This window comes from Chelonia mydas, chromosome 3 (genome assembly GCF_015237465.2).
Source record: "Chelonia mydas isolate rCheMyd1 chromosome 3, rCheMyd1.pri.v2, whole genome shotgun sequence".
NCBI classification, from domain to species: domain Eukaryota; kingdom Metazoa; phylum Chordata; order Testudines; family Cheloniidae; genus Chelonia; species Chelonia mydas.
This window is the reverse complement of record NC_057851.1, coordinates 103,808,909-103,880,997: the sequence shown is the minus strand read 5'-3', so window position 1 is coordinate 103,880,997 and position 72,089 is coordinate 103,808,909. Positions and strand designations below refer to the sequence as shown.

At 40.8% G+C, this 72,089-nt stretch overlaps 1 long non-coding RNA gene across 1 annotated transcript; it reads left to right on the top strand.

Annotated features, from left to right (window-relative positions):
- Positions 1-14,450: 14,450 nt before the first annotated feature.
- On the top strand, positions 14,451-55,068 carry LOC119565697. The gene is made up of 5 exons (XR_005224506.2): positions 14,451-14,640; positions 14,889-14,998; positions 15,869-15,927; positions 50,614-50,716; positions 54,944-55,068. It is a non-coding gene; the product is annotated as an uncharacterized LOC119565697 (long non-coding RNA).
- Positions 55,069-72,089: the final 17,021 nt, after the last annotated feature.

Here is a 72,089-nt window from a genome sequence, read left to right as displayed (position 1 = left end):
AAGGTCTACATGGACTAGTTAGCATGCAACACACTGGTGCACATTAAAATTCACACCCCACTGATGTGCATTACCACAGTGCACGGACTAGCACCTAATATCTGCCTAAGTCTCCTTTACTGCAGATTAAGCCCATTGCTTCTTGTCCTACCTTCAGTGGACATGGAGAACAGTTGCTCATAGTCTGTGACAGGCCTTAACATATTTGAAGGTTACACTTATCTTTATTGAATTTTGTCTTTTGAATTCAGACCAATTCTTCAATTGGTGAAGGTAGTTTTGAATTCCAATCCTGTTCTCCAAAGTGCTTGCAACCCCTACCTGCTTTGTTTCATTTACATATTTTATAAGCATGCTCTCCACTCCATTGTCCAAATCATTAATAGACATATTGAATGGTACCAGACCCAGGACAGACCCCAGTTGGACCTAACAAGATAAATCAGCCCAGTTTGACAGCAAACCATTGAAAATGACTGACTTTCAACCAGCTTGCACCCACCTTATAATCTCATCTAGACCACATTTCTCTAGTTTACTTATGATAATGTCATGGGATGTCAAAACCTTACTAAAAATCAAGATACATCATTTCTACTGGGCCAGTAAGCCCGTTAAAGAGGAAATTAGATTGGTCTGGCAAGATTTATTCTTGACAAATCCGTTTTCTATTACTTATCCCCCTGTTATCCTCTAGGTGATTACACACTGTTTGTTTAATAATTTGTTCCAGTAACTTTCTGTGTAGTGAAGTTAGGCTGATTTTTGCTCTATTTTTTAAAGAGAGGTACTATATTTTCTCTTCTCCAGACCTCATCTGTCCTTCAAAAGTTCTTAAAGACAATTGCTCAGGGTTATGAGATTGTTTCAGCTAGTTCCTTAAGTAACCTAGCATGAATTACATCATGTCCTGCTGACTTGAATACATCTAACTTCACTAAATATTCTTTAATTTGTTCTTTCCTTATTTTGGTTTGTGTTTCTTCTCCCTTGTTGTTAATATTAAACGTATGAAGCATTTGGTCACCATTAAACTTTAAGGAAAACTGAAACAAAATAGGTTTCAGAGTAGCAGCCGTGTTAGTCTGTATTCGCAAAAAGAAAAGGAGTACTTGTGGCACCTTAGAGACTAACAAATTTATTTGAGCATAAGCTTTCGTGAGCTACAGCTCACTTCATCGGATGCATTCCGATGAAGTGAGCTGTAGCTCACGAAAGCTTATGCTCAAATAAATCTGTTAGTCTCTGAGGTGCCACAAGTACTCCTTTTCTTGAACCAAAATAGGCATTAGCCTACTCTGTCCTCAGTTATTAGCCTTCCTTCACTAAGTACTGGGTCTACATTTTTCTTCATCATTCTCTTGCTCCTAATGTCTTTATAGAACCAATTCTCATTGGTTTTCATATCCCTTGGTAGGTGCACATACATGCTTGTGCTATTCTTTTGCATTTATCCTTAGCTATTTGTCTGTTTCCACTATTTATAGAATTCCTTTTTGATTAATCTGGTCATTAACAAGCTCCTGATGCAGCTATGTTGGCCTCTTACTATTCTTCCTCTCTTTCCTTTGGATCAGAATAGGTTGCTGCTGTGCTTCTAACATTATCTGTTTGGGAAACTGCTGACTATCCTGAACTCCCTTTTCTCCTAGATTTTCTTCTCATTTGACCCTACTTACTAGTTCTGTGAATTCAGGCACTCTGTGATGGGGCACCTGCCCCACACTGGGCTCTAAGGGGTTAATAGAGCCCTAGTGAGGCTGCGCAGGAGGCAGCCAATCAGAGAAGGGCTAAAAGGAGCAGCCAATCAGGGCCAAACAGGCTCATATAAAAAGGGAGATGCAGGGCAGAGGAAGCCGTTCTCTGCTGGGAGCTAAGGGAGGAAGGACTGTGTCTCTGGAGGGCTGAGAGAATTGCCAGCACCCTGGACAGAGCAGTGCTGCTAGTAGGGACTGGAGGACTGGGAGACAGCTCATGGCTGGCTGCTGGGGTTTGAGAGCTGAGGCACTGAGGCAAGGGCAAAGAGGACAGTGGGACCACGAGGAAGCGGCCAGACAATTTAATTTTCTCCAGTACCCACTAAGGGAAGTGGCTGAACAGTGGACTGCAGGTCCCCCGGAAGTGGGAGCACAGTGTATGGCATGGCTGAAGGGCTGTGTCACTGAAGAGGATGCTGCAGTCGTTGGAGAGATGTGGGTCCTAGAGCAGGAGTGATGGCGGTGAGGGACCACCTGAAGAGGGCGCACTAACATGCAGAGCTAATCCCCAAGATGGCAAGTAGGAGGCATCAGAGTGGTGAGTAAACCCCATTACACATTCACATCTCAGGTGAGTGCTCTAACCGCTTGACTGTAATGGAGTGGTTCTCTCTCATTTGTTTTTTGTGGTGTGGAAGGGCAAGAAAGGACTGACCTGGTTTAAGTGACTTACTCCAGGAGAGGGTTCATAGCTGAGAATCTTGGGTGGAGAGGTGCCTCCCTCCAGGCTGTCAGTCAGGTATGAAAGGTCTAGATCAATGAGAATTAGGCTCCTAAGCACCGTTGTGAATCTGGACTGTAAGCTCCTCCCCTTTCCTCTTTATTTCACTCCTGACTAGCTTTGGTGGGTCTGCATTCAGCTTGATGGCTTCTGAGATCCTTTCTTAGGTGCCTAACTCTCCCCATGCAGTGTATGGGATGCCTTGGCACCCAACTTTGGGCTGTGAATTCTACTGGGTAGCAGAGTGCTTAGGCCTTGATGGGCTTAACTCCTAAGTCTTTCTGTGAACCTACTCCTATGGGATGTAGGTGATCAAACAGGCCAAATAATTAACAGCAAATAGAGACAGAGTCAACGCAAGTAGTTAGAGAAAGGTGATGGTATAAAAACTATTCAAAACAATAGTGGATAAATGCAACCATCTGCATTTTCTCCTTGTGCAACCTAAGCCACCCAGTGTGATCAGACTTTTATTTTCAGTAGTCATGTGTCAAGAAACAAGGCAAAGCCTTTGGGGGAAAAATACTACCTCTATAAGTTGGAATGAAACCAGCAGCAAATATCTGGAATTATTTCTTTTCCTGCAAGTCTTCATATCCAGTTTGCTGGAGATATCCCCCAAGTGACATAGAGATGTGCTTAGATTCATTGGTTTCAGTTTTGACGACAGTGACAGTTCTTCTCAGTCATTGGAAGTGCATTGTCAGAGAATACATCCTAAATATGCAAGGCAAGCAGTCAAACAGTCCATCTAGACCCTTATGGGCATCTTAGTATCTAAAGTAAAAATAGGAGCATACAATTATTTTATAGGATCATGTAAACTAAGTATTTCACTAAATTTCCAGCACACTGTCACCAATATCTCTTCTTCAACCCATGTATACATATAAAGGGCCCTCACAAACACAAAAGATGGGTATTTTTGGACTCTGAATGTCTCTAGCAGTACAGCTGACTTTTGTAGCACCAGCTCATTTCATCTTCTTTACAACTTCTAGATCTCATGCAATGTTTCTTAATAACTGTAATAAAGTGGCTCCACACAAGAAAGTGACAAATTGCATTCTGCCAGCAAACAAAAGGCAACTTTTGCCTGTTACCTTGAATGTACTCTGTGTAGCGAAGAACTGATGATTTTCCTCACCATGTGCTTTATAGTCTGCTGACAAATCTGGCTTTTCTTGTCAGACCACAGTGAAGTGTCCATTATTATGGCATACAGCCAGTGCTCAAAATACTGTAGTAAGAATGTATGCGGGACAAAGGAGAGAAAATTGATCAAGTGCTGCAGTGTAGGTAGAGGCTAGCCGAGTGAGTTAAAATAAGATAGAAAATTGGTTTTGTGGTGGTAAAACCTGTCTTAACTAACGTTTAGTTCTCATATGCTCAACATCTAAAACATAAGGTATCTTCTCTTTTAATATGTATGCCCACAGCTATTCCTTCAATCTTTACCTCACTTTTCATAATCCTGTGGTACAAGGTTTTTGGTTTGCTTTTTAAATTAAAGGTGTGTGCTGGTATTTAGTTCTAGTGAACCATAAATAATGTGGCTGGTTTGTTTACAGAAAGCCAGAACATATAAGGGAGATTGGAACGATGAGGAAGAGGTCTCTCTCATGGTTCCTACTATGTTTTCTAGAAGCAACCAGATAGGTGATAAGCATGCTTCAAAAGATTAGCATAGCTTTGGTTAAGGTATGAATGCTGCTCTGCATCCTTTCATGCCTCCCTTTGTCAAACTTGCATTACCCTTACTGTTTACTCCTCTGAGCCCCAGAAAGCCTCTTACACTAAAGATATAATGCAAATGGAGTAGTGTGCAATTTTGCTTGAAGAAATTTTTTTTTAAAGAAAATAAAATTTAGCTCAGTTCTGTCCTTGGTCATGCATATCTAACTCCTATTGACTTCAGCAGTGAACTGCTGAAAGCAAAACGGGAAAAACCCAGCAACTTCAATGTGACTTGCTTAAAGGCACCCAATTGCATAAGTGCTTTGCTGGGGTTGGAGCCATATTGTGTTTTGAAAGAGCATGCAAGCAAGAGAGAAGAATACTGGAGATTCCTCAAGGAATCTATCCTGAAGCACTTACACGAGAGGAAAGTGATCAGGAACAGTCAGCATGGATTCACCAAGGGAAGGTCATGCCTGACTAATCTAATCGCCTTCTATGATGAGATTACTGGTTCTGTGGATGAAGGAAAAGCAGTGGATGTATTGTTTCTTGACTTTAGCAAAGCTTTTGACATGGTCTCCCACAGTATTCTTGTCAGCAAGTTAAAGAAGTATGGGCTGGATGAATGCACTATAAGGTGGGTAGAAAGTTGGCTAGATTGTCGGGCTCAACAGGTAGTGATCAATGGCTCCATGTCTAGTTGGCAGCTGGTATCAAGTGGAATGCCCGAAGGGTCAGTCCTGGGGCCGGTTTTGTTCAATATCTTCATAAATGATCTGGAGGATGGTGTGGATTGCACCCTCAGCAAGTTTGCGGATGACACTAAACTGGGAGGAGTGGTAGATACGCTGGAGGGTAGGGATAGGATACAGAGGGACCTAGACAAATTGGAGGATTGGGCCAAAAGAAATCTGATGAGGTTCAACAAGGATAAGTGCAGGGTCCTGCACTTAGGATGGAAGAATCCAATGCACTGCTACAGACTAGGGACCGAATGGCTAGGCAGCAGTTCTGCAGAGAAGGACCTAGGGGTGACAGTGGACGAGAAGCTGGATATGAGTCAACAGTGTGCCCTTGTTGCCAAGAAGGCCAATGGCATTTTGGGATGTATAAGTAGGGGCATTGCCAGCAGATCGAGGGACGTGATCATTCCCCTCTATTCGACATTGGTGAGGCCTCATCTGGAGTAATGTGTCCAGTTTTGGGCCCCACACTACAAGAAAGATGTGGATAAATTGGAGAGAGTCCAGCGAAGGGCAACAAAAAATGATTAGGGGTCTGGAACACATGACTTATGAGGAGAGGCTGAGGGAACTGGGATTGTTTAGTCTGCAGAAGAGAAGAATGAGGGGGGATTTGATAGCTGCTTTCAACTACCTGAGAGGTGGTTCCAAAGAGGATGGTTCTAGACTATTCTCAGTGATAGCAGATGACAGGACAAGGAGTAATGGTCTCAAGTTGCAGTGGGGGAGGTTTAGGTTGGATATTAGGAAAAACTTTTTCACTGGGAGGGTGGTGAAACACTGGAATGCGTTACCTAGGGAGGTGGTAGAATCTCCTTCCTTAAAAGTTTTTAAGGTCAGGCTTGACAAAGCCCTGGCTGGGATGATTTGATTGGGGATTGGTCCTGCTTTGAGCAGGGGGTTGGACTAGATGACCTCCTGAGATCCCTTCCCACCCTGATATTCTATGATTCTATGAAATCTTTACAAAGGAATCTTCAAGCTGAAAAAAGCACTATCGACCAAAGCATTTCCACAGAGCTAATCAGCATCTGAGAAAAATGTTTAAATATTTAAGTAGCAATATTGAAAAGATGACGTGCATGAGGGCATATAAATACCAGCAATATGTTAGAGCCATTCACTGTCTTTTTTAAAACACTTTCAATTTGCTTTTCATATTATTCTTAGTAGGCTCAGATAATTCTTAGTCTTCCCATGCCAAACCTGTCAACCCACAGTACTTTCTTTTGAGAAGAGACTGTCAAATTAGCTCAGCCCTTCAATAATTAGTTTGTGACATAACAATTTAGTCACAGGAAAGGGAAATATCTTGATAAAAATATTTCAGCAAGATCCTAGATTTGCCTGTGTAAGGCCACTGTGTCATAAGTGATTAGCTATTATTACCACTAAAGAATCTTGCCATTGACTGATTACGCAAGGATTTACTCAGCAAGGTATACTTTAGTCGGTAAGTCCCACATCTTCCTTTAGAGAGGAAAGTAACAGGACCACCTGTTACCTTTGAAGTTTGGGATAGCAGCCCCTTTAAGTTGGGTCCCAAAAAGGAGGAAAAAAACTTCCAGGTTCCACCAGAGGAAAATATATCCATCACAGGGCAGCTCTTTTGGCTAGAGGTTCAAGTAAAAGTGGACAGAAGGATTCTCACATCAGTGCTGAGGAAATATGGAGTGTCTGAGGATTTAATAACTACAGTGAATGCCCTATATAGAGCACCTAATACCAGTTAATACTGAACATGTTTTGGGATGGTGAGTCCCTTTGAAGTGGAAGGCAGACTGCATCAGGGGTCATGCATCAGGATAAGTCCACTGTTGGTTTATCATATTGATGGACTATGTCAGCAGGAAGATCCCAATGGGAAAAAGGGGAGGCACTGTGATATGCAGAAGACATATAAATAAAGGTGTCGTCAAAAAAATACCTAGGGGGAAATGGTAACCAGTGGTATGATCGGCTAAGCAGACAGGAGATAAAAATGAACATGACTAAAACTGAGATCTAGTGGGTCAGTAGAGGTGCCCCAGGGAAATTTGACATAGAGATTAATGGACTATGACTAAACCAGGCAGACCAGTTCAAGTACCTTGGCAGCTGGATTACAGAAGATAGTGAGTTTGAATGTGAGATACAGTTCAGACCAGGGAGTGCTGGAAAAGTGTGGAACAACTCAGGTGTTGTGTGTGCAAGCATGTACCACTCAGACTGAAAGCCCAGCTGTACAGAACAGTGGTGCAGCCTCCAGTGCTGTCTGCTCTATGGCAGAACCCTGGGTGGAAAAGAGGCAGATTCAGTGCCTATGGGAGTTCGAGATAAGCGGTCTTTGTGCTATAAAAAGACTTACACAAAGAGCTTTCAAAGTGAAATCAATGGGATGCAAGTAAAAGTCTGATGTAGCTGGCAAAATCTAGGAAGTATTTGTTCAGATATGTACAGAGGATGAATGAAGAGGACCTAGTGAAGATGAATTGCAGAAGAGGTTGGTAGGAAAGAGATCCCAAGGAAAGGAAGCAATAGATGGATTGCATCAGAGATGGTGGTAAGCAGGTGATCTTAATGTGCCTTGGACAGATGCAGATGCTTGCATGACAACCCAACCCCAGATGATGGGATAAGGGAAAGAAGTACTAGTAGTTCAAGTAAAACAAAGGAAATGTAGGGCAGCTAGTTTACTTTCAGTTAAAGTGACCACAAATAGCACAAGGCTGCTTCATTCGACCAAGGATCCACTTGGGGGGAAAAAACCCAAACAAAATAAGTCTCTCTTTCCTCTAGCCAGGGTGTGGTTCAGAAGTCTCCCAGGTTAAGAGACAGACAAAACCAGCAACAACACCAGCACCTCCTTTCTAGAAACATGCTTCCTTTTTATAGATTCCCCCACTTTGGAGGCAAAGCTATCAGTTCCATCTCCCAGTAGCCTAACAATCCATAGCCACCAGCTTTCTCTCCAGGTTTACTGCTCAGATGGGCTCTAAGGACTTGTTTCCACCTTTCTGCCTATTGAAAGTGGTTTAAACTCTTCCAGCCTCAACCAAGAGTTAAAAAAAATATCCTGAAGATCTGTGATATGTATTACTTTTTCTACTCAGCCCCCCAGAAGAGCCATGGTTTAGTTATTGTCAGAAGCCAGGCTCGGTGAGCAGTAAGAAACTGTACTCACAACTAGAGCTAGTTGGGAAATTTTCAACTAAATGTTTTTTTACACAACACAAATATTTTAAAAAGAAAGGTTAAAATCAGAATGAAACATTGTGATACTATCAAGACAAAATGTTTTAGGTGACTGGTTTCAGGCAACAGATTTAAAAAAACAAAAGGAAGTATTTATTTCTTCCAACAGCGCACACTCAACCTGTGAAACTTGTTGTCATGGGATGTTGTCAAGGCCAAAAGTATAACTGGGTTAAAAAAGAATTCAATAAGTTCATGGAGGATAAGTCCATCAATGGCTATTAGCTATGATCGTGCTCTGGGGGTCCTAAGCCTCTAGCTGCCAGACACTGGGAGTGGACAAGAAGGGATGAATCCTGCAATAGTTGCCTGGTTCGGTTAATTCCCTCTGAAGCATCTGGCATTCACCACTTTCAGAAGACAGGATATTGGGCTAGATGGACCATTGGTCTGACATAGTATGGCCATTCTTAAGTTCTTGATGGATTTGGGCAGAGGAGGTTGTCTCTTCATGAAAATTTGAAATTGCATATGTTGATCCTTATTTGGGACAAAAAAGTTTTCAAAAATCTTAAACCATTTCCCACAAAGCCCAATTAACAAATGTTCAATATATCTGATTTCCAGTTTGATGAGCTCTAACAAGCAAAAAGTTAATACATAACATTGAAAATGTCAAATTTTTCTGCCTTTTCTCCCCCTCCCTAAAAATTCAAAAATCTAAAAACTTTCTACTTACAACTCAGTCTAACCAAGTTCAAACCTTATTAAATTTACTTCTCACAGTCAATGTAGACCTCTTTCTTCACACGTGGTTTTGGGAAGAAGCTTTCATTTGTGTGAATAGACCTATCTTTTAGCTTTTTCATCAGGAGCTGTGAGACAATTTTTCACCGTCCCACTGAATACAAACTCATTCTTGCCGACCATGATCATACTACTTTGCACAAGGTTAGCCTACAGGTTTGTAGAAAGCAATTTTTTTTGCCGGGGGAGGGAGGCGGGGGGTGGGGGAGAGAGAGACACTCAAACATTAACTTACTCATTCAATGTGCGCGGCGGTAGTAGCAGGGAGAATCTTTAGGGTCCCACTTCTTGGAGGAGAAGAGGATCTCACTTGTTGTTTTCAAACCTAGTGATTAGTTTACATATTCTTCTAAAAAGGAAAAAGGGATAGAGACTTGGGTCCAGATTCTCTTATGCAGCTGAGCTATATTTGGCACAACTCCAGAGTTGGTGGCATAGGTGTCTTTAAGCCACTTTTGATGGCCACAGATCCACTATCCACCAGAAGTGAGGCATCTTGAAGGCTGTTCTTATACTGGCTGTGCAAAAAGGGTGGTGCATTGGCCAGGATTTGTCCCAGGATATGAGTGTGCCAGAAATGGGAGGACAGAAAAAATAGAGTAACAAATGGAATGTAACAAGCAAAACACATTTAGGAGTTTTAGAGAAGTGAAATAAGCTTGGACTTGCATTCCGCTTAGGAATATGGTTCTTGCAGAAGATACATACTTCCTAATTCTGTGCTGTATGTGAAACTCTTTCATCAGGGGAAACATTTGAAATAGAGAGAGTAGTCATAAAAAGAACAATATTTTCCCATGGTAGTTGCTTGTAAATGTGACAACATTATACAGATTACAAAACACTGCTGCAGACTCTCTCAAAGCTCGATATATTTCCATTTAAGCTAAACTTCAGAAGTGCAGACCATTTCGAGCAACAGTATCATAAACCATTATCTTATTCTCATTTTAAAGGAGTGTGGTTAGTGTCCAATAATGATATAAATCTTTATATTAGAATAAGAATATCACATTCCCTTTAAATATAGGAAAGAGATGTTTTTCTAGGGACTTTATAGCTTCCATATGGCTACTATCAAGGAAATTTTGTGAGAGCCCTCTGTGCACAAATGCTCTAAAAGTAAAGAGATAAGTGTTCTTGATGTGGGAAAAGAAAAGTAATTGAAAGACGATCAGAACAAGATCTTAGAAAACACATATTTCAAAAATTTCAAATAATTCTGACATTGCAGTAACCCCAGAACTGTTTTTAAATGCATTCTTTCAATAAGGCTACTATTTTGTTAAATAAAACACTTTCAGTTAAGCAATGGTTGGCAGGAATAATAACCCAACATCAAAGCAAGTTTTTGAAGAACAAATATCCTCCTCCTTCCCACCCCCCCCACCCCCCAAAAATTATAAACCCAATTATAAAATTATAAACCCAAAGTTCCAACACCAGCATGCTTGTTACACAGTTAAATCAAACACCCATTATGTCTTCCACTTACTTACAGAGAAGATGGGAATAATGCTTTAGAGTAACATAAATGAGTAATTCTTTATCTTACTGGGCCTACCGCGAAACAGTTGATTGATTTCAGGCTTATTAAAACATACAGGCAAATTAACTAAAAATAGGTGCCACTTAGTTCATAGAATCGTAGGACTGGAAGGGACCTTGAAATGTCATCTAGTCCAGTCTCCTGCACTCATACCAGGACGAAAGACCATCCCTGACAGGTATTTGTCTGTCCTGCTCTTAAAAATCTGCAGTGATGGAGATTCCACAACCTCCTAGCCAATTTATTCTAGTGCTTAACTACCCTGACAGGATGTTTTTCCTAATGTCCAATCTACACCTTCCTTGCTGCTATTTAAGCCCATTGCTTCTCATCCTATCCTCAGAGGTTAAGGTGAATAATTTTTCTCCCTCCTCCATGTAACAACTTTTCATGTACTTGAAAACTGTTATGTTCCCTCTCAGTCTTCTCTTCTCCCGTCTAAAGAAACCAAATGTTTTTAATCTTTCCTCATATGTCATGCTCTATAGACCTTTAGCCATTTTTGTGGCTCTTCTCTGGACTTTCCCGAATTTGTCCACATGGGGGACCAATTTCCACTGGCCTTACTCCTCCTGAACTACATATGCAGGTGGCATGCCTGCTAAGATCAGCAGGAATATTGCTTGTATACAGACAGACAACTTGATAGGTCCTTCTTCTTTATTAAGTAGGGCATCAACCCTTCAAGGTGCTGCATGCACCTGTGTGGAATCTGAGAAGCCTTAATCCCCACTGACTTCATTGGAACTTAAAGGTGCTCAGCAGCTTGCAGGATCAAGTCCTAAAAGTCTGCCTAAAGAGTGTAATGTTTGGTTTAGGGTAATTAACATTTGTGTTCATAACCAGAGTACAATGTACACAAGTATGTTGTCTGTGCTTGCTTGACTCTGGGAGGGGGGGGGGGGGGAGGAGGGGGCACGGTTAACCAGCTTAATTTCCTTTATTTAAAAATAGATACTAAAAATGAATCTAAACCACAGTATGTTACAATAGCAACTTGCAGCCATCTGAATAGCATAGCATATTTATTAATTCCCCACGCTGTGTACAGCAACTTTTTTGCATTTGCAATATAAATTCCAGGGCCTACAATAAAATATATTAAATGTGACAGTTAAGGGAACTTGTTTATTAAATTGTGCAAACAAAAGTGAAGACAATTACAAGCATCTCATCTACAAACTATAAGAGAACAATCCTAAATAATCAGCTCCTTATATCATGAACATTTTTAACCGTAATACCATTGTATGAAACAGGACTGACTGTACTTTGCCATCCCACCCACTGTGCCAGCACAGTATAATAATTTCAAAAGAAATAATGTATTTAAGTACCTTGCTGTTAAATAAACTATTTAGACATTCCTTATCCTACCCTAATATTGTAGAGAAATAAATATGCAAATCATTGACACTAAGAGTTTGTGAAGTTTGAACTAAAACTCCTAAAATAATCATACAATGGATCAAAGCTAGAAATGTGACAAATACTGATTGATCTGCACAGGACTCTATTTAATTGCATGTGGAATTACTAGGATAAGAGAGATATGGATCTGAGATTCACCCATCACCTAATCTTGTTGATTTCTGTGTGTTGATTGGTCAGTCAACCTTAAAAGGGCAAGACTGGCTGATTTTGAAGTGCAAGGCCTCCATTTTGAAGCACTGTAGAGAAAGAGAAAAGCCTTGTCTGGGAGCTGCTCAGAGAGCGATAGGAACCTGGTGAAAGCTGAGTGTATGCTCTGTAAAGCAGAAATCTCTTCAAGGAATACTATTTCTGGCTGCTGAAATTAGCCATTGGAAACCTTGTAAGCACAATGAAACCAAGTATCCACCCTTTACAGAAGTACATTGAAAGAGGAAGGGGGACCAAGTAGATGGTCTTTTATCTATCTGCAAAAACCAAGATCCATACAGAACACTCAGGAATTTCAAGAGCCCATAGACAGACTAGTGATTGGTAAAATCAACATTGCCCCAGGGGAAATGACTACAAGGTGACATGCAGCCAATTTCTGTTAGAACTGAGCCTGAACTAAAACCCTATATTCTAACTATCATGACATTTAGACATAGCAGAGGGAGATCTGGAAATCAAATTGCACAGCCCTCCATCACTATACTGCTCTAAGCCAAATCCATGAGTCCAAACTTCCACACTCTGGGGTATAAGAGCTCTTGTTCTAAATTTTGCGGCTGAAACCTTAAATTTATGTTGTGGAGCAAATTTTGCAAGTGCAAATTAAGCCAACTAACAAAGAGACCAGGCCTCAGAACATTTCAAAACATCCATTAAAAGTTTGATCCTGCACCCAGTGAAGGCAATGGCAAAGCTGTCACTGAATTCAGTGGTGCAGGTTCGGGTCCTACACACTGAGAAAACTGGTGAATAATTCATTATGGCCTTTCTCCAGTCTCCACTTTAGATAACTTTGTATATTGCTGTAACAGGTATCAAAAATACATTTTTAAAAGTCTTCATTTTAAAAACATCTGCAGAACAAAAATGGCCTCTGACACTTTTCTGTTCAGAGTCAAAAGTTTAAGTAGGAGGCTAGTGTAATGCCAACAGACCCCAGTCGTCAGCGGGCAGGATCAAACCAGGGACCTCGCGACCTTAGTGCATGAGCCTCTTCTGCATGAGCTAAAAGCCAACTTCCTGTTAGCTATGGCTGTAGAGCGCGCGCGCTCGCTCTCTCTCTCTCTCTCTCTCTCTGACAGAACACCACACCCCGAAGGTGTGTGGGTTACACTAGCAGAGACTTTGAGGAGTTAATGTATGAGACGAGCATGGAAGACACCTGCACCAAGGGACCAGATAATTCAGTGGTTATAGTCTGGAACTTGGGAAACTGAGGCTCAGTTTCCTGCTCTGCCATAGACTTCCTCTGTGACCTTGAGCTTAGTTTGTGTCCCTCAATTCCACATCTGTAGAATGGGGATGGTAGCACTTCCCTACTTAGCCAGGATGTTGAAGGATACGTTTTTGAAAGATTCTGAGGCACTGAGCTACTACAGTAAGAAAAGGGGCAAATGAGAGAGCGGGGCCTAGTGGATAGGCCTCTGTGAGGGACTCGGAGTACTTGGGTTCTGTTCGTGGCTCTGCCACTGGCCCATGGGTAACCTTGAACCAGTCACTTAACCTCTCTGTGCCTCAATTTCCTGTCATATAAAAATGGGGCTAATTATATGGACATTATATTTATGAAGCGCTTTGAGATCTACTGATGAAAAACACTATATAAGAGCTGAGAATTATTGCAAATACCTAGGATAGATTTCTTCCATAGAGAGAGAGCTTACCCAAACTTTGATGTACCAAATCAAGAAAACTGAGCCATATAAATAGAAAATTTCAACTGCTTTCACTATATGCTTATTTCAGCAGGATTGAGTCACAGTATCCCATAATTTGAAAATGTGAAATGGTTCCTTCTGAATTGAGTTTAAATAAAAAAAATTGGATGGAAGTTCAGGGGGAAAGAATGGTTGTTATCAAACATGATTTACGAACCCCTAACATGGGGATTGCAATATATAGATTTTCCAACTTTGGGCCAGTGCTTTAGACTTACTCTCTCACCTCCAAATTAGATTTAATTACATTAAATGAGGTGGGTGTTTCTGACAGTATTTCCTGCTTTAATTTTATAATGTTGGGCAGTACCACAGCAAGGCACAATGCATCTCAACTGGATTACTGCACATTGGGAGATACGACAGTTTCTGACTGGATATTGTGGTATCGTAGCCAGGATGCCAGACACAATAGAGTGAAATTAATTATTAACAGTACTGCTATCTTTCTAACTTGACTTTGCTCTCAGTGAAGGTGCTCATTTCTCAACCATTCTGGATAGAACAAATTACTTGTGCTTCTCAATTTTCAGCCTTCCGTCTAAAACAAATTTATAACCACAGATCCTTCCATTCCTTGAATGGGCGGGTCCTGTGGTTTGTGATTTAAACTGTAAACATCTCTGATGTGGTTGTGATGTATGCAGAATCAGGCTAGGATTCTTACAGTTTGATTTGGCAGGTGTACTTGAAACTGATCACATTAAAGGAGGTTGGCTGTCGAGGGGCTACAAATTCATATATCCCAAGTTAATCAACATTTATTCTGTTCTGTAATTAAAGATGAGAAATACAATGTTTTTACTGCTGTTTTCCAGGTGACAGCTGTTATGCCTTCAAGATCCAGGTAATGACTTTCAAAATCTTCAAATACCTTTAGAAATATAATGAATCTCAAGGACATACCTGATCAATCAAAGGTTTTGACATCTTACATTTCCAATGTCTTCATAATTCAGGTGCTGCATTTTTTCTTCATGGTCAACATTGTGTCTGTTTTGTATCTCATATAGTCACATAAAAATCCATTTAGAATAAATATTCCTGACATGTTGTCTACTACACAGTATTGCTCTCAAATCCTGTCTATTTTAGCTATAACAGGCTGAGGCAACTAAAAAGTTACGTGAGAAAATAAAGCATGAGGAGAAAGATTGCAAGAGGACCATAAAATGAACACACGTGTATTTGCTGACATGACCAAGGTAAGACAGTGATAAAGCTATTTGGTTTGTTATTTATTTATATACTGCCAAAGCTGAGAGTGCCACTTTACAGACATATAAAAAGATAAGAGCTTAAAAATATAAAATAAAGTGATCAGGTTACTGAGGAATCTAAGTCCCATTGACTTTCCACTCCTGGGGTGTTTACAGTCTAAGGACCTGTTCATGCAAACACTCATGAACATATAGAATTGGGTGGGAAATGTTTTTCCCATATATGAGAAATTTTTGAGCTTTCAAAAGAAAAATTCCCATCCCAAATCAGGATGAAAATTCAGTATCTCAGAAAGTTTGCAAATCAATACACAGATTTTATTTTTTGTTTGGGTCAATCAAAATGCTTTATTTTAATGATATTAAATGTTTCATTTAAATTTGGCCAATTTAAAACAAAATATATAATTAGCTCAAATTTTGAAACTCTTTTTTGCTTAGAAAGTGTCAAAATAAGGCATTTTGACAATCTTGAAACTTGTTTTGAATTCTTTTTTTCAAGTCAAGAAATTAATTGAAACTGATCCTTTCCTGCCAACAGTTTCAGTTTTGATTAATCAGAAATTTTGGTGGGGAAAATGGGTCACTGAAAAATTCTTGAGCAGCTCAAAGCGTGTACCTAATATTGTTCATCTGAGTGGTATTGTAACTTGTTTAAATAGTATTGTGAATGGGAATACTCATAATTTAAAGTTTTGGATGGGGAAAATACCCTTTGTGGCACAATTTCTTGCAGAACACATGAAGCGGGAAAAAAAATCCAATATGGAAACAACTTTTAACTATTACTGATTGCCTACAGTTAGAGAATCTAAATCCCTATTTAGGAGCCTAAATAAGTGTCTTGGTTTTCAGAAATGCTGAGTAGCACCCTTTGAAGTCAGTGAGAACTAGTGAGTGCTTCAGCAAAAAAGGTGAGTTTATCCATTTTTGTCAAAAAACTGACATTTCAACATATTCACTGAAATTTCAAAATTTTTCAGTCGCCTCTTTCGTTCAGCAATTTTAATTTATTGGACCTATTTGTATTACTAGTAGTGCCTAACTTTAAACACTTAAACTCCTTGGTTATTTTAGACATATACAAATGAATGAAATGGATAATTATTAATAGTACACTTTACAAAGGAAATGTATAATTAAGGAGGAAAGTTGAATGAATTGTATTGTCTTAAGAATTAGTGACACAGTGCATTGTAGGGCCTCATATAATTAGAAGTTGCTGTGGCATAATGTTTTTGTTCTTTTCAAAGTTTGACAGGAAATAAGAAAAGGAAAAAATATAATAATAAAAACACAAATAATAAAGATATTGCTTTCTTGTCGAATCATTGCATTTTCACTCAAACTAAAATTTGACATCTTGAAATACTGTCCTTTGCATAAGTCTGTTTCATAAAATCAGAAGGAGAAGAGAGAAAAATATAATGTTAACACTTTAATAACTCTTCAAAACTTCCTAAGACTGAATTTATTTTAAATGTTATGTAGTCAAGACCACAATTTATGCTTAGTCAAATAATGCAAACAAGCATTTAAGCTAAAAATACAAGTCTGGGACAGACTTGCTGCATATATTCAGCAAAGCAGTCTGTTGGGGGGATATCTATAAGTAATAATTGAAATCTCTTAGAACAGAGGTGGGATGCAGATTCCTTGTATTTTTCTGGAAAGTCAGCTCCTAGGTTGCCAGAATCCTAAACTTAGCTACAAGCCACTAGGCTGGCCCTAGACTGAAGTGGGAGGAGGAGGCACCTAGAAGGATGATCCTGTGGCTCTGATGCAGAAATATAAGCAGATTCTATTTCATGAATAGTTCCACAAAAACTAACTCCAGAACATTTAACTTGGAGGAAAGCTTTAGAAGCAGATTCCAAATTTGCAAGTGCCTATAAGTGCTGATGCAACTGATGGCATTTAGACACCTCTATATTTGATTGTACTCTTAGCTTGAGACCTTGCTTTATTCCTTGGCTTTGCTGAATATTTCCTGTGGGGTCTTGGGCAAGTCACATATAGCCACATGCTGCTCTTCCCTGAGACTTGAGGGGTGAGGGGAATAGAGATGGTGAGCCAGTCCTGTGGCATGCTCAGCCTTTCTCTCATCTCACCCAGTCCTTGGCTGTGCCATAGGATCAGGGTCAGTGGACGGTGAATGAAAGCTGCTTTCCATGACCTCATCCTTCCCTGAAGGGATTTCTAGGCTAACTTAATGCAGTTTGGTCGTTTGTGGTACTTGATAGGATTATGGCTCATTGAGGAGGTGGCGCTAGATGGCTGTATAGTGGAACAATGTCCTGATCTACATAGATCTTAGGAGAGCTATGGTTTCAGGGGTTAGACTTGCTGTCACTTCCACAAGGAAGCAAAAGCTGAATGCATCCCCACCAACAGAAATTCTGCCAGACAGCCCTTATGGACTTTTCAGTCCCTTATCTGGGAAAAATAAATAAAGAGGTGGTAAATTGGCCCCAGAAACTCTGTCCCTCAGTTTGCCCATCTGCAAAATAGGCATAGCACTTATCTATGGTGCCTCACAGGAGTGTTGTGAGGCTAAGCTGGAAGTTTTTAAAAGCACATTGAAATCCTTGGATGGAAGATGCTATACAAAGGATTGATCAAATGCTCACTGAAACCAACATGTATCTTTCCCTTGACTTCAATGGATGTTGGACAGGCCTTACGTACAAAGAATTGTTGCACATTTTTGCATGTCAGTTACTTGTGTGTTTACTGCTTTTCACAGAAGATTCTCCATTAAGCAAGAGAATATGGCAATACAGAAGAAGGCAAAATATATGAGCAGTGCTAACATCTGTATGAGAAATGGATATTTTAATTATTCACTGTGTTAAATAACATCCCTTTAATGTCTAACATTTATTTTGAATGGTTGAATCTACTTACTGTATAACAAAAGAGCCTAGCAATGCTATATCTTGCAGCACAGGGGATTTATTAAGATAGTTTCCATCCATTATCAGTACATTTCCTATTTGTTTTGTATGAAAGTATAATTAGGGAGAAATATAGCAGAATTGAAAACAGCTTCATTTTGTCAGAACTGTGTACAAACACTGTATGATACAGAGAGGACAATGCAGACAAGGTATCAGAAAAAGAGGTAAAGCATTTAGCCAACCAAATAACCTGATTTACAAGAGAATTCAATTGAAAAAGGAGAGAGATGATTGAGTAACTCGGTTATATATGACCCTGTTAAAGATGATCATAGTGAACCCCTGAAATAAATGTCAGTATGATCCAAAATACTCCCAGGAGATATCAGAGCTAAGACAAGTGACAATCTAGTATATGTCTTTGTCTGACAGAACTGATGTTTCTCTAGCAATAGCTAGAGATAATATCACCCAGGACACAGAAGACATTTTCAGAGAATCCTGTAAAAGTGCATTTAGATAGACAGGCTAGTATAATCACTACTTTTTAAAGCTTTAAAAATGGAAAAAAATAAAAAAGAGACAAAGCTATTCTCTACTTATAAGAAAGAGAGAAGGGCAAACTGATAAAGAAGATTATGAGAGATAGTGACTACAGAAGATTATACGCTACTCTGTAACAAACTGGAGTAAGAAGACGAGCTGCATACAGCACAGATCCAAGTATAGAGAAACCTGGATAAATGAAATAAAATCATAACTCTTATAGTCATAGTTTTGGTCAAAACACTTAGATTCATAGATACTAAGGTCAGAAGGGACCATTATGATCATCTAGTCTGACCTCCTGTACAACACAGGCCACAGAATTTCACCCACCCACTCCTGTGAAAAACCTCTCACCTATGTCTGAACTATCGAAGTCCTCAAATCGTGGTTTAAAGACTTCAAGGAGCAGAGAATCCTCCAGCAAGTGACCCATGCCCCATGCTACAGAGGAAGGTGAAAAACCTCCAGGGCCTCTTCCAATCTGCCCTGGAGGAAAATTCCTTCCCGACCCCAAATATGGCAATCAGCTAAACCCTGAGCATATGGGCAAGATTCACCAGCCAGATACTACAGAAAATTCTTCCCTGGGTAACTCAGATCCCACCCCATCTAATATCCCATCACAGTCCATTGGGCCTATTTACCATGAATATTTACCATGCATATTCAAAACCATGTTATCCCATCACACCATCTCCTCCATAAACTTATCGAGTTTAATCTTAAAGACAGATAAATCTTTTGCCCCCACTGCTTCCCTTGGAAAGCTATTCCAAAACTTCACTCCTCTGATGGTTAGAAACCTTCGTCTAATTTCAAGTCTAAACTTCCTGGTGGCCAGTTTATATCCATTTGTTCTTGTGTTCACATTGGTTCTGAGCTTAAATAATTCCTCTCTCTCTCCGGTATTTATCCCTCTGATATATTTATAGAGAGCAATCATATCTCCCCTCAACCTTCTTTTAGTTAGGCTAAACAAGCCAAGCTCCTTGAGTCTCCTTTCATAAGACAGGTTTTCCATTCCTCGGATCATCCTAGTAGCCCTTCTCTGTACCTGTTCCAGTTTGAATTCATCCTTCTTAAACATGGGAGACCAGAACTGCACACAGTATTCCAGATGAAGTCTCACCAGTGCCTTGTATAACGGTACTAAAAGTCCTTATCCCTCCTGGAAATACCTCTCCTGATGCATCCCAAGACTGCATTAGCTTTTTGCACAGCCATATCACATTGGCAGCTCATAGTCCTCCTATGATCAACCAATATGCCAAGGTCCTTCTCCTCCTCTGTTACTTCTAATTGATGCAGGAGTTAGCTGCTTACCACTGGGTCCTAAATTACAACTTGGTGGAGAGGGTGGACTGGGATTCCTCTACCAATCCCTTGCAGGTACCAAAAGTCTCCCCCTGGTGTGGGGAATCCAGTTGAGGAGTCCCTGAAGTCAAAAGGGTCTGGACCATGAGACCCTGATCCAAGGGGAAGCCCAGAGCCCCTTGCTTAAGAGGGCTACTCTCTGGTCTCTTTATATACCCCTAAATGGACAGACACAAATGAACAACCTGGCTGGAGGGCTGAGTTGTGGAAGGAGCAGGCCACTGCAGGGTTGGAGTGGCTGTCAGCAATGGTTGTCTAGAAAGGAGATGCCCTGGCCTGACTACTAGGTGGCTCCAGCATTGAGTGTCTCAAGTTGGTCACCCAGAAATCAGTATTATCTTCATTGCTGTGTATATAAGTGCAATGTGTAGTTTTATAGTTCATAAGACTATCTTTAAACAGGATACTTTTAAGATTATTATTCAGTTAACTGAAATAAATTGTTCTTGATGCCATCCAAGTAAGTTCAGCTGGATGGAACCTAGAGAATATCTATTGTTGACGAGCATAGAATGAGATGATCCATATACCCTTGTATGTGTGATTGAGTTTTTGCTCAGACAATTCCTCTCTGCGGATGTTTTCTGGTATCAGTAAAAAGAACAGGAGTACTTGTGGCACCTTAGAGACTAACAAATTTATTTGAGCATAAGCTTTCGTGAGCTACAGCTCACTTCATCGGATGTAGCTCACGAAAGCTTATGTTCAAATAAATTTGTTAGTCTCTAAGGTGCCACAAGTACTCCTTTTCTTTTTGCGAATACAGACTAACACGGCTGCTACATTGATATCTGTTATCAGTGTAGTTAAAAGCAAACTACAATACTTAATGGCCAGCCAAGAATGGTTCTCCCTTGTGCTAGGCACCCTACACCACCTGATATGGAAGTTTCTCCTATTTTAAATGTTATGCCAATATTTAGATTTAAGGGTGGATGTGAGGAAAATATTTCAGCATCTTGATAAGTTAAAAGGTTTTGGGTTTAAGATGGAACATTGTGTTAAAAATGCTCTAATGGATAATGGCTAAATGGCAACAATATATTGCTACTGTGCTAGCAAAACAGATGTATTATATATCAGAAGGCTCCCAAAACTTCACCCATCCTTTGAGCTAAATCACATCTAAATTTTTAGTGAGGTTTGAGAGTTTGACTAACGAACCCCATATGAATGATTCTTCCACATTTTCTTTTCTTAGCTTTAATAGTTACCCTTAAGTAACTTAATGAGTAATAATACTTGAGGGTGCTTTTCAGTTGTCATCTGTGTATTTAAGTATGCTATCTCTGTGAAGGGTTGTCTGTACTAACCTGGTTCATACGGAAACTCAGCAGGCCACAGAAATGGTATAACTGTCCCTGACACTGCACTGATTTTTGGAAAACACTACATGCTGATGCGTTTCAGTTCTGCCACTTAACCTTAGTTTATCTTGATCTAGGCTAGTCCCTCTCACTAAATAAAGAGCCATTAGACACTATTGTAATAACTAAACATAAATTCTCAAAATCCAAATCCAAATCTCTTCTCTGTCTGACTTCAGTACCTGGTTCTCCTGTTTCATCTCCTCTAAAATATTCATTTTCATGCTGGGGGACTACAACATCCCTTTTGGGATTTAGAATTAAGATTGCTATATGTTCATGACCTTACAAGAAGTATTTTAAAGTTTTGTACACTACCTACTAATTTTTAGATAATCTACTGTCTTGATACTAGCAGACTATTGCTAGATACCTTTTTCCAGTGCTCAACTTAAGTATTCACTGAATGAAGTATGGCTCTATTGACCCCTACAATATTCAGTGCAAGCTTCATAAGGTGTGCATTCCACCCTGTACACTTTGGACAGTGGACTCTGATATCTTTGGCCCAATGCATGTTTACAAGAGATGTATGAAAAATAAGGCAATGCTTGTGCAGCCCGATTTTTTTTGAAGGCTCACAACTCAGCCAAGTGAAAAAGCAGTATTTGTGGGAACACTCAATAGCAATTCACCTCATAAGACCTTCCCCCTATCTTTCCTTGCGATATTTCAACTTTTAGTCAGCCATTTTAAGAGCTAGCACTATTTAAAAGATAAGTCATAAGAATATTCTTAATTAAGAACATGTATTCCTTACACTTGAAACTCAGAACTGTTTTCCCCTCAAACTTTCCAAAACAATTTACCTGTTGACACAGATGAGGCCTAGATATTTTAGTCCAGTGGGGGGGAAGCTTTAGTCTGTGAGAAACTTAGAATGGAAGTGATTGGGCAATTTTAATAGCCACTGCTTTGGGAAGTGAAGATAATATCTGTGTAAAGCCAGCAGAATCTGTAATTCACTTTGGAGCACACACTGCTATTGGTGATTTGCCACAGGTGCTACGTAATAGAATGTAGAGATATTAAGTAGCTTAGCAAAGAGTGGGTATCTCTGAAATAGCAGATTCACATTGCTTCATAAAGGCTCAATTTATCTCCAGATGTCTTAAAGAAAAAATGCCTTAAATGCAATATGATTGAAGTAACTGAACTTTTAGCATCACAGCAAGGGCATGTTAGACTGGGAAACTGAGTTTCCCGAAACCCATGCATACCAAAAGGCTTTAGAAAGAGTTTGTTTTCTTTTGCACAGATCAAAATTTGCCAGTCAACAGAATTTTAAACATCTATTTCAAGGGTAAAGATTTCTTGAATACTTGGTATTGCCTACATTGCAATGGGTAGAAGTAAGATGTTCTGAATCTAGAAAAATCACTATAGTTCAGCTTCCTGAAGTCAGGATGACACAGAATGTTGAGAACTTTATTTGATTCAATAAGTAGTTACCCTAAGGGAATCTACTGCTGAAAAGAGGGCATCTCAGACTGGGAGACAGTGCTAATCTTAATCTTTCTTTAGCTAAAACGAGAATACTATATTCTACTTAAACCTGTGGCGGAAATAGATAGTAAAGTCACTTCGTAGAAAGGTTAGAAGCAGCTGCAAGAGATTGCTCAGAAAATTGTGCAAGAAAATCCTCATTGTTGATTTAAAAAACAAAAGTGTGCAGATGACGACTCAGGGATTTTTGTAAAATGTAAGACCGTTCTCAGGCAGAAGACTGTCCCTAACCACAAAGATGTTTTCATTTTGAAAATGACAAACTGGGTTGTCAACTCATGACTTATTGCTAGCCTGACGATATTTGGTATTTTTTTCTTAAAGCCTCAGATTCCATGAGAATCTCAGTTTTTTCGTTTTTAAAAAAATACACTTCTAACTCATGGGTGCATGGTTGCATAAAAGCTTGAAGACATGAAGAGTGCACCCTAAAGGCTCAGAAGACAAAGCAAAAACAGATTTTTTTAAAACAAATATGATTTTAGGGTTCCTGACTTGTGATTTTTTTTCAGTGCTTGGAGTTGGTGGTACTATGAATTTCTATCTGGGATAAACTCATATGTGCTCAGAGGAGAAACTTAATCATTTTCCCTTTGAAATACTGATTTGCTACAGGAGATGGTGTAATTTCACCCTGGATCAGAACTTCCCATAAGGGGAGCTGATACATCACTCTCACCATATATCCCCAGATGCAGTATATGGCTCCAGTGGTCCATTGACCACTAATTCCCAAACAATGAGAGGTGCAGAGAGAGAGAGAGATCTGCCATTGAGGTCAATGACAAAACTCTGAAGTGACTTTAGTAGTGCCAGGATCTCACTCACAGTCAACACAAGTCAAGTACACCTTGAGACCCAGAAGAAGGAAATATCTTAGAACATTTTGAGGTGGGGGTGGGAACAGCAAGTACGGACTCCAGACTGTCCTTTGTTAGTGTCTTAGATTAATCACAATCAGGTTTCAGATCAGGAAACCGCACAGAAATAACCTCAGTGGCACTGATGGACAAGCGGCTTTTGGCTTTGGAAAACAAACAAACCTGCCTGTTGATACTCAGACCTTTCTGCAGCCTTTGACATGCTAATTGTCCAGTGCTGATATGCTGGTAATACTCAACTGTACACTTCCACCAATACATCCTTTGTCATCACTTAGACGTCCCAACTCCTAGAAGGAATCACCAGATGTAAAAAGAGCCACTGGCTCAATTCCAGTGTAGCAAAGACTTAAGTGATCCTTGTCAGAAAATGGAAATACTTTGAGGAACTTGGCAATATGCTCTCAACATGGATCAAGGGCATCAAACCCCAGGTTGTTGTGAAGCGCTGGTGTTTTACTAGATGCCTCACTACTCACGGCCATAAAGAAACAGCTTTGTAACCTTATAGCTCTAACTTAACTTAAATAAAATCAGACTTTTATTAGTCATTTGAATCCTTGTACAACAGGTTTTCTACATAATGTTTAACTGGTACACAGTCTAATAAATGCTGAGTAAACAATCATGAGCACCAAACACATTTGCTCTGTTTTATTTGTTCTATAGCATAAGCTGCAATCCCATTGTCATTATTTATTCTGATCTGCCTGTCTTTCACAGAGTGCTTTTAAGGGAAATGTTATAGTAGTATTCAGTTGTTTCAAAGATCAGAGAAGCTAGAATCAAATACCTGTGATCGTTCAACAAAAAAAAGCTTCTTATGTTGACTCTAATAATGTGAGACAGTTTAAGTGGTTGAATACTTAGAAATGAGTCTTTCTATTAGTATGAAAATCATTAAAGAAATCTCTCATCACCTTCCTCTAACTAATAAATGAAGTGAGGTTTTGCTCACATAATTTTCTCATTAATTCAAATTAAGGCCATTTAACAACTTCAAGCTTGATTGGGTTTTAATCTTAACAGGTGGGATTTTCAGTCAGTCATTGTCCCATAAGAAACTTCATTTAGGTGAATCCCCTATTCATCCACCCCCTCAAACTAGTCTAAGGAAATGGGTGGGGGAAATACAGGAAGAAACAGCATATTTTATGCAGGGGGTGTGTGTTTGTGTCAGAATGCACAGGGGACTGTTTTAGAGTGTACCAGCGTGGCGCATGGGAGGCAAGAGGAAAAAGGTATTTCCTCCTTAGACAAATAATCCCTTCCCTGCTATCCTCTGAGTTTGACTCTATATCCGGGTTATGGCTGGTGCAAAGGAGAGGGAGTTATCACTAGATGGTCTAGGGAAGGAAGCAAGGTATCAACAGGTGATAGATTGCTAAAGTGAGGTCCTTGAGATACAAATATACTCAGCCAGCCTTCCGTCAGTTTCACCTGCTCAGTTGGCTGGAAGTTCTTTCAAGTGGCTAGTCTTCAGCAAGTTTCAAAAAGTGGGCCAAGATACTGTGTGATTATAAAATTGACAGGGACACCACTATGTGGCAGAGCAAGGAATTAAACCTGGGTCTCCCCTATTCCAGGCTAGCACCCTAGCCATTATTTATACCATCTTTCCTCTGTAGGATGATCTTTAAAATCCTGAATGCCATAGAATATAGTTAGATGAGAAATCCCAACCACTCTTCTTTGCTTTGAGCACATCTATGCAGGGCATAGCACAGGTGCAGGGAGTACCAGCATTTGTGGTATTTGTGGCTTATTTAATGGATCTGGCTCTAAATTCTTCTATATTTAAGGCATCTACCTGCAAAGGCAGAAGGTGTTATACAAGTCAATAAGTTGTTCCTTGTTCCATTAGTATATAGATAACAGTGGGACTTTGGCCTCATCTTGTCTTACATTTGGTCGAATTATTTCCTGGGGTGCACCCATGAGCTATGTGCTGATTGCAATTTAAAACCCATTGAGAAGGGTTTGTCCCTGGGGTGCCACCTGGAACTGGAGTATCACTGAGCCCTCTGACATACCAACCTGGGCTCCCTCTCACTCTGTGCTGCTGTGACACGTTGTAAAGCTCTCCAAGCTTGCACTTTCCCCAGCATTCACGCAAGTAGGGACACACCCAGCTGCAGTCACATGCAGGCTCTCTAACCACCAATCTCTTAGCCTAAGACCCTAGAGCAATACTGTTCTGCCCTGGTCAAATCTGGCCAGTGTATGGGTCTGCCTCTCCCTCAATGTGAAAAGGACCATGCACACTTTTGGTAACCAAGCTGATATTTCCCCCAGACACCTTAGTCAAACTCACACTGGTTTGGATTAAAACACAAAGTAAGGGTATTAACTACACAAGGAGAGATTTTAAGTGATAGCAAACAGATCAAAGCAGATTACCTTGTAAATAAACAAAACCGCAAACTGAGCTTAACATACTAGATAGGTAAGACATGAATTAACAAATTCTTACCCTGAGTGATAAACAGGCTGGCAGATTCTTAAGCCACAAGCTGCCTTGGCTTCCATCTTGAGTTTCCCAGGGTTTCATACACAGGTTAGAAATCCCTTTTAGCCTGGGACCATCACTTCCCTCCTGTTCAGTCTTTATTCCTCAGGTGTTTCCAGGTGCATTGTTGTAGGGAGAATGAGGTACCCCCACGATGTCATTTTCCCTCTTTTATATCTTCTTCCCACTTGCTGGAAGGCTCTTTTGCTGTGACCTGGGTCAAACAGTTCCTATTATGTAGTGCTATCTCTGAGAGGCTTCTATTGTACACAGTTCCTGGGGTAATCCTTGTGGTTGTGTGTGTTTCCTCAGTGAGACATTAACATTGTTTGGCCTTTTTACTGTTGTACCCGAAAGGCTGCTTGTGGGTGTTTTCAACCTCACAGCATGTTTCAGTAACACATGCATAGCCAAACTTCATAACTTCACATACAATGATAGCATGTACAATCAAATGAGCTATTAATGTCCAGCACATCAAGACTTTTTGAATGATTCCTCACAAAGCATACTTTGTACAAAACATATCCTAATTACATGACAGTAGCAAATATTGGGGTGCCAGGGTGTCACACTCATAAGTAATACAACTTACAATATCTGAATGTATTGTTTCAGAGTAACAGCCGTATTAGTCTGTATTCGCAAAAAGAAAAGGAGTACTTGTGGCACCTACAGCTCACTTCATCGGATGCATCCTTTTCTTTTTGTGAATGTATTGTATTTATACTCACAGTACATTTAAACACAAAGTTAATATAGAAGTGTTTTTTTGGATATTAACATAAGTAGGGCATTGACACGAGGAGCTAACTGGTAGTACGGCCTAGTGGTTAGGTACCTGGCTCACAACTCTCCCCAGTGTCTAGCTCTATCAAAAAGAACAGGCGTACTTGTGGCACCTTAGAGACTAACAAATTTATTAGAGCATAAGCTTTCATGGGCGACAGCCCACTTCACTGGATGCATAGAATGGAATATATAGTAAGAAAATATATACATACATACAGAAAAGGTGGAAGTTGCCATACAAACTGTAAGAGGCTAATTAATTAAGATGAGCTATTATCAGCAGGAGAAAAAAACTTTTTTAGTGATAATTAAGATGGCCCATTTAGACAGTTGACAAGGTGTGAGGATACTTAACATGGGGAAATAGATTCAATATGTGTAATGACCCAGCCACTCCCAGTCTCTATTCAAACCCAAGTTAATGGTATCTAGTTTGCATATTAATTCAAGCTCAGCAGTTTCTCATTGGACTCTGTTTCTGAAGCTTTTCTGTTGCAAAATTGCCACCCTTAAGTCTTTTACTGAGTGGCCAAAGAGGTTGAAGTGTTCTCCTACCTGTTTTTGAATGTTATAATTCCTGATGTCAGATTTATGTCCATTTATCCTTTTGCGTAGAGACTGCCCGGTTTGGCCAATGTACATGGCAGAGGGCCATTGCTGGCACATGATAGCGTATATCACACTGGTAGATGTGCAGGTGAACGAGCCCCTGATGGCATGGCTAAAGTGATTAGGTCCTATGATGGTGTCACTTGAATAAATATGTGGACAGAGTTGGCATCGGGCTTTGTTGCAAGGATAGGTTCCTGGGTTAGTGTTTTTGTTGTGTGGTTGCTGGAGAGTATTTGCTTCAGGTTCAGGGGCTGTCTGTAAGTGAGGACTGGCCTGTCTCCCAAGATCTGTGTGAGTGATGGATCATTTTTCAGGGTAGGTTGTAGATCTTCGATGATGCGCTGGAGAGGTTTTAGTTGGGGGCTGAAGGTAAAAGCTAGTGGTGTTCTGTTATTTTCTTTGTTGGGCCTGTCCTGTAGTAGGTGACTTCTGGGTACTCTTCTGGCTCTGTCAATCTATTTTTTTCACTTCAGCAGGTGGGTATTGTAGTTTTAAGAATGCTTGATAGAGATCTTGTAGGTGTTTGTCTCTGTCTGCGGGATTGGAGCAAATGCAGTTGTATTTTAGAGCTTGGCTGTAGACAATGGATCATGTGGTGTGTCCTGGATGGAAGCTGGAGGCATGTAGGTAAGTATAGTTGTCAGTAGGTTTCAGGTATACGGTGGTGGTTATGTGACCATTGCTTATTAGCACCGTAGTGTCCAGGAAATGGACCACTTGTGTGGATTGGTCTAGGCTGAGGTTGATGGTGGGATGGAAATTGTTGAATCATGGTGGAATTCCTCATGGGCTTCTTTTCCATGGGTTCAGATGATGAAGATGTCATCAATGTAGCGCAAGTACAGTAGGGGCGTTAGGGGACGAGAGGTAAGGAAGTGTTGTTCTAAGTCCGCCATAAAAATGTTAGCATACTGTGGGGCCATGCAGTCATGCCATCTGTGGTCTTCTTTTCTGATGGAGGGTTGACTCAGCCTTTTGGCCAGGTTACCAATTGAGTCCACCCCCCATTCTGGGGCTGTGGGGAGAGGTGTCTGGGGGTAATAGAGTCCAACAAAATATATACAAGCCTAATGTCCCCCACAAGGGAAAGGGTCTTCAGCCCAGGTCCAAGCCTTTGTGTGCTGTGAGCCTTTTCCTCAGGTCTTACAATGTCTCAGTCCCCCTTAGCTTCAGTGGTGAAGGTGTTTGTGCCCTCTTTGTGGGAAGGGTGTTGGGAGGGAAGTCCAGGCTCCAGCCCAGAGGCCTACAAGAGGCAGCAATATCAAACACTTAGGTGTGTTTCCTAGCTGCCTCTCTGGGCCACTTCCTAATTCAGCAAAAAGTAAAGGAGTACTAGTGGCACCTTAGAGACTAACCAATTTATTTCAGCATAAGCTTTCGTGAGCTACATCCGATGAAGTGGGCTGTAGCTCACGAAAGCTTATGCTCAAATAAATTGGTTAGTCTCTAAGGTGCCACAAGTACTCCTTTTCTTTTTGTGAATACAGACTAACACGGCTGCTACTCTGATTCCTAATTCAGGGCACAGCCAAACAGCATCACAAATGGTCCCCAGACAATGGAGTTCCTCAGAGCTTAGTAAAGTCCTAAGGGACTTTTCTAAGGGAGCTGCTGCTTGCAGACCTCTCTCCTGCAGCTAGGACTCCAGCAGGCCCCTTACTGAGGAACTCCCAATATAGGTCAGTCCTCTCACCCCCTCTGCCCTTTTCTGAGCTGTCTGACTCTCTTTTAAGCTCCTCCAGCTGGAGCAGGCTCTGCAGGTGCAGCAGGGCATGGTCACCTGGGTCCAGAACTGCTCCTTAACCCCTTGTGTCCCAGCGCAGGGTTTATAAATTCCATCACAGGCATACTGATGAAAAAAGAGTGACCCTCAAGACTATATAAAGGGAATAGGAAGTATGGAGTTAGTGGTGAATGTATATACAGTACTGCTATTAGGATGCTACTCAAAATGTAATCAGCTATTTATTTAACATTTGCGAGAAATTCTTACTCTCTCTGCATAAAGATTTTCGATATTTTTTTCTTTCTCTCCCTCTATAGATAGAGACAAAAGAATTGATAGAAATGTGGGGAGGGGAAAAGACACCAAAAATAGAAATGTGGGGAGGGGAAAAGACACCACCAGGGAAACCAATTCTCTCTCCTAGGAACCCAGACAGTCACTGTGGTGCTTCCTGACAGAGTCAAGCAGCAGGAGCCAGCTAATGAGGCAAGTCATCCGTTATCATTGCAGTGCTTAGCCTGATTTAGTTATCTGAATCAAAATGACAGATTCAGGAGAAAGGCTCCTGGGAACTTGACTGAAAATGTTATGTTGATGTAACCATGCATTGATCAGTCTAATGGAGTGCCTCTTGGTTTCCATGCCAACAATGAAAAGAAACAAAAAACTGGGGTTAAGGGGCATGCTTTAGGAAAACTGATATTGGGCAAGATATTTTCTTTATAAACAGGTTTAGTTAAACATTGAAACAAGCTTCATGCCCTGAACAACTCAGGGCTCTTCAACATACAGGAGGTTTTATAATGGAATTTCAGCTTGTCAGGAACAATTTTCCTCTTTCCCTTTAGGATTACTTATAACTTTAGCTTCTGCAGCTACAGCCTGTCACTGGTTGCTTATTAACTTTATTCCAATGTGAAAAGGAAGAAACAGTTTAACTGTTTCAGTGCCACTTACCATTTCAAAAAGTCAGGAATAGTTCTGCTTTTACAGTCAATTCAATACATTACACATGATGTTAAAATACTTGATTAAAAAGAAAAATGTACACTAATGGGAAGGAATGCAAGCAACTAACAAGTAGTTTTGTCTGGAAGCTCCATGGTAGGGCTAGGTTGCTTTAGTGTGGGGGAAAAAAAGCGTAAACAAGGTTTTTTTGCTACGATACTTATACAGTAGATTTTGGTAAGGAAAGCTTAAAAACAAAACAAAACCATATTAGAGAATAAACAATTCACTGTATAAACGTTGTTCATGGTTTGATGTAAGAGCAAGGAAATGGACTATGAATTGATTTTAATATGCATATGAATCTAACATCTACCAGTATTCACTTCAACTCACAAAGGACAAACACCTCAGTACTGTCAGTGAATATCTATTTAAATATGGCTGATATCCATAATCACTTAGTGTAGGGTACAAGATTGACAAATCTTCCCTCTGAACCACTTTTACTGGTTTGTGGAATTGAAATACCAGGTTTCTAGCAAATGCAGTTTAATGCATACATGGTTGTTTTTGCCCTTTCACACAACTTATGCTGTATCTTCACCTTTAAGTGATCAGAACAAGAGCTCTGGGATGAATTGAAAATCTTTACATTCAGTGTGAACTGAGGAAGACGCTTATGCCCATTCTGCATTCTCCTTGAAGCTCTGAGGCTCACCAAAGTTGAGCCCTGTATCTCCATGCTTTAAAAGGGCCAATTTTACAAAGCTCAAAACAATTGAGCCAAATCAGCTGTGAACAACTAAATCAGTAAGTGAGAATAACAATTAGAAATTGCTTAACACTTTAGTAGATGCCCCAAAAGCCACAATCAAGGAATTGTTTTGGTTTTAAAAAAATGAAGGCAGCTATAAAATAATACATTGAAGAAAGAGGAATTTGATAGGTTTGATTTGTATTCATTACTAGGAAGTGTAGTGGCAAAGAGTCCTGTGGCACCTTGTAGACTAAAAGACATATTGGAGCATAAGCTTTCGTGGGTGAATACCCACTTTGTTGGTTGCATCCGACGAAGTGGGTATTCACCCACGAAAGCTTATGCTCCAATACGTCTGTTAGTCTATAAGGTGCCACAGAACTCTTTGTCGTTTTTACAGATCCAGACTAACATGGCTACCTCTCTGATAGGAAGTATAGAAAATTGATAAGGCAACCAAAGGGACACAAGGTGAAATCTATGACCAGCAGAGTTAAGGACACTAACAAGAATTAAAAAAACAAAACAAAACAAAAAAAACAAAAAAAACCCTACACTAGGAACAAAAAGAATTCTGACAATGGTACTGGTCTCTTACTAGATGGAAATGGTAGAATTATCAATAATAATGGAGAAAAGGCAGACATGTTCAATAAATATTTTGGTTCTAGATTTGGGAAAAATACATAGTCATATAATGTGGTGATGATGATGATCTTTCCATTCCATTAGTATCTCAGGAGAATTTTAAACAGCAGCTACTAAATTGGACATTTTAAAATTGGTAGGTCCAGATAACTTGCCTCCAAGAGTTTTAAAAGAGCTGGCTGAGGAGCTTGTTGGACCACTAATATTGTAAGTTTTAGTGCACTGGGGAAATTCCAGAAGTCTGGAAGAAAGCTAATGGGGTGCCAATATTTAAAAAGGGTAAAGAGGATGACCTGGGTAACTATAGGCCTGCCAGTTGGACATTGATCCTGGGCAAGATAATGGAGTGGCTGACATGGGATGCAATTAATAAAGAATTAAAGGAGGGTAGTAAAATTAATGCCAATCATCATGGATTTATGGAAAATAGATTGTGTCAATCTAACTTGTAATCTCACCAAAAAAGAGAGAAAGATTTTTTGATAAATATAGTAGTATTGATGGAATATACTTAGACTTCTGTAAGTGTTTGATTTGTTACTGCATGACATTTTGATTAAACATCTAGAATGATATAAAATTAACATGGTACATGTTAAGTGGATTAAAAGATGGCTAACTTATAGGTCTTAAAATGTAACTATAAACAGGGAAACATCATCAAATGGTTGTATTGCTAATAAGGACCTGCAGGGATCAGTTCTTGGCCTTGTGCTATTTAATATTTTATCAATGATCTGGAAGAAAAAATAAAGTTTGCAGATGACATAAAATTGGAGTAGTGAATAATGAAGAGGACAGATCACTGATACAGAGCGATCTGGATCACTTGGAAAGCTGGGCACAAACATTATGTGTTCTATACATTTATATTTAGCCATATTAAATCTAGGAACAAATAATGTAGGTCATACTTACAGTAGAGGACACTATCCTGGGACTCAGTAACTCTGAAAAAGATTTGGGCATGGTGATAGATAATCAGCTGACCACGAGCTCTCAATGTAATGCTGTGGCCAAACAGGCTGATGCAATCTTTGGATGCATAAACAGGGGAATCTAGAGTAGCAGCAAGGAGGTTAGTTTATCTCTGTATTTGGCTGGTGAGACCACAGCTGGAATATTGTGTCCCCAGTTCGAGAAGGATGTTGATAAATTGGAGAGGGTTTAGAGGAGAGCCACAAGACTGACTAAAGGATTGGTAAAACATGCCTTATTGTGATAGCCATAAAGAGTTTCATATATTCATCTGAGTCATCTATCTGCCTCCGTGACCGGGAAAACAGAGAAGTCTGCTGCTTGCCAGGGGCTAAGATTCACAATGTGACGGAGAGTCTGCCGAGACTCATCAAGCCCTCGGACCACTACCCCTTCCTGCTTTTCCACGTGGGCACCAATGATACTGCCAAGAATGACCTTGAGTGGATCACTGCAAACTACGTGGCTCTGGGAAGGAGGATAAAGGAGTATGAGGCGCAAGTGGTGTTCTCGTCCATCATCCACGTGGAAGGAAAAGGCCGGGGTAGGGATCGTTGAATCGTGGAAGTCAATGAATGGCTACGCATGTGGTGTCGGAGAGAAGGCTTTGGATTCTTCGACCATGGGATGGTGTTCCAAGAAGGAGGAGTGCTAGGCAGAGACGGGCTCCACTTAACGAAGAGAGGGAAGAGCATCTTCACGAGCAGGCTGGCTAACCTAGTGAGGAGGGCTTTAAACTAGGTTCACTGGGGGAAGGAGACCAAAGCCCTGAGGTAAGTGGGGAAGCGGGATACTGGGAGGAAGCACGAGCAGGAGCGTGTGAGAGGGGAGGGCTACTGCCTCATACTGAGAAAGAGGGGCAATCAGCGGGTTATCTCAAGTGCCTATATACAAATGCACAAAGCCTGGGGAACAAGCAGGGAGAACTGGAGGTCCTGGCAAAGTCAGGGAATTATGATGTGATTGGAATAACAGAGACTTGGTGGGATAACTCGCATGACTGGAGTACTCTCATGGATGGGTATAAACTGTTCAGGAAGGACAGGGAGGCCAGAAAAGGTGGGGAAGTTGCACTGTATGTAAGGGAGCAGTATGACTGCTCAGAGCTCAAGTATGAAACTGCAGAAAAACCTGAGAGTCTCTGGATTAAGTTTAGAAGCATGAGCAACAAGGGTGATGTCGTGGTGGGAGTCTGCTATAGACCACCAGACCAGGGGGATGAGGCTTTCTTCCGGCAACTCGCAGAAGCTACTAGATAGCAGGTCCTGGTTCTCATGGGCGACTTCAATCATCCCGATATCTGTTGGGAGAGCAATACAGCGGTGCACAGACAATCCAGGAAGTTTTTGGAAACTGTAGGGGACAATTTTCTGGTGCAAGTGTTGGAGGAACCAACTAGGGGCGGAGCTCTTCTTGACCTGCTGCTCACAAACCAGGAAGAATTAGTAGGGGAAGCAAAAGTGGATGGGAACCTGGGAGGCAGTGACCATGAGATGATCCTGACACAAGGAAGAAAGGAAAGCAGCAGAATACGGACCCTGGACTTCAGAAAAGCAGACTTTGACTCCCTCAGGGAACTGATGGGCAAGATCCCCTGGGAGAATAACATGAGGGGGAAAGAAGTCCAAGAGAGTATTTTAAAGAATCCTTATTGAGGTTACAGGGACAAACCATCCCGATGTGTAGAAAGAATAGTAAATATGGCACGTGACCAGCTTGGCTTAACAGTGAAATCCTTGCTGATCTTAAACACAAAAAAGAGGCTTACAAGAAGTGGAAGATTGGACAAATGACCAGGGATGAGTATATAAATATTGCTCGGGCATGTAGGAATGAAATCAGGAAGGCTAAATCACACCTGGAGTTGCAGCTAGCGAGGGATGTTAAGAGTAACAAGAAGGGTTTCTTCAGGTATGTTGGCAATAAGAAGAAAGCCAAGGAAAGTGTGGGCCCCTTACTGAATGAGGGAGGCAACCTAGTGACAGAGGATGTGGAAAAAGCTAATGACTCAATGCTTTTTTTGCCTCTGTCTTCACGAACAAGGTCAGCTCCCAGACTACTGCAGTGGGCAGCACAGCATGGGGAGGAGGGGGCCAGCCCTCTGTGAAGGAAGAAGGGTTCAGGACTATTTAGAAAAACTGGACATGCACAAGTCCATGGGGCCGGATGCGTTGCATCCGAGTGCTAAAGGAATTGGCGGCTGTGATTGCAGAGCCATTGGCCATTATCTTTGAAAACTCGTGGCGATCGGGGGAAGTCCCGGAAGACTGGAAAAAGGCTAATGTAGTGCCAGTCTTTAAAAAAGGGAAGAAGGAGGATCCTGGGAACTACAGGCTGGTCAGCCTCACCTCAATCCCCAGAAAAATCATGGAGCATGTCCTCAAGGAATCAATTCTGAAGCACTTAGATGAGAGGAAAGTGATCAGGAACAGTCAGCATGGATTCACCAAGGGAAAGTCATGCCTGACTAATTGCCTTCTATGATGAGATAACTGGCTCTGTGGATGAAGGGAAAGCAGTGGACGTGTTATTCCTCGACTTTAGCAAAGCTTTTGACACGATCTCCCACAGTATTCTTGTCAGCAAGTTAAAGAAGTATGGGCTGGATGGATGCACTACAAGGTGGGTAGAAAGTTGGCTAGATTGTCGGGCTCAATGGGTAGTGATCAATGGCTCCATGTCTAGTTGGCAGCCGGTATCTAGCAGAGTGCCCCAAGGGTCGGTCCTGGGGCCGGTTTTGTTCAATATCTTCATTAATGATCTGGAGGATGGTGTGGATTGCACCCGCAGCAAGTTTGCGGATGACACTAAACCGGGAGGAGTGGTAGATACGCTGGAGGGTAGGGATAGGATACAGAGGGACCTAGACAAATTGGAGGATTGGGCCAAAAGAAATCTGATGAGGTTCAACAAGGACAAGTGCAGAATCCTGCACTTAGGACGGAAGAATCCAATGCACCCCTACAGACTAGGGACCGAATGGCTAGGCAGCAGTTCTGCAGAGAAGGACCTAGGGGTGACAGTGGAAGAGAAGCTGGATATGAGTCAACAGTGTGCCCTTGTTGCCAAGAAGGCCAATGGCATTTTGGGCTGTATAAGTAGGGGCATTGCCAGCAGATCGAGGGACGTGATTGTTCCCCTCATTCAACACTGGTGAGGCCTCATCTGGAGTACTGTGTCCAGTTTTGGGCCCCACACTACAAGAAGGATGTGGAGAAATTGGAGAGAGTCCAGCGAAGGGCAACAAAAATGATTAGGGGTCTGGAACACATGACTTATGAGGAGGGGCTGAGGGAACTGGGTTTGTTTAGTCTGCAGAAGAGAAGAATGAGGGGGAATTTGATAGCTGCTTTTAACTACCTGAAAGGTGGATCCAAAAAGGATGGATCTAGACTATTCTCAGTGATAGCAGATGACAGGACAAGGAGTAATGGTCTCAAGTTGCAGTGGGGGAGATTTAGGTTGGATGTTAGGAAAAACTTTTTCACTAGGAGGGTGGTGAAACACTGGAATGCGTTACCTAGGGAGGTGGTGGAATCCCCTTCCTTAGAAGTTTTTAAGGTCAGGCTTGACAAAGCCCTGTCTGGGATGATTTAGTTGGGATTGGTCCTGCTCTGGGCAGGGGGTTGGACTAGATGGCCTCCTGAGGTCCCTTCCAACCCTGATATTCTATGATTCTATGATTCAGCTTAACAAAGAGAAGGTTAAAGGCTGATTTGACCACAGTTTATAAGTATCTATATGGGGAACATATTTTTGATAACGGGCTCTTCCATCCCGCTGGGAAAGGTGTAACATGATCCAATAGTTGGAAGTTGAAAGTAGACAAATTCAGCCTGGATATAAAGTGTACATTTTTTACTGTCAGGGTAATTAACCATTGAAACATGTAGATTCTCCATGGCAATTTTAAAATCAAGATCGGCTGTTTTCCTACTATATATACTCTTGGGGAAGTTCTATAGCTTGTGTTCTACAGGAGGTCAGACTAGATGATCACAGTAATCCTTTCTGACCTTTGAATCGATGAATCCTGTCCCTGTGCACCCATTCCTGCCTCTTTTTCCAGCTCCTCCCCACCTGAGAACAATTTTGATTAAACCAGCTGCTCATTATTCTGCTCTGTTCACAGTAAACCTCCCCATAACATAAAGCATATTATATAAGAGACAGCTTATAGCAAGCAACATGTTAGTAAATCTTTATTACACCTGTGTAAAAAGGTTTGGACAAGAAATGTCAGTGGCAGGGTATTCACCATAAGCAATTGAATCGGTACATTTCCTCAAACTATCCAAACAAGCATAAAGTGATCTGACACTCCCCGGGGTACCCAGGATTGTGAGGTATCTTGCTATCCTGAGCCCTTCATGTGAGGAAGCCTTGTCTGTGCCTCCTGTGAGTCAGCTCACTGACTCCACCTGCGTCTACCAATCAAAGCACTACTTCCAGGCCTCCACAGCCCTAATTCTCTCCACGGTTAGTGATAGGCACGCACCAAATTCTGAGTCCTCTATGTGAACCTCTGGAGTGCCCAGCCCCTGTTCCACTGAACACTCACAGAACTCTCCCACTCGCTTCTCCCAAAGGACCAGTACACACCAGCTTGTTTTAACTCAGGATCAACAGACCACATAACATGCAGCACACAGACAGATTTTGAGTGACAACAAGAATAAGACTATTGGGAAAAAATGGTTGCATATAAAACAAAAGCATAACCCATTTTCTAGAGCCTAAACTTAATTATAAGACATTATCCAGTCTCCTACAGGATAGCTTACCTCAAGTCCCTTTTCCCAGTTTTATTCAAGCAGGAGGGCTGACACCTTTCTTTCATAAGATCAGGCCTGCTGGCAGCTTGTCTTCTCAGACTGAAGGATGAAAATTTGCCTCTCTCCACTTTATGCTATTACAGAGTATGGTCCCTCACCCTCTGGAGGTCCCCTTATCTTGGAATTCCCTTGGCTTTGTAAGTCCTCAGGGCCTGTACCTGGCAGGAAACATAGCCTGTCATCAAATACGTCCCATGTTTTTTATCCTGGTTGAGTTGGCCTGGAGACACATACATACACAGTGGTCTGCCAAACAGGTAGGTGTTTACTACCCCCTTCCTGCCTAAAATCTGTTCATCACCTTCTTGTGACCTGTCTTAACTTATATACATAAAGAATGTAATTTTCAGGTTACATACATAACTCCTTTCGCATTATCTGCCCATACATCTCACAGTCATTGTGATGACCAGTGTGACATAGGCTTTCAGTAGAGCTCTTACATGACCACCTTTTGTAAACCCAGGACATCCCTCTAATCCAGTTGGCACCAAGAGGTTTCTGTTTTAGACCTTCTCCCCATTTTTCTTGGCACATGTGCACAGTAATCCTTCCAGACTGCAAAGTTATGCAAGTGAAGTGAACGTGCTCTGAAATACCAAAGTCTTAGTGGGTGCCATGCACTATCTTGAGTAAAAATTGACTAATTGAAATGATATTGACCTGCATCAGAGCAATAGTTTGATCTCTAGCTCTGTAGAAAAACAAAACAAAACACACCTAGAAACTTTTTTGAAAAATGGCTATTTTTTCAGGTATTTTTTCATATACATCTGGGACACACAAATATCAGGGGGTAGAGTATCTATTCACTTTTAAGAGTTTGAGTTAAAATCCACACAAAGTTAGAAAAGCAGGAGCATCTGTCTTTACTCCCATGTGGTGGGCAACCTATGGCCCATCCGGGTACTCTGATTGCGGGCCGTGAGACATTTTGCTGATATTGACCATCCGCAGGAAAGGCCCCCCACAGATCCAAATGGCCATGGTTCATCATTCCCGGGAAATGGTAGCTGCCAGAAGCGGTGGGCCGCAGGGACGTGCTGGCTGCCTCTTCCCGCAGCTCCTATTGGCCAGGAACGGTGAACCATGGCCACTGGCAGCTGCGGGGCTGGGCGGGCCACACCTGTGGACGGTCAATGTCAGCAAAATGTCTTGCAGCCCGCAATCAGATTACCCTGATGGGCTGCATGTGGCCCGTGGGCTGCAGGTTGCCCACCACTGCTCTACCCCCACCCCCTCCCAGGAGCCTCAGACCTCAATGAAGCCCCCACCCTATCCCCACTGAAGGGACCATGCCTCCTTTCTCCCTGCTCATCTCCCCTCCCTGCTGACTTGAGACTTCCTGGGGGGATGCTTTAGCCAGAACATGGGTAATGGCTACTCCTATGAGTCATCAAAGCATGCAAGGGCTTGTGACTAGCTCATGTGACCCTGAACTCTATCTTGTGCCTATAATGTTCCACAAACTAAGACTGAGAGCATCCCCTCCACACGGGTGAAGGTATAAAGGACCCTGGAAACATCTCCATTTTGCCTCTTTCCTGCTCTGATCTCTGGACTATAGACTTACACTAAAAGGAGCATTCCAAAGGACTGAGGACCTTCCAATGTTTTGGAACTTACCATAGCATTTACAAGCCAGCAGTCTATAACATCACTGCTAGAAACCTGATCCAAAAACTTTGCAATCATTTTATGTATGAGACTTCTTTGACTATTTTAACTCTCTCCTTCTTTTCTCTTATAAATAAACCTTTAGATATTAGATACCAAAGGATTGGCAACAGAATGATTATTGGGTAAATTCAGAGTTATATATTGACCTGGCTATGTGGCTGATCATTTAGGATTAGAAGGACCCTTTGGTTGATGAAATTGGTTTAAAGAACCACTCATCGTAAAGTCTAGTGTCTGGGTGGTGAAATGAATGCTGGAGTGCCTAAGGAGACTGTTAGCCAGTGTGGTGAGATAGAAGTTTACTTTTTTACTGGCTTGGTATATCTAATAATAGAATAACCACTAGTTTGGGGTGAGTCTGCCCTATTTCTCAGAAGTTTGTCCTGAATCTGATATTCTCAGCTGTGACCTACTGAGGCCGAGTGATAATCACATACATAGTTTGAGCTCCAGCTCTGTGAAAAAAAATCCACACCTAGAAACTTTTGCAAAATGGCTATTTTTGGGGTGGGGCTTATGTCTCTGCAATTCCAGTCAAATGACCCCAAATTGGGATCATTAACCCTACCCTGCACTCTCCTGAGAGTCACCAAATTTCAGAAGAATCCAATTAAGCATGGAAGTGAACCTTTAACAGAACTTGTAATGCAATCTTAACTGTAGTGGGATTGCCAAATCAGTATAATACAAACCATCACAACAGTCCATCCATGAACTGGAGTTAAGCAAATGTAAAGAAATCTAAGCTAGTGTAATTTTACATGCTGAGGAACTGGAAGAAGATGCAAGAAGGTAAAAGTTACAAGTGTGGTAAACTTTGTCACAGACATTCTTATTGTTCTCCTGTTGCTTTTCCTGCTATACGCCTCTTTCTAAGCTATCCCCGCTTAGAATCCCTTCGATTGTTAAGGGAAAATTCTGATCTCAGGAGCACCAGTGCAATGACTCCACTGTAATCAATCGATTTAGACTAGTGTGCTTTAAGTCAGAATCTACACCTTAAAATCAGCTCTGATTTTGGCCCAAATTATTCTTACCTCCCTGTGGGAGGGCACATTGGAGATATCTCTTTACTGTGTTTTAGTTAGGAATATAATACCTGTGCTATGCCTCCTGTGGCTTATACCATAGAAACAGAATTGGAATAAACAGAGTTAGTGAGCTATCAAATGTGAGAATTTCTGCTCCCAACCAACCCCTGAAGGAAGATGAGAGCCTAGAGTGCATCATATCGTTAATCAATATCCTCTTTCATGTATCTTGGAAGTACATAGCCATCTATTCTCATCACCTCAGTGCAAAAAAAGTCATTGCACTGCCTATATTCCTTTTCTAAAGATATTTCAGCTTCTGTATTACAGTGCTATCTTATTGTACACTACTTCTCTCTCTTGCTGACTCAGCCATTTATTCAACATTCTAACCACTTGTAGTTTAAAAAAAGTCTTACCTATATTGCTTCATACATGCTAGTCAAATTCAATACCGGAACTCTTCTTTCTTATTAAGCACTGCTATATATCAAAAAGTGGCTTGAAATCACTCTGTTCCTTTCCTTCCGGGAATTTCCAAGTAATATAGATTCATTATAAATATTTATATAAAAAATGCACTAGATTAATGACAGCTGAAAAGTATGAGCATTTCTTCTTGTCCCTCAGTATTGGAAATTGCAAAGACAATGTATGGTGTGTGTTGCATAGTCTCCTGGATTCTCTGCAGGAATTCAGAGGCTACAAAATTCCTCTCTGAAGGCCCTACAGAGAAAATATACTTTCTCCTCTGTATTAAGACTACATTATGGCACAAGTGAAGTTAAAGAATATCTGGTGCAGCAATATATAAAGTAGATTTTCAAAATCCTGCTTGCAGCATAGAAGAGCAAGAGAGCAGAACTGAGGCTCAGACTGTAAGTAGAAGGGTGAAAGATCTGTTGATATGGAGAAATGAAGAAAAGGATGGTGCATTAAGAATGGTGTTGGGGCAGAAAAGGGAATGAGAAGCCCTCACCACATTTGGATTAGACCTCATCATTTGGGGGGATTTTCTAAACAGTTTCAAAACATTCCAGGTTCCATCATCTCCACTACTACAATCCCAAGTGAGCTATCAGCTATTCTCTCTAAAAGGCTTTCCTCATCTACTACAATCTTTTATGCTGTGGATATAATTGATCTGAGCCAAGGATTTGCCAGTTTAGAGTAGTAGAAGCTGCCTACTATAAATCTATTTGTTTTCACTGAAGTGGTAAAGAATTTTGACATTTTACTTTCCTGGCCACAAGAAAGTATCAAAGACAATTGCTGGGCTATTACCCTTTTGCTTCTTTTGTGAATATTGAGATGAAAAATTAATACAGTTGAGCTTATGAGTCCATAACATTTCACTTATCCCTAGGTAGACTGACCACCTTCTTGCTGTTCAGTCAGATTCTTCTTATATTTCAAAGTAGACCTTATTTATCTTTGTTTTCCTTGGCATTTTTACATTTAATTTACAATAGTCACTTATAGTTGTCATCTTCTAGCTTTTGTCCCCTCTATATGGGGTCGGCTTTTCAAATCATTTTTCTCCATTGCCGTCTGTCTTCATACAGTTCCTTGGAAACTCCACAGCTAATCAAATCATCTTGTATGACAACCATCCATCTAGTGTTGCGTCTTCCAACCCTTCTCTCACCCTCCACTTCTAAGCATTCACTATAGTACTATTTGTTAAATGAAGTACAGTTTTAGTTTTAAAAGTGACTGTTAAAACAGCATTTTAGGATTCCATGTGTATCTGTCACAAATTGAAAACTCCTCCTAGGCTCTGAAAGTCAAGCTTGGTTCTTTCCTTCTCATGAATCAATACAATAATAAAGATACAAGTCAAAAACTCACTCCACTTACACCACTGCAACATCGTTGTTTTCAAATTAAGCAGTCACATTGACACGTGTGGCAAGTGAGGGAAGGAATTAATTCTGCAGAATCTTTATTTGTGTTGAGGCATGACAAGGAAAGAACTTACCTGCAATGCCTGGTGGCTGAGGCAGGGTAGGTGGCAGTTCACAGCAGTAGTCAAGAATGCAGAGGTGGTCAGATAGCAGAGGCAGTCCAGGGCAATGGTTGGAGTTCTTGCAGGGCTCAGTAGCTGGAAGATCCAATCCAAGGGGCTGGATCAGTGGGTTGGAGAGGTGAGGTCAGGTGAGATGGTAAGAGAGGGCCAGGTGAGTCAGCAGTGCAATGATGCAGGGCCAAGCCAGGCATCAAAAGGCAGGAAATAGTCTGTTGCTCAGATTGCTTCCTCTTCCTTTTGGGGTCTTTATGTAGTCCAGGTACCTAATGAGAGTACTGCCCCTCCCTCCAATCAGGGAGCTGGGGTGTGGCTGCTGTGGGTCTTTAGGCCTTTAGCACTAAGGTGGTTGGTTAGGGGTGGTGGATCAGTGCATCACCATGTCACAGCAGCTGAAGATGCCTCCCAAGGACATAGCAGGCTTGGGTTCGATACCAGGTTTCTGACATTACCCCTCCTCCCTCAGGGCACCGAAGGACTGAGCTTGTCCAGTTGAGCTCTGTGGAAGGCTCTTGGCTTTTTGGGAGTGTGCACATAAGGGGCTGGTTCTTGCAGCCCATATCCTTCCCAGTTGACAAGGTACCATCTCATCCCTCTCTGTATATGGAAGTCTTGAATTTTGTGGACAAGGAACTTTTCTTGGTCTTGGACTGGCAGAGGGGAAGGTTGTTTACATTTGAGACAGGGGTTGTCGGGGAAGGGTTTAAGAACAGAGACATGGAATACAGGATGCACCTTAAGGTAACAGAGAAGTTGAAGTTCAAAGGTTTATGAGTTGATTTGCCTGCAGATCTGGTAAGGTCTTAGGTACTGGTAATCCAGTTTACATTCAAGTTTGCCTGTTGTGAGGTGCTTGGCCATACCTTTTGTCCTACTGCAAATGTAGTGCCGTCCTGTCGGTGATGGCCAGCATCTTGGCTGCAAACAGGTATTGTTTCAACTCTTCCTATGTTTGTTGGATTTAATGAACCAGGTCTGAGGCTGCAGGAACTGTGGGTTCTATGGGCACTGTAGGGTGAAAAAAGGGGTAGAAGCCATCATTTTGTAAAAAAAACTGGCTCATCTTGGTTGAGGCATGGTCTACATTGTTATATGGGAATTCTGAGTATGGAATCAGTGAAACCTAGTCATTTGGGTGGTATTTTGTGTAGCATAGCAGGTGCTGTTCCAATAATTGGTTCACTCTTTCTCACTGGCTGTTGATTTATGGATGGTGAGCAGTCGATACATTGAGAAGCATACCTAGGAGGTGGAAAACCTGTTTTCAAAACCAAGACACAAACTGGGAACCCTGATCTGAGGTGAGATGGTCTGGGATGCCATGGAGATGGAACATGTGTGACGAGGAGGTGAGTGTTCCCTGTGCACTTCTTCCCACAACCGAGGACACCAAAGTGCCATCTTTGTCAGTTGATCACCAATTGTCAGTGTGGTGTGACATCTCAGATTCTGAGAATTCAACAATGAAGTCCATTGTAATGATAGCCCTGGTCCCTATGGGGTCTCAGTGGGTATTAACGTCCCAAGGGATTTAGTTCAGTGAACTTTGGTACAACATCAGGTGCCTCAAGACTTGACATTGAACATCAGACTTCAGTGTTGTCCACAAGAATGACTGATGTGCTATGGGAGTTGCCTTTATCTGGCCAAAGTGTCCAACCCAAGGGACATAATAGCAAATGTGTAGGGCCTCCAAATGGTGGAGTCCCTCAGGGATGTAAATGTGCCCGTGAATGAGGAGGAGTCCATCCTTTTGTGTGAACTTGTGTTGGAAGTTTGGAGCGTCTGTGTGAAGGGGTCACTTGGTAGGGCGGAACGTATGGTCATGAACAAATCTGATAGCGATGCTCCTCTGAGAAAGTTATGTGGTTTCAGGATGCAGGAGTGACCTTCTTAAGGTCCTTTAGGATTGTTGGAATATTCCTCTTTGTGGGACAGAGGTCTACCTTGCCATTGTGGGAACCAGGTGGTAGGTGATAGTAAAAATCAAACGTAGCGAAAAGGAGAGCTATCAGTGGGTTAGGGCTTTCACAGAGTACGTGTATGCTAGATTTTGTGATCAGTGAACACCTTCTAGATAATGACTCCAGGTGTCAAAAGTCATTTGATGGCAAGTAGCTCCTTGTCTGCAATTTCATAATTGTACTTAGCAGGAGTGAGTTTGCAGGAATAGCACACAGAGGGATGAAATTCTTGTTTGAGACCTGTTTCTAGGACAGAATCACCCCAATAGTGACTTTGGAAGCATTGGTTTCCAGGACAAATGACTGGCTTGGGTCAGTATGTATGAAGATGGGTGTGGAGGTGAGTGCAGTCTTCAGATGATCAAAGGCTTCTTGGGCTTCTGATGTCCAAGTAAACTTGGTGGGTTTTCACAGCAGAGAGGAGGAGTACTTGTGGCACCTTAGAGACTAACCAATTTATTTGAGCATAAGCTTTCGTGAGCTACACCTCACTTCATCGGATGCATACTGTCTGGTGGGTCCATCACAGGGCCTAATAACATCAGCCACACTATCAGAGGCTCGTTCACCTGCACATCCACCAATGTGATATATGCCATCATGTGCCAGTAATGCCCCTCTGCCATGTACATTGGTCAAACTGGACAGTCTCTACGTAAAAGAATAAATGGAAACAAATCAGATGTCAAGAATTATAACATTCATAAACCAGTCGGAGAACACTTCAATCTCTCTGGTCACGCGATTACAGACATGAAAGTTGCGATATTACAACAAAAAAACTTCAAAACCAGACTCCAGCGAGAGACTGTTGAATTGGAATTCATTTGCAAATTGGATACAATTAACTTAGGCTTGAATAGAGACTGGGAGTGGCTAAGTCATTATGCAAGGTAACCTATTTCCCCTTGTTTTTTCCTACCCCCCCCCCCCCCCCGACGTTCTTGTTAAACCCTGGATTTGTGCTGGAAATGGCCCACCTTGATTATCATACACATTGTAAGGAGAGTGATCACTTTAGATAAGCTATTACCAGAAGGAGAGTGGGGTGGGGGGAGAGAAAACCTTTTGTAGTGGTAAACACCCATTTTTTCATGCTTTGTGTGTATAAAAGATCTTCTATACTTTCCACAGTATGCATCCGATGAAGTGAGCTGTAGCTCACGAAAGCTTAAGCTCAAATAAATTGGTTAGTCTCTAAGGTGCCACAAGTACTCCTTTTCTTTTTGTGAATACAGACTAACATGGCTGTTACTCTGTCACAGCAGAGAGGATATGTGGATCAGGATTCAGAAGTAGTCCTATATAAAGCATCTATAGAAATTCCCAAATTCAGTGAAGTGCTGAATTTCTGAAATGTTTCTTGGTGTTGTCCAAGAACAAACCACTTCCACCTCCTGGGAGCTCATGTGGACTCCCTCAGTGGAGAGAATGTAGCCTAAGAATTCCACAGTGGGCTGATCAGACATTTCTCCAGCATAACACAGAGACCACGTTGGCAGATTTTTTCTAGGATCTTACACACATACTGGTTGTGCATAGGCTGGTCTTCAGAGTAAATTAGAATGTCATCTAAGAAGGCGATCACATAGTGGTCCAGTATATCTCATAAGACATCATTAATTAGATGCTGAAAAGTCTTGGGCATGGTAGTAAGTCCAAAAGGCGTCACCAGATATTCAAAGTGGCCATACCGAGCTCAGTTTGACACAAACAGTCACCAGGTTCTAGAGCTAACTGAGTAACATCTGTTGTAAAAGTGTTCATAAGCTCTTTTAGCCTTTTTATCCAATTTGGTAACTGTCCATGTCTGGCCATTTTGGAAATAGGTTCTTTTCCAAAGTTGGAACAGTAGTTCTAAGTTGTCATGCCATCAGAAGCTGTGCTGGACTATATCCAGTAGCCCCTATCAGTGTTGACCTGTAACTCAGAAGTGCAAGGAATGGGTCTTCCTGCTGTAGGACTGTCTTGGCTGTCTGTACAGCCCTCAGCCTCTCCATTCGCTTGTGGGCTGATCAAAACCATATTTCATTCAGAATGACAAATTCTGCTGCAGTGAATTGTCCATTATTAGTTGTTCTGGAATACTGAAGTGAGCAAAAGTGCATTTCAGTTTCTCGGTAACACTGTGACATATTATATCTTTCAAGTACTTTGTTTCTATTTACCTGGGGAAATCAACCATCACAACCAGGTAATGATGTCATCTGAATTTGCATAAATATCCAATTAGTCTCTTCCAAGGTTTCCCTTGTAGAGGTGTTTGTACACTGCACGATCCAGCATTGTCTCTTTAGTTGATTAGTACTGGGTTTCCTTTGAAAAGTCCAATATTCCCAAATAGTCCATTGAGTTCTTCCTTTCTCACTAGGCCTATCATGGCTGAAGCAGAGAAGACTATTTGGTCTGTCATCCTTTGGTCACATAACACTCTAAATGCATAGCTTTTGTCTTTGTACGTTGTTTCTGAGGTGAACTGTCCCATGCAGTTCAGAATACCTCCAGGGCTAGTCAGAGCTGTGGCAGGTGATTTCAGCTCTGGGAGGGGTTGAAGGTGATTTTGAGTCTTTTCTGTGATGACTGTGTCGTCAGCTTCTGAATCTATTTTGAAGTCAGTAGTCTTGCCATGAAGTTCAATTTCACTCTCCAGGTAAGTTCTATGTCATCACAAGTAATAGACTGCAGAAACTGTGACCGTTGATTGTCTGTATTATGAATCAAATCCCTGACTGCTTTGGTGTGGCAAACAGCTGCAAAATGTCCATATTTCATTTATTTATTATACTGTGTGCCTTTGGCTGGACATGCATCATCTCTGGGATATGATTTTTTCCACATTTTGTGCAAGTAGGCTGGAATTTGTTGCTTTTTGTCTGGGAGTTCTGAGGCAAGGAGACAAGGGTTTTATGATGACTTTTAACACTCAAATGTCTGCTTACTCAAGTTTCTAAGCTTGTTTCCGGGTTTTCAAGTTTGTCAAGTTGCTCTAGGTTTTGCTGTCTCACCACCTCAGACTGCTTTGCTCTTTGTATAGCTGTGGCTAGAGTTAAATCTGTCTTCCAGTGTAACTGCTGAGAAAAGTTTTAATCTGTAAACCCAATAACCAGCTAGTTTCTGATATTTTCATGTTTTGCATTCCTGTAATCATTGTTTTCAGCCAATGTATGCACAGCTCTTCTAAAACATTTAACATTTTCCCCTGGTTCTTGAATTCTCAGGTGGAAACACGCTCTTTCATACATCACATTTCACTGAGGTATAACGTATGCATCAAACATAGCCAGAATCCTTGCATAGTCATCTTTGTGACTGTCTTCAGTAAAGTCAAAGAATTTATAGATATGCTCTGCTTGCTTACCCACAGTATACATTTAAGAAGATACTTGTGTATATCCAGTTCTGTGGAGTTTGTAATTTAAAATCTTGCAAACTACTGCTTCCAGGCTGTCCACTGTGAAGGTTTGTCAAAGCTGAAGTTATTTGGGGCATTTAGAAATGGCATGTTGATGAGATCCTGAAATCTTTGTTGCTTAGTTTCTTCTGTCTGCAACCTTTGTGGCAGTTTTCCTTCCATTCCTGTTCTTAGTTTACTTCTGCCATCATGTCCCTGTACACATATGGACTGGCTACAGAACTTACTTTTATACACCAGATGTGTTCATCATAAGATCCTTTAATGCTCTGCCAGGTATGGCTGAGCTTCGTTTAAATAAGGTATTTTCCACACAGTACCATCTAGTGGCTGAACAGTATAATATAGTTTAGCATTCCATTATAATACCGTTTTCTGGAAGGCTGAGCCTAGGAGAAGACTGAAGGAATTTGAGCAAATTGTAATGCCTGGTGGCAACGGTGGGCTAGGGACACTCTAGAGCTGTAGTCAAGTGTGCACAGGTGGTCGGGTCGAAAGGTGATCAATTAATCTCAGAGGCAGTCCACGGCAATTGATGGAGTTTTTGCAGGAGCCAGTAGCCAGAAGATCCAATCAAAGGGGCCAGGTCAGTAGGTTGGGGAGATGAGATCAGGTGAAGTGGGAAGGTAGGGTCAGGCAAGGCAGCAGGACAATAATGTAGGATTAGGCAGAGCAGTAAAGGCAAGCTGGTCTGGGCAGCAACCAGCAGACAATGATCTGTTGCTTAGACACCTTCCTCTTCCTGGTGTCTTTATGTAGTCCAGGTACCCAATGAAAGTTCTGCCTGTCCCTCCAATCAGGGGTCTGGGGTGTGGCTGCTGTCGGTCTGTAGGCCTTTAGCACTAAGGCTGTTGGTAAGGGGCTATGATTTAGTGCATCACTATGGCCCAGCACCTAAGGTTCTGGTGGGCCAGGTTAAATATCAGGGTCCTGACACTACCTTGACTCTCAGAGTCTAGTCTGCATTTACATGAGTGCTGGTTAGAAGAAAACATTATTTGATTTATAAACTGAGGAATGTCATCTGAAATCACTGAGGGATGAAAAATACAGAACCTTATGCTACAATTTTCTCTATAGAACCACACTCTCCTTCCCCCTTCTATGCCCCTTTCTCCCCTTCCTTTTTCCATTTTGCCAGTGAAAAGGGGGGAAACCAGGGAAATTAATTTTATATATTTTTGTGCCAAAATTTTATTTTTGAAAACAAGCGATTTTAATAGGCAAAAAATTAGTCAAGACATTTCAATCAGTTCCACTAATTATGTGTAATTCTACAACATCATTTGGTGTTTCACATATTCTTGGAAGAGTCTGAGTTTTAAGGAACATACTGGCATAGAAACCCTTCTTTGAAAAGAAAAAAAGTACACTTCTGGGATAGCACATAAAACAAATTCTTATCCATAAACATTAATGCTCAGTATTTGATCTCATTCTGTCAGTGCCTTACAAAGAAACCGAGCTGAAAAGCAATCCTGTATAGAATCAATAAATGTTCTTTCCTCATGTCACATTATCTCTGTTTAATGTGCTAATGTCTGCAAATCAAAGTCCAATAATTATTTGGTTACAGCCCCAGACTTCCTAAATGGTTATTTCTAATACTGAAGACCAGACTGAAGTTTATGAAAGTGACAACACATGGATAAAACCCATAATCCTTCTGGAGGTTTTGGGAATGCAGTCCAGCCACTGCAGTAGAAAATACCTGATATAGTTTTTTCCCCAAAGCATTGCTTTACCCAACAATGCTAATACTCCAAGTAATTCTTGATATTCTTCCTCTCAGTGACACATAATATTACAGGCAGTGACAACTAACATGATCCGCTACAAAAACAACAACTCTTCTTACAAGAATCAGTAAGATGTGCATTATCCAAATGATTTAAATAAACCTCCTGTCTTTTTCCAGAGTAGAACGAGAAGGATCATGCAAGCAGCCAGCACAAAAAGCAGATTGTTGTTGGAGGGGGGAGATGCATTCTGATTCAATAAGGCATTTATTTGGGGTGATAAGATATGAATATGGACAGAGGCACCATTACTGTGTGATGGTTTTTCCAAGGAAGGTTTATAGTTGATAAAAGGTTGCTTATTCAAAACAATTAATCTGATAGAGAAGGGACCTGAGATATAGGCAGTGAATATATCATGAGACACATAGGAAAACACCAGTTACAGTGGGGAATGTTTTCTCATATGCCAATAGCTTTGACACGTCCAAGAAACTGGACAAGTGTAATACCGCTGTGAGCTAGGTAAGGAGAAAGAAGGATGATGCAAGATAAGTGACACCCAGGGCTGTCTCTCTTTGATAGGCTGACTGTTGAATAAGTCAGGAATAGAGCTAGTTAGAAACTGGAATTTCCATTCTGGAGGAAATCCTGACATTTAGAAAACTGTTTTTGTTCCAACTCCTTAAAAAAAAAAGCCAATGTTTCTGTTTCAATATATTCCACAAAATGAACATTTTAGAAAAGTTTGATTCAGAACCATCAAAATTTTGTTTTGATAATGTCAAAACCTTAATAAAATATAAATGAGTAATTATTATGTATAACATACATAAAATATTAAACTTTATAAACTAGTAGTAAAAATGAAATGAATCTAAACAATAAAGTCTAAACAATTCCTTTTGAATTTTTGCCATTGAAAATTTTATCAGAATTGACATGTTCCTGCAAAAGTATCATTTTTGATGAAATTGCATCTACAGGTGGCAAACTGTTCCACCAACATTTTTTCTACCAACTCTAGTTAAAAGGGAGAAAAAAAGAGGTCCTTTTATAATAGAGGAACTGATTGCAACTCCATAATCAAGGTAGAATTCAGTTTCAACCCATCTATTATGTATGAAGAATACAACGTATCATCCTCAAACTTATAGACCTTACTCCTTGAGGACAAAATACATTTTCTTTTAATTTACAATTAATTTGTTTATGAATTAAAATTAATTTAAAACTGGGTTGTTTAAGAAATGTAGCCCTTATGTCATTCTTTTCTTTGTCCTAAACTTAATTTGTCCTCCTTGTGTATATGCATTAGTATACAGTCTTTAGTTACCTGATCATGTGCTATTTTTTTCCACAGAACCTCTGCCTCATTTTGTGCATCCTGTGATGAATCAGGGTTGTGTAGTAAAGGAGGCTGTTGTATGTGGGATCCCTTCCTCATTTCTTGCAGGAGTTGGAAGGTGTGTACTGAATGAGGCAGGAGATTGCCAGAAGAGAGAGGATGGTCTTGTTCAGGCAGTTGAATGTTGCCCTGAATAATTTGATTCTATCCCTGCCTAGGCCAGCGTTCCTATGTAATGCTAGGCAAATAACTTAGACCAAGCTTTTCAGCTGTGGTCACTAATTGAGTGTTTCTCATCTTCTAAGTTCCTGACTTGAGACCCTGGGGTTTGATTTGCAGAAGTACACAGCTGCTACTGAAGTCAATGAGAGCTGTGCTTTGCACATATACATTGATATATAATGCTAAGAACTCTGAAAAATTACTTACGTATCTCAAATTGAGCATCCAAAATTAGTGGGCATTTTTTAATTTTAATCTCTCTGTGCCTCTGCTCCCTATCTGCAAAATAGGGATAATACCACCTCACAGGTAAGTTGTGAAGATAATTAATGTTTGTGAAACCCACCAACTCTCAAGTGATGAACACCATAGAAAAGCTTGTGCAGAAATTAATAATTCTGTATTCAAAGCAGGTTTGAATAGGTGTGCTACGTAAGTCCTAAGGCTACACACAGAACAATGAGGATAAAACAAAATATTGAACAGTGAAACAAAAGCCTTTCAGAAAAATTCACCCTGAGGTGGACACCAGGCATGAAAAATGTCAGCCCAAATGGTTAATGTTTATCAAAGGTATAGGCAACTGAAAACAGGGTCTTCTAATGGGAAGGGGCAGGCAACCTTAATTATAGGCAGTGCTATCATCCTTTCCTATAATTAAATTGTAGATATTTGATAGTATATCTCTCCTCCCATCTTTTATGTGCCATTTGTTTTTCTATGCCCTGGTTCTGCAATTAACTCCAGGTGAACAGGAATTGTGACTTTGTATGTGACCAAGTACAATGAATTCTGATCCTGATTACAGCCTTTGAATGTTCTTGTAAAATAAATATTAAATAAGAGTAGTACTGGCAGCAGCAAACTGGCTCATCTTTCAATATTTGAATCACCTGAAAGACACAAACAGCTTAGTTTTAACTTCAATCTCACCAATTTTGGGGGGACATGAGAATTTTAAAAAGAGAACCAAGAATACGGTTGTGTATTTTCAATTTCTTATTTTCCATTAATTCAATGTTAGCTTAATAAATTCTGCTTTTTACCAGATGTCTTAAAGACCAATTTGTAGTTTTTTCTTTTAAAATTTACATAATTTGTTTACAAATATATAATGCACTAAACAGCTCAGACACCATCTGCCTGCATTGTTTCTCTCTACAATTTGTGCACAATTTCTTTCCTCACCATTTTGTTGAAAAACAATCCTGCAGCCCAGAACGTGCCATTAAATATCACACTATCTTGCTAGGCTTGGTTGATGACTCTCATTGCTACCATTGAGAAAAAGGAAGGTGCCACATGCTAAGATGGATTTTTAAACGTATCACAATAAACCACAAGTTTCAGGAACCTGGAACTTAAAGTATAAATGAATAGGGAAAGACAACAGAAAGGCAAGAAAAAAATGGCTGTGCAGGCTTAGGGTAGTGTTTTAATGGCAAGGAACCCCCAATAAACATCCCGGTGTAACTGTTGCCATACTCCTCATCTGTCTACCCATCTCTCTGGCCTTTCCTGGTGAACTGAGCAGCACAATACAGTGGCCAGTAAAGCCAATTATATGCTGCACAGTGAAATTTACTACAACTGCCCATTTCTGCCTCTGTCCTGCACAGTAATCGAGAGAAATATTTGACTGACTAAGGACACTAAGAGAATTCTTTCTGCCAATCCTTATATTGTGTGTGCTTAGCTACCATTTTCTTTTAAAGTTCTTTTTTGTAGATCACTATTGAAATGCCTGTTGCTTAATCCTGATCTAGCTGGTAGGGCTCTGTAAAAGTAACTATTATATTGAGAATCCACTTATATTAAGGTTTGATTAAAATCCCACATCTTTTCAGTCACATTTAAAGCCAGGAGGACTATATTGTAACTGCTGCATTCTTTTTCTAATGCAGTGCAAATGTTAACATTCAAAAGTGACAAATTCAGCCTCCATTACTTCAGTGGTGGTTGTGTAGGTGTAGCTAAGAACAGAATTTGGGTCCCAATATATGACTGTAACTTTACAAAGTGTCAAATGATTGAGTCTGCCATCCTGAGCTGGACTTTTTATGAGAATAAACTATCTTGTGAAATGGTACTTCCTACTTTCATATGTGCTCAAAATACCTTGAACAAAATCTATCATGCACTGCCACTTTTGAGCTCAGCCAGAACCTGTGCTGGGGTCTCTGCAAATGAAAATTAATAAGAAAAAAAGAGATATTATTAACATCAGAAAAAAAGTGTCATTTGGGTTTTATTTCAAGTTTTGAACAAACTTTCAATCCGGATTTTTTTTAACCTAAATCAGTTCAGCATCCAGGGAGGCATGTGTCAAATTAAGAAGGATGAGGAAGGGTGGGCATGTAAGACACTGACTTGGTATTTACGAGATATGGGTTCACTCTCTGGCTCTGCCACAAGCTTCCTCTATGATCTTGGGCAAATCACAATCTTAGACTGTAAGCTCTTTGATTGTCTTAGTTATATGTTTATACACAGCCTAACACAGTGGGCCTTGGGCACTACTGTATATACCCGTATATACTCGTTCATAAGCCGAATTTTTTTAGTAAAAAAAGGGAAGCACCAGAGAAGGGGGGCGGCTTATGAATGGGTATAGAGAGGGGGAGAGGTGGGACACAGCCCCTCCCCCCAACAGAGGGGGCAAGGAGAGGCAGCACAGCCAGCAGAGGCAGAAGGGAAGAGGTGGGGCCAGAGTCTCTCCGCTTCTGGCCATGCTGCTCTCCCCTCAGCCTCCGAAGCAGCTGCAGCTCTGGGGCTGGCAGGCTGCAACCACACCGCCCACCCCTGCCCCCCAGAGCAGGCTGTGGCCACGCCACCCGGCCTGCTGGAGTATGCTGTGGCCATGCTACCTGGCCCAGCCTCCTGGAACATGCTGCGGCCGTGCTGCCCAGTCTGGCCTGCCGGAGCAGGCTGCGGCCACACTGCTCAGCCTGCCAGAGCAGCTCCAGCCGGGCCAGAGACATCCTCCTCTGGCCCTCCCCGGAGAGTGTGGGGGTCCCGGGCTAGGGGTGGGGTCATGTGGGGGGTTGTCACGGGTTACTCCCCTGACCCCCAGCTTCTCCCCCCCCCAAAAATTTCCCCACCAGTTGCTGTCCCAGCTCGTCAGGGTAAGCAGCTGGCGCGCGGGACACTTTGTTTACTTAGGTTTACCTCAGTGCCTGCGGACGCTCGAGGTAGACAAACCATCTCAGCCCGCTAGTGGCTTATCCTGGTGGCCCGGGAGATTATAGGTTATAGATTATATAGATTTGCTGACCCCTGAATTATAGGGTTGGCTTATGAATTGGTCATAAAAATTTTCCATTTTACTTATCCATCTTAGGGAGGTTGGCTTATAAACGAACTGGCTTATGATAGAGTATATACAGTAAATAATACATTATAATAGTTACCTGCTCTTCATTTATAAAACTGGGACAATAATGCTTCTTTTCTCCCACCCTTTGTCTGTCTTATGTATTTAGATTGTAAATTCTTTGGAGCAGGGACTGTGTGTTTGTACAATGGGGTCCCAATCTTGGTTGAGGTATCTAGGTGCTACTTAACACACATAAATAATAATTTTAAAGCAAAGGAAAAATGCAAAGCATATTGTAAAGATGTAGTCATTTGAACAGAAGTTATGCAAATCATGGATAAACATTTACCAAGGTCATATAGCAGCAGGAGTTGAAATCAGCTGTCCTTACCTTTCTTTATTTTTTTGAAAAATGTTTGATGTGGGCAAATTTTCTTTCTACATAGAGATGTCATTACTCTTCTGGTCTATAAACAGACTGCCACTGCAAACACTGCACATTTGTCTAACATTCTGGAGGATAACTTTGTCTGTGGCGAAATACATCACTTTGCTCAGCAGCCTTGAATCACGCAGTACTTCACTTGATCCAAAGTCCTTTATTCTGTGGCTCTGTGAACATATCCTAAATGCATCAGCACAGAAGAAATACTTCTCTGGGTTTTCTTAAAGGGATTTTTTTTATCCTGTGTAATAGTCAAGGATCTTATAGCTACACTTAGACATGGTTAATTTCCAGTGTCCTGAAAGGAAGAGTAATGACATAAGAGCAACAGCAATGCCAATGACTCACTTTTTTTCCTTCAGGATCTCTGAGCTGCAGAATGAAACATGGAGTAAAAAACAAAGCAGCCTTCCAGTAAATGGTACTTTTTTGCTTTCTGGAGTATTCACTATGGCAAGTTAGAACATCAATACGTCTTCAAAATCACTGTATGTGCATGTCATCAAACCAAGGATTAAATGCTTCACAAAAAACACAATGTTCAGACTCCAATTCTTTGAAAAATATGATGTTTGTAGTATTTTTGTTAGGTGCCAGCCTGACATCCCTGGAAACTGAAGTGCCGTATTTACCCAAAAGACATACAAAGCTTGGAGAGAGATGGGGCAAGCATGACTCATACTATCCCATCAAACAGGTTTCAGAGGGGTAGCCGTGTTAGTCTGTATCGGCAAAAACAATAAGGAGTCTTTGTGACACCTTAGAGACTAACACGTTTATTTGGGCATAAGCTTTTGTGGGCTAAAACCCACTTCATCAGATGCATGGAGTGGAAAATACAGTAGGGAGGTATATAGATTACTGCACATGAAAAAATGGGAGTTGCCTTACCAAGTGGGGGTCAGTGCTAATGAGGCCAATTCAAACAGGGTGGAAGTAGCCTATTCCCAGCAGTTGACAAGAAGGGGTGAATGTCAACAGAGGGAAAATTACTTTTTGTAGTGACCCAGCCGCTCCCAGTCTTTATTCACACCTAATTTGATGGTGTCAAGTTTGCAAATTAATTCCAGTTCTGCAGTTTCTTGTTGAATTCTGTTATTGAGTGTCCAGGGAGATTGAAGTGTTCTCCTCTCCCCCTCTGCCATGTGCATTGGCCAAACTGGACAGTCTCTATGCAAAAGACTAAATGGACACAAATCCGACATCAAGAATTGTAACATTGTAACATTCAAAAACCAGTAGGAGAGCACTTCAATCTCCCTGGACACTCAATAACAAACTTAAAAGCGCCCATTCTTTGACAAAATATCTTCAAAAACAGACTTCAATGAAAAACTGAAGAACTGGAATTAATTTGCAAACTTGACACCATTAAATTAGGCCTGAATAAAGACTGGGAGTGGCCGGGTCACTACAAAAAGTAATTTTCCCTTTGTTGATATTCATCCCTTCTTGTCAACTCTTGGGAACAGGCTAATTCCACTCTGTTTGAATTGGCCTCGTTAGCACTGACCCACCACTTAGTAAGGCAACTCCCATCTTTTCATGTGCGATAATATATATACCTGCCTACTGTATTTTTCACTCCATGCATTTGATGAAGTGTGTTATAGCCCACGAAACCTTATGCCCAAATAAATTTGTTAGTCTCTAAGGTGTCACAAAGACTCCTCATTGTTTTTACCCCATTAAAGTGTCTCAGCTCTTAACTGGAAGATCCACTTCAAAGTTTGAGAGAGTTTCCCTACCCATTCATTCTTTACCTCCTGTTACTAGCAAGTCTGCCAATTAGTGTGTGTTCTGGTAGTGATTTTGTGATGTTGGACATTAAACACCTAAGAGATTGGAATAACCAAGCCATTTTACATTTAAAAAAATCACCTACACAAAAAACAACCTAGTTTGTCAAAACAGAAATCTATTTCTTTTAAATGCCTATCAGTTCTATTTCTGAACTGGACAGTCATAATACCAATCTGTCCCACTGTCTTCTCACCATCAAAATAGATGGCACAGCCTTTATGTAGAACTTAATATTATGAATTAATACACTATAAAAGAACCTATTGAATTGAAACCAGAATCTTAGGGCTTGTCGACACAGAGGCTTAGTGCATGGCAAGCCATGGTGTGAATCTATAGCACTCTAGCCTGCTGTGTTCTAAGTCTCTGGATCCTGCTACCATGCAGCTCTGAACTTGGCTCCTGTTTTACTTACCTGTTTATCGTGCTCCCTTTTGTTTTCCATTTTTTTCACATTGCTCTCTGAATACGTTAGAAATGCAGAGAGTTGACATTTAAAAAAATAAGTCTATAAAATTATATAAGATAATAAAATACATTTGCTAGTTTATACTGCAATCTATTTGCGTGGAAAACTTCATGAAAACCAGCTTTAATGTAATGTTTGTTTGGTCAACAACAAATGCAAAGAAAGTGAACTGGATTTTTTTTTTCTGTTTTCGTTATACAATTTCTTTATAAATGTATCTAAAAGAGGATTTTTTTAATTATATAAGTTTCTACAAATACATAACAGAAATCACACTTCAGTGCTTGATATTATCAGACAATACTTTGTATTCCTTTGTCATGTTTGGTCCTGTACAATTGGTAACTCTAATGCTTTTTTTCTGACTTGTCTAGACTCACCATCATGGGGCTTGAAATATGCATATGTGCATCCCATGATCTAGCAAACTCATTTTAGTGCAGGATATTAGTTACTGCAAAAGTGGGACGAATGAGCAGCTGTGAGAGCACCAGCATTTGAAAATTAGAACTATGTTCACTCAGAATGCCCAACCGCCTCATCACCGCACTGAGTCACTGAGCTGTGTGTGGCTGCAGCTGATGAAGTATTTCAATCTGTTTTAGGATTAACCTGTTCTCCTTATGGCACAGCACCTACAGTACACTGCCTGGAAAAGGCGATTAACTAATTTTCAATTTGTTTGTAGACAGACCCCCCATTTATAAAACAAACAGGCAAATCACTTCAAACAGAGAGCACACTCAAAGCTAAGTGGTATATTTCTTCAACCGATACTCAGTGACCTTTCAAGATGAAAGGATAATAGTCTACACAGAGAAGGAAGAAAAAAGCTCTGTGTGCTGTTTGCAAGGTTTAGAGGTCATTTGGCTACAGAGAGAAAAAGATACAATGGAGGCTGCAGAGAACAGTGGAGAGGCAAACATGGCTGTTAGGCTAGATTTTTTCTTTTAAGCCTAACCATTCACCACTGGCGTTCATATTTAACAAGCCCCTCTGTTCCCCAAACTAAGGATGTGTTCTGTTTATTGTGTGACTGTGGCTCTACTTATGTGTCAGCTGTCTATCTGCACTCTTCTTTAGTGTGCAAGTAATTGGTCAGTCCCAAAAGCCAAATGGCATGCCTATCCCATTCAGCATTCTGGTGATCATATGACAAGGCTGAGAGAACAAGTTGGAGGGCTCATAAAACAAAGTCGGATATTATTCCCAGTGGCTCCACGCACCTCTCTTTGTAAGTACAATTAGAGCCTTTGTTTTCCTCTGAATCCTGGCAGTCCGCTTGCTTCTTCCACTGAGAAAACGCAAAGCGATTTCCCATACTTTTACCAAGGCATTCTTAGCCATACAGATTGCTCTGTCTCCAGAGCACAAAACAATGTTTAGACAAAAATAGAAAAAAAATCTATTTCCATGTTACTGTCTTTCAAGAGTTATATTCCTAATTATTGGCGCTTATTAGCAAAATTCAATTACAGTGGCAAAACCCGCTGCTTGATTACATATAATCTGCTTCCAGGAAAGATTTTGCTCCCCAACGTGCTCATTTGTTTAAAATCTTCCATGCTGCTCACCATTTAAAAAAGAAAAGAAATCAATCTTTACCTACCGTAGTGTATGAGATACCAGTTCCCTTCCCCACTCCCCCCATTCTTAGACTAGGAGAGAAACCTGGTAACTGTTAAGAAATGTTGACTTTTTAATGGTAACTGCTGTACATGTAAATGCTAACCTGATCATTTTAATTATTTAAAAGGCAGCGCTCAGCATTCCAATCTCCTTGAACACCAACATTAGAAACTATCCTTTTCCCCGGAACTATCTTCTCTGCATATTTGAAAAAAAAAAAAAAAAGACTGAAAGAAGCAAAGTTAGTGTTATTTGTGGTGCTGGAGTTTCCCCAGGTATGTTGGGGAGGTACCACTCTCTTCATATAGCTAAGACTGTGGCTTTCTGTCCATCTGAAATTTGACATGCTGTAGAGTATTTCTGAAAAGTCTTATGGTAAATTAGACAATACTTTGAGAAATTAGAGATTTAAAAAAAAGGCAAAACAAGACATTAGTTACTGGAAATTTTTCCTGCCCTTTTATTTCTTCCCTGGTTTTGGCTTGCCATGCATGAAATAACTCAGGATGGGATTTTCAGAAGGCAGCTAAGGGTGTGGAAATTCAATGGGAGTTAGATGCCTAACTCCTGTAATTTCCTTCTTTGAATATCCCAACCTTGACCTAGGAACTTCAGATTTGTTTGACTCTATGGCCTTAATGAGGACTGGTGCCTTTGATAGAGCTAGTACTAGTAGGCATCCTTCAGTCTCAAGAGACCATGGATATGTGCCCCTGAGAGGTAAAGAATTTTCTCAGTTGGTTTTATGGCAACTGTGGCTGTGACTGAGGCTGAAGAGACTCACTCAAGAGAGACAATCCCTGCCATAGCTGCCACATTTAAGGGTGATGTTTTAACCCTTTGGGCTCCGCCTTCTGTGCGCTCCTTTCTCCTCTGCTAAACTGGACGGCTTGCTCTTGTAACTCTGGGGACCTGTGTTGAGCTCTTGTTTCCAAAGGTCCTGAGTGAGATTTTTCCAGTTGTCCACATCCATGTCCATTTATTTGAGGTCTTGCTTCCACACAATGAAACAGAATTTTGGGCATCCTTTGGGTCCTTGTTCCAGGTGCCAATTCACCATAGAAGATGTCCTTTGGGATGTGCCCATCATTCATTCAGCACACATGCCCAAGCCAGCTGAGGAGTGTTTGCATGCTGGGTATGCTGGCCTGCTTGAGCACCCCAGTATTCATCACTCTGTCCCTCCAGGAGATTCCAAAGATTTGACAAAGGCAACACATATGAAAGCTGTTGAGCCTTCTTTCCTAATGAGAATATAAGGTCCATGTCTTGCTCTGTACACCAGTGTGCTAATAACACATGCATGATACACACAGATTTTTGTGTGATAGAGCTAGCATAGACAACAATATTCAAAATAACTTTAGCTTCCAGTCAATCTTCTGTATTTGGCATCCTTGTAGGATCCAGATATTTACTAAAAATAATAGATACAAATGAATGGTATCGTATTAATATAATTTTTCCTAGTTTACACTGGATCTGTGGAACTGCACAGTCATATCGAATTCTTGTTAAAGCCATGTTACGCAATTTTTCTAGCTATGCACTGGAAGAATTTGTGGGAAAGAAAGTGAAGTAATTAACAAGCATGGTACAGCATAAAATAATTTGCCACTAAAGAGTGCCATTTTTATACAGTTGCTAAGAGCAATATTTAATCAATGGGATTTGAATACAATTGTTAATGAAACAGTGTTGGATACTAGTCAATGTTATCTGAAGCTACTGTATAAACAGCAGCTAGTTCTCAAAGCGAAAGAACTGTCTTTACTGTCATGAAGGCATATGCCTGTTTCTAATGCTAATCAAATAAAAATGCTGTCACAGGCAGGAAACATTAAACAAATGTAGTTGTATAAAGTTATATGCACCTGGGCACTATCTACCTGAGTGATAAATTGAAGATGTATGCAAAAGCCACTGAAATTCGGCAGCTCTGTCAAACATCCACAATCAATAAGAACACCATGATCCTAGTCTGTTGTAATTTTGTGAGAAACACAAAGACAAATCAAGGAAATACAGTATGTTGCATCCTGTAATGACTTCCTGGCAGGGCTGAAGCCTTCTATTTTCTTCTGAGTTATATTAATACAATGAAATCTTCACTAAGAACAAAATCTAATATGCAACACTCTTCGAATACTTTTACGTTATCCCTGAGGTCTCCAGTATCCTTTTGTTCAACCTTTAGTTAAACTCTAGTTAAATCTCTACTAGGCAGTCATTTTTTGCTGGTCTCTTGGGTAAGAGCTTACAAATGATTTCATTGCATTTGCCACAAAAGAGAGGTCCATTTATGTGAGGGGTATATAGATGCTGCCATGTTCAGTACTAAATAAATAACAAAACTGTTTGAAAATGAGTGAATGAGTAGCTAAAACCATAGCTCAATGAGAAAATGAATAGCTCAAACCATTTTGGAGAGCAGACAAAATGCTAATCTTTCCAATCTCTTTCTGCTCTTGGTGATCTATAGAACAAACCCTAATAGTTCAAGGGTGTTGTTGTGCAGAGAATGAAAACTAATTTGTGAATGTTTTTGTGACTATGCCATGGTTTTGTGGGATCATATGAATGTTCACATCCTCTCTGGGTACTCCTGAAAAATGTTCACAAATCCACAAACTTTCAAAAACTTTAGCTCAAATGATTACAATGCTGAGAATTTCCCTAGAAGTGCATGGCTGATTATTCAGTGTTCTTCAGTCTCTTGTTTAGAATGCTTCACTCATCCAATAAGAAAATAGATATAATACCATGTGACCTTAGAGACTAGTAATACCATGCATGCTATTTCCATGTTATATGAATCGTCAGAGCAAACAGTTTGTGAATTACCCCTTCAGCAGTATGAAATGTATTCAAAGTAAATAAAGGTCAGTTTGAACATTCACTAATTTATGTTCACAGAGTGTATGAGTAGCAACTCCACTGAAAGAGAGTTCTAATAGCACCAAAGATAAAATGTGTACAACAGCCCCAGAATCACTGGTACCAGTGCTTCTGATACGTTGAAGATTAACCCTGCAATCACATCTGCATATGCAGACTCCTCCACTTATGTGGCCACAGGTGCACAAATCTTGTTCTTGGGCACTGAATAGGATTAGAGCACTTTTTGGAATGCTGCATGAGAACTTTCCTCTCTGCAAACAAAACAAATAAATAATGGGGGACAAGTTTAAACAGGAAAATGTGCATAATAGTCGAGATCTGCTTAAGAACACTTTATTAGATGCTGAAAAAGCCATAATCTGGCAATTGAGAAAGAAGGCTTCACTAGTTTTTAAAAACAGCAAGCTTGCTTAAAGAGGAAGTAAAGACAGGTAGAAAATTTTTAAAGAAAAATATAAGTAAATGGAAGAAAGGGGAAGTTGATTGTAATGAATATAAACCAGAAGTGTAGAAAATTGATTAGGGAAGCACAAGGACACAAGGAGAAACCTATGGCCATCAGAGTTAAGGACAATAAGAGGAACAGTGTCTAACACAATGGAGGCCTCGTGAATACTACTGTAATACAAATAATGAGTTTTTAAAAGTATATTAGGAACAAAAGAATCCTAACAATGATATTGGTCCATTACTAGCTAGGAATGGTAGAATTTTATATAATAATACAGGAAAGGCAGAAGTGCTCAATACATATTTATGTTCTATATTTCTGTATTAAATAGATTTAAAACTAGCTAAAGGACAGGTCTCAAAATGTAATTGTAAATTGGAAATGTGTGTGTGTTTCAATTGGGTGTATTTCTAGTAAGGTCCAGCAAAAATCAGTGCTTGGCCATATGATATTTAACATTTCTATCAATGACATAGAAGAAAACATAAAATCATCACACAAAGTTTTCAAACACAAAGATTGGGTGAATGGTAAATAACAAAGGGGACAGTGATCTGGTTACAGTGTGATCTGGGTTGCTCGGTAAAATAGGTACAATCGAACAACATACATTTTAATACAGTCAAATGTAAAGTTTTGCATTTAGGAACAAAGAATGTAGGCCATCCTTACAGGATGAGGGACTCTATCCTGGGAAGCAGTGATGCTGTAAAAGAGTTGGGGGTCATGGTGGATAACCAGCTGAACATAAACTGCCAGATATGATACTATGGCCAAAAGAGCTGATGTGATCCTTGGATGCATAGTGAGGGGAATATTGAGTAGGAATAGGGAAGTTATACTACCTCTGTATTTGGGATTGGTGTAACGGCTATTGGAATACTATGTCCAGAACTGAGGACATCAGAACAAGAAGGATGTTGATAAATTGGAGAGGGTTCAGAGAAGAGCCACAAGAATGATTAACGGATTAGAAACTATGAATTATAGAGATAGATTCCAGGATATCAATCTCTTAAATTTAGTTTAACAAAGAGAAGGTTAAGGGGTGACTTGATTACAGTCTATCAGTAACTGCATGGGGAACAAAATTTAATAATGGGCTCTTCAATCTAGCAGACAAAGGTACAAGAAGATCAAATGGCTAATAGTTGAAGCTAGACAAATAAGGCATACATTTGTAACACAAAGGTATGCAGCAGGTCAGTGAACTATCCAGCTGGCATTCTGGTCAGGCAGTGGCTCCACAGTTCTTTCCAGCCTGGCCATTCCAGAGGGGACCCTGGCTGGGTCATATATGGCAGCCTCAATCCCTCCTGAGAGTTACTTTCACTCCCCTTAGGGTTTGGTCATAGCAGAGGTGAAGGATATGGGGATCTGAACCCAACTCCCTTTCCATTGGCTGAGGGCAATGGAGGCCATAGCCTGTCCCTTCGGAACGGCACTCGCTTATCTCTTAGGACCGACTGACCCATGTTCAACTGCTGTTCACATGGAACCCTTCTCCACTTCGGCCTTCAAAGTTCTTTTTTGAATTTTTGCTACTACCACCAAGATCTGCACCTGTGGCAGCTCCACCCGAGCCCAAGCCCCAGGCTTGAAGGTGTACCGCAGCGTCCCTCTTAATCATCGCAGTGTAGCCCCCACGGCTCTCATTGCCAGCTATGGCTGGGTATGGACCTGACGCTCCAGTGCCATCCATTTTCAGGGCTAGTTGATTTGGCAGGTGAGTTGTTACATACTCCTTCATGGATTCCAACTTCCATGGCCACCATCCTGCTGTCTATATCAACCAACACCTTTTCTGGGGTCTGATGAGCATCGGCATCAGGTGCCTTAACCTGGTGGTTGGTTCATCCCGCAGCACCAGTTCTGCTTATCAAAAGTGGTCCACTAGGCACTCTCATTCCATATCTGGCTCCAGGCCAGAGAGCCAGACTCCTTACCTATTTAAAGTTTGAGAATAGGTATCAACCCAGGGCCCTTAGAAGGGTGTTAAAATGTCCGGGTCACTCATTGGTCCACCCCAAGTTATATTCCTCCCTGGGTCCCTTCCTTCCAGGTTGTGGCTCCTCCATATGGGGCATGGCCACAGATTTAGGAGTATCCACTTAGTCTTCCAGGGGCACAATGTCCCATTTGTCAGTCTCTTGTGAGTTTCCAACTCCCCAAATGTGGGTGGAGGTGGGGACCGGGACTACCACTTCCAGATTAGCCTTGACAATGCTGTAGGCACTCCTTTCACAGCTCTAGGCATTAGCCTTACTTCCTGGTGCAGTCTATATCTACTTCCCCCCATTCACTGGGCTACCAGTGCCCTTTTAAATTGTCTTTCCACCAGGAGCATGCCCGGAAGCCCCAGCATGATGGGGGTCCCCGTAGCTCAGTACTGGTTTGTGTCTTGCCCTGGTTTAGTGTGGGGTCTGTAAACCCCATCACAGGATAATTAATCATTGGAACAAGTTACCAACGGTTATGGTGGGTTCTCCATCACTGGCAACTTTTACAATCAATATTGGATTTTTTTTTTCTCAACAAGGTGCTCTACTTCAAACAGGAATTAATCAGGGAAGTATTATGGTCTGTGTTACACAGGAGGTCAGAGTAGATAATCACAATAGTCTCTTATGACTTTATAATCTAGGAATCTATTAAAATCCTGACCCCACTGATATCAATGGCAAAACTGCCATTGACTTCAGAGGGGCCAGGATTTTACCCATGAAGTGTAAATTTTGAATAAATGTAGCAAATTATACATTTAACATGATGTGTCAGGAGCCGGTACACTTGAGGCCATTAGAGACATCAGCTGCTCAAATAGTGCTTTCTGCTAAGCTCTGTCCATTCCTGTTCCAGGAACTGCAAAGCAAGTGCCTGTTCCCCCACTGAAACCCTGTCCTCAAGCTGTGCAGCCAGACTCAGCCTTTACTCTTGCCACGGTCCCTCTGTCTTTGGTTCTGGACCTGCTTGTTGGCCCTGTCCAGAACTTCAACCATAAGTTCATCAAGGAAACGCTTCTTCTTGGAACCGTCCATGAAGGCACATTGGACCAGGCTTCAGCTGCAGCGTGGGTGAGCTGTTCAGGTACTGCAGCAAGGACAGGTCTAGGAATAGGACAAGACATAGAAGGTTATTGTCTCAAATAGCTCACTGTGGGAGCACAGAAATAATCTTTGAGGGATTTCAAAGATATAAAATGTTATTTTTCCAAACTCAACTTCAGTATATTGTGAGAAAGATGCTTCAGGCCACAGAAGTTCCCTAGACTCAGCTTGGTTAATAGCAGCAAAAGAAGTTCAGAGACAATGGTGAGTTAAAAATTCAAATCTTGGGTTTTTTTCTTTTATAAAAATTGGAGAAGTTGGGTTTAGGAGGCAGTGAAGGTACAGGTGTCAGTGGCTGGGCTACAAAACCTTTTCTATCATTTCAGCACTTCCACATATTGAAAGACATAATAGTTCTTGTGGTGCCTGATTGGCAAAGGGAGACGTTATTCCAAGCTGCCAGTGGGAAACCTGCAGTGTATGCAACCAAAATATTCAAAAATATAGTGACTGAAGAGCACATCTGTGAGTGGAGTGAGCTGGTCAGCTACCAAGGTGGCACTGGAAAATATGTCCTTCCCCAAAATGTGACTACCTATCTGGAGTTCCTGCTTCAGGGAAAGTTTGCAGCTATCAGCACCCGGGATTGGGACAGAAATCTGAGGGAATCAACAGGATGATGCATTAGCTTCCATGTGACTTAGCTGCTTATGGCTTCATGCAAACACACACAACTTCAAAGCCTTCACCCTTCTACTCCCTCACTCTCACCACCTCAGAACATTTCTGGACAAAATTTCAAACCTCAATTGAATTTGGGACCAATGATTTTGTCACCCGTGGACTATATGGACTACCGTTAATTAAAATGGACTAGATATATGAATGGAATTTCCACCATTTCCACCTTCCTCCCACAATCCAAAGTCACTGTTTCCAGGTGGTTTGTTATACCGCTGAGTGGTTACAGAGCGGCATACTTACAGGCATGGCAATTAGTCCTGGGGAAATTCTGCACCACTGCACCACGCAGAATTTTGCAGAAAATAGTGTTGAGCATGCAGAATTTCCTTTCCCCCTACAGAAATGGGCTGCAGAGGTGCTGCCCACCACTAGGCACCACCTGACCCAGCAGAGCTCAGCTCGGAAATAGAAGACAATGCCTGGGGGAGGGCAAGGGAGCTGGAGGGTTCCTGGCAGCTGCAGTTCCCAGCATGCCCTGAAAGAAGGAGGTGGTGGTGTGCAGGAAACTCTGTTCAAGCCTGGGACCCAGCATCAGGATGTTTCTCTCTGGATCCCTGGGCTCTAGGAGGGTAGGGGGTATGAGTGTCTGGGCCGGGGGGAGTGACGTGAGTGTCTGGACCAGAGGGAAGCCTCTGGGGAGTAGGGAGTATGAGTATCTGGGCTAGGGGATGGCAGCGGCTGGGCTCTGGGGGGAAGGGGTGTGAGTGGATGGGCTGTGGGGCAGGTCCACATCTGGGCTCTGCAGGCAAGGGGGCAGAGAAACAGGAACGGGTTGTTGTAGGGGTTTCTTTAACTCTAGTCCTGGGGGAATTTTTCTGTGTGTCTGTATTGTTACGGACATACTTGCTGACAGGTATTTTGAAATAAATTACCAAAATAATTGAAACTAGTGTGATTATATTGTGTGATTTTGGCAAATAACATTTGCAGAATTTTAAAATATTGCACCCCAAACCCCTGCCCTGAGCCCTCTAACCCCCTGCCTTGAGCCCCCTGCTGCACCCCTCCTACACCACAACCCGCTACCTTCAGCCCCCTGCTGCACCCTACAGCCCCGTGCACCCCAAACCCCTGCCCTGAGCCCCCTCCTGCACTCCCTCCTGCACCCCAACCCCCTGCTTTGAGCCCCATGCTGCACCCCTCCTACACCCCAACCCGCTGCCTTGAGCCCCATGCTGCACCCTGCAGCCCAACCCCCTGCCCTGAGCCCCCTGCTGCACTCTGCACTCCCTCCTGCACCCCAACCCCCTGCCTTGAATCCCCTGCTGCACCCCTCCTACACCCCAACACCTTGCTTTGAGCCCTTCCTGCACACCGCACCCCATCCCACACCCCAACCCCCTACCCTAGCCCTACATTCATGGCCCTGCATGCAGTTTCCCCACCCAGATATGGCCCTTGAGCCAAAATTTTTGCCCACCCCTGATCTAGACCATTCCTGGCAGGTGTTGATTGTTATTGATTGAGCGTTGCATAGTGTTGATTGAGTTTAAGATGGAACTACTGGTGGCCGAACCCCTTAATGATGTAGGCTACATTCAAGACTTCTTCCTCAAGCCCTGTCCGGATGATTATCAATGTGTTCCCACAACAGATGCCTTCTAGGAATCTCATCATTTGCTTTAGACTGGCAAAGCAATTGGGGCTTTCCTCTGATGGAATTTGCTCCCCTGAGACACTCATCAACCTCCCTTTTAAAGAAGGCCTTAAAACTCTTTTTAAACATCCAGAAACATTTTTAAAGATGACCCCTATTAGGGTCATCTTTATTACCTTCCCCTCATACCTACCTCCTTTGCCTTTAATGGTCTCCCTCCGAGTATTTAACACATTTATTCCTTTTGCATTTTAAGAGATTGTTTTATAGTTTTAGTGTCATTTTTATATTTCAGTATGGTTTCCTATATGAAACAGAGCTCAAAGCAATTTGGTAAGAGAGGGATCCCTCTAAATATTAAGCTGTTCCTGTTGTATAGACAGCTGGGTGAACACAGCACAAAAGTATTTGTGAACATTCTTGCAAATAAAACCCAACAGTCCCCCTTGTGCTGCTATTCACAACCTTCCTTTTACCTGAAACATTTGGTTGAGCAAGTTTTTATTCACTTGGATATTTGTGGAAAGCAAAGATATATCAAATACTACAGCATTGCCAAAGTACCCACAACAAAATGCTCTCATGACCATTTAAAAAAAAACTCTTAATTATTCACACCATAGAAGAGAACTATTACTAATCTTCACAAACAAAACAAGAGATACCTCCTATTTATAAAGTTTAGATCATCCAATCAGGGAACAGAAACAACCCTATGTGATTTAGGTGACTGAGCAATCATATTGCATAAATAATGAAGAGTGAACACACATTACAACCTATTGGTAAGCAAACCATCAGTTAAAATTTGTTCACACAAACTATTTGACAAATGAGTGCATAGAAAGAGCACACTTGTAAACTTGGGACCTCTTCATAAACAATGTGTAAACAGAAAGAAGAGTCTAGATGTATTGGATAAATTATTTGCAGTAAATAACTCTACCAGGTATAAATATATAATATTATGGCTGGAAGCTAGATGACCACTCACTCAGTGATGGGAAAAATACTATGCTAGTCTTTCAATACCAAGAGACTGTCCCGCTGACAGTAACCAGAGGGCCACCCTGGGTCTTGCAGAACCACAAAAGACTAGGCTTTATCTGTAACCACCAGGCAGTGAACTAAGGCTACATGTTTTGAGCTTTGCCTTCCATCCACTGAACAGTCTGAGTCAGTACCGTTTTCTGGCGATTGTTTATTGACGTAATGCAAAGGCTACCCTGTCTGATGTTAAAAGTTTATCTAGAAAAGAAATAGAAATACTGTCTCTTTACCACTGTTGAGAGGAGAAAATTCAAAAGATTAAGCCTCTAAATCCACATTATATAGAAACCCACCTCTTCTATCCCTGAAGCGGTCTCTTTCATCTTAGAAGAATGATATTTTGCAAAAGGTTCAGATTCAGTACTTATGCTTGTTTCACTGCAGATTACCTACTTTTTATAATATGCTAAATAAATTCAAGCAGTATTAGACTAGTGTCACTGGTTTAAAGACTAGTGTGTAGCAGACATATTTTTGGGAGTTTTTCGTAACTGAAATACAGTTTGATACCAGCCAAAAATTACAACAAAAGAGGCCATTACCAAGTTCTGACATTTTGGAATAAGAATGTAATAAAAACTTTCTAGTATATATATTTACCGCTGGTTACTATTAGATGGAAACAGAACTGCTTAACTATTTATTAGAGACTGCTTGTTCTTTTCGAAAAAAAATATTCAGAGCTTCTTAGAGAGACTCGTTTTGGTGAAACAATTTGGATTGCATAGCACACATGATACGGAGCATCTTATCTGCATTTTGAACTTAAGACAATTATGTGTTTTGGAAATTCTTAGTTGTCCTACAATTATACTGGAATTTATTCATATTTATTTTATATATAGTGTGATTTTTTTTACGGATCCATTTTCCCTTCAACACATACATGCAACTTCCCATGGGAAGTTATGGCACTTTTACTGCCCGTGGGAGTTATGTGCAGCTACTGGGTGGATCACTTCACTTTAACAGCCGTGAATATACATTTTAAATTCCCTGTAACTCTTTGGAGTTTAGGTCTAGTAGAATCAAACTGATGAAAAATCTGATTTCAATTAACTTTAGTGGGAATCTTTTTCCTGAACAAGGAATGAGAGACTGGATAATTCATTTTGAAATACCATTGACCTTACAAGAATTGAGAATGATTTTGTTTCTTGTATGAGTTCCCATGTTGAAAACAGCAGACTTTCCAAAGGCCTGTTACAGTCTGTGGAGTGAGGCTCATTTATTTTACTTGTTATTACACTTACAAGCTGCCAGCTCATTTCTCAAATAAGAAGACTTAATAGATGTCAGTGTGGGGGAATTTAAAATGCATTGTAAAAATCTACGGCTCTCACTTGCAGGGTGAAGGATGCTCCCGAAAGCCAAAATGACAGAAAAAACAACCATTGAGGAATAAAGCAAAATTTGACAGAGAGCAAACCTTAGTCTCTTCAGAGCATTGATGCCCACAGAGAAATCAACCATGCCTATGCTGTTCATATCTATTCGGTATATTTCTATCTCACTTGGATTAATCATTTGAATGAACTGTTCAATTCACACAGTGTCAATATTTTAGTCTTAATTGTACTATAAAAATCATTGTCCTACCCCTCTGAATTTGGTTAAGTACTGTACCTATTATATTTTTTGTTTCGGGGCATTATTATTCTGTATAAAGCATAAGAACATTATTTTTAAAATAGGAAGAATACACATGGCTTGCATTTAGTTTTTTTGGTGGGGGGGGGACTTGATTATAATTTACTCTGAAGTAATTAAATCAATAAAATGATTCATTTATAAACCACTGAAGGAAATGTGAAAATGTTTACTCCCTCAAGATAAGGAGAATTTTCTTCATCTGACTGGCTTTCAAAATGACTGATGCTGGCTGCTAAAGTCCATGTCAGTGCTAGGTTTGATACAAATAATTCATAAGGAAAGAGACGATGGAGCCATCAGTTCTGACTGCATTCAAATAATATGTATTCTGTGCAGTTGGTTGCAACCTTAATTTAAAAAAAAACACAGTTGTAACATGCTATGAAGACTAATGTTTTTAATGGAATATTTGCATACAGTATGCATGAGATTAATTAAATAGTGTGTCATAATATATGAACCTTTATTTACCAGAATACTTTTGATTTTATGAAATATACGAATATTTATGTATTTGAGGAAAATAAACACTAGAGCTTGTCATAAAATGGACTTTCCACCCTACCAAAAATTGTTGATATTTAAAAAAAAAAAAAAAAAATCCTGAATGGAGATTAAATGACAAAATTTCAAATTCTCTGTGTAAAACAAAATTCTGAAAAAAAAGTCATTTCAGAAAAAAATAATTTCAGATCAATCAAATGATTCATTTTGATAAATTCAAACATTTCATTTTGATTATCTTTTTTTTTTCATTTCTATACTATATATATATATACACACAATACATTTAATTTCAAAGCAAAAAAAGTCATTTCAAAACAAAAATTTGAAACTGTCCATTTGGAAAGTGTCCAAACAGAATATTAACATATTCAAAATTATTTTTCTAATGATTTTAGCCATATTTTTTTTCTAAAGTGACATGTTTTCACAAATTTTTTTTCACTGAATAGTATTTTCTGATGGAAAAACCTTTTGACAAAAAGTGTTTTGTTTAACTAATAAACATACCTCTCAAGGACTTTGAGGAAATTTCTTAGGAACTACAGTGGAATGTGCATCCATGGTAGGTGGGGAATGATTAAATTGCATATGGTTCTGGCTCATCCTGCATTACTTTACCAAAAAAGTTTTGAAATACAGCGAAAGGGAGAAACACATGCAAAAATATAGACGTGCCAGAGGCCTGCATGGACTATATGAAAACCTGGTAGGTGTGGGAGTGTGTGAAAACTGATGAACTGATCCCGTTCCGGAAACTCCCATGGGTAGTTGGGAAGAGAGATGGAAGAGAGTTTCTGAGAGCACAGGCTTTTTTCCACAGAACTTTCCTCTAAACAAGGCATTATCTACCAAATTCTCTGTCCCAGGAATATGTTGTGCTCTCAAATTTCTTGCTTTGACAGAACTTCCAAATGTTTATACCACATTTTTGATCATCTACTCTTTGAACTCATACCCCTCAAGTCATGTAATTTAATGTGACTTTATTCCCTGACTGATATAAAGGTACAACTCTATATAGACCTTAATACAAGATAGACAACTCATAATATTTTAAAACAGACTACAATGAAGATACAGTCACTGTTTTTCATGATTCTTAAAACACATTCATAGTGTCATAGCTACATTTTGTACACCATGGACCACATTTTGCATTTATTTATGAGCACACAAACCCAACTATATTAGATGAGAGTCCTGCATGAGAATTTGTCCCTGTGGATTGATGCAATGCTAAACAAAGGTTTATACAATAGACAACAGCTGCTGCAATTAGTCAAGTAGATAACATGCATATTTAAAGTATACTATATAATGACATGTTAACTAATTACAGCAATTCCAGTATATTGTATATAAAGAAACTACAGTAGTAAATATACCTTTCTGGAAAGTGCACTTCAGTTGTATGGCTGAATGTCTACATGGGTTCTTGGTGATTTATGTAGTTACTTTTCAGGGACCACAGACTGTACTCAGTGGAAATTAGAAATGTTGCAAAAGGGCTTTCTAGGAATACAATTAAAAGGATAGGTACTCTAAGGACACAAGTTCCTTTTATACTGCACATTACTTAAGGTACAATACATCAAACTCCCCAACTCAACTTTTTCAAACAAACAGTAGCATGACTCACCCAGTACCCTTGGCATCA